The sequence below is a fragment of the Taurulus bubalis genome, assembly GCF_910589615.1.
Source record: "Taurulus bubalis genome assembly, chromosome: 1".
NCBI lineage: Eukaryota > Metazoa > Chordata > Actinopteri > Perciformes > Cottidae > Taurulus > Taurulus bubalis.
Window position 1 is genome coordinate 41813730 of NC_136589.1, and position 72089 is coordinate 41885818.

Genomic DNA, 72089 nt, shown 5'->3' on the forward strand with positions numbered 1-72089 from the left:
CGAGGCAAGTACTTGATTTAGTCGTGAAGTGCACAACTTAAGGAACAAAAAGTAAAGTGAAAGAAGACACCGTCGGGACACGGAAAGTGGTCTCCTGGGTGACAGTCCTGTGTTTGTTTTTCTTTCTCTTTACACTCGGGCCAGTTCCTCTGACCGTCTAGCATGGACGGGTTTTTTTATCGGTGGGTTTGGAGCGTCGTTATTTGACGAGTTGAGAGCGATAAAGGTTTGGGACATCTGTGCCATATTTTCAAAACATTTTAGTTTCATTCATCGAAAAAATCTTGCTGCCTTAGCCTTGTTTGATGCCAACTGCTGATGTTTAGAACAGTATTTAAAGTGCAGATGTAAACATGAATTCACATTTATTTATTTAAAAAGAAAGTTGCAGCTTATAGTGAGAAGTATCTGCTGGACTTCCTGGCATGTGGTCGCAAAGACCTCGACCAATCAGACGCTCACGTGTGTAGCCTGAGAAGCAATAAATGAAAGCAATGCAATGCAACACAAGTGTGTATCTGGATGTTGCTCAACTCGGAGCGGAGCGAGTCACTCAAACTGAGATCTTGACAGAAGGGGGACATGTTCCCATCCCCGGTTGAGATGACGCCCTTGGGACTATAACTCCTCCACTTTCAGCCCACGTACGACTCGACTGCGCGTTTGAATGTCGTGAAAAATTGAAAACACACAACATTGTGCGTCTTCATCAAGGTCACGGCAACTTTTTCGCTCCTCTTTCACCCAAAAAAACGAAAACAAAACAATCCATAAACACCTCCCCTCCCCCTACACATATACACATATACACGCGCACATGCAGGGATGAAACTCACTCACACCTCTTTCCCTGAAGGTTTGCGAAGCGCTGTTTGAATTCACCTATCACCATGACAACTACTCTCTCTTTACTGGCGGTGCCCGTGGGAGGTTTTCGCCTTTTCTAATTTCACACTGTGTGGATATCTCCATTCAGTAATTACAATCCCATCCATTCTCATTTTCCCTGTCCAGACAATGTGCCCTGAATATACACACACACACAAAATAAATATATAAATAAATACATATATATATATATCTTGCCTCTTTACACACATATACACACACACTAACCTCACACAAAACACACACGAGGATAGACCCCTCCCCCCTGTGTTCACAGACACAGTCACAGAGGGAGTGTGCAAGAAAGAGATAGAGGGAGAGAGACAGATGCGAACTGTCACGACTCCAAATTCACCAACGCACACAATCACATGCGAGCACATCGCTCTCGAAATCCAATTACGAGTCAACTTCCAGCCTGTAGAGTCGGGGCTCGTTGTTAAAAAAGTTAAAATAATTGCAAAGTAATAGGGAACCCAAATCAATATGATTGTGTCTTGCCAATAGGCTGCAAGAGCAGGAGTAGATACAGCGTAGAAATAAGTAGCAAACCCTGCAGGACCCTTCATCTTCCCTTAAGAAGATGGACAATAATGTTTAGTTGACTGTGTGCTGAAATGGTGCAAATTTGCAATCAAGTTAGTCGGAAACTACTACTACTACTTTTAACTGGTTATGAAACGGCCTCAATGCAATACTGAATACCTCCATCTGACACATGTAAGTGAATGAGACGTATCGGAGAAGATTCGCTATTCCTACGTATTTGTTCTTAGTGCTTGTAATCGGAGCCGATGGGTCGGATCCCACGCAAAATCCGACAAAACCACGTTGTTTCGCCGGAAACTCCTTCAGTTCAGACTCCGGCATCGAACAGCCCACTGCAGAAGGAACCAGATATGGTTTCGGAGCCAGGAACTACAGGAAGCTTCGCCTCGCCGCTCCGCCGCTCCCCGTTAGGAACCGACACTGACACGACTCTGCCGGAGGCGCAGGCCTTATTGCTGGTACCGCTGGAAGGAAGGGAGGCAGAAACAACTACAAATAGAAACAAAACAACTACAAAGAGATGCAAACCAATTACAAAGAGGCACAAAACAACCACAAAGAGATGGAAAACAACTACAAAGAGATACAGTTACATGCAAGTTTTCAATTAAAACTAAGACAAAACTACATAGTTTCGTCAGAAACACATTCAGTTCAGACTCCGGCATCGACACCGAGCTTTGCCTCGCTGCTCCGCCGGTCCCCTTTAGGAACCGAAACCGACACGACACTCTGCCGGAGGCCCAGGATGCATTGCTGGTACCGCTGGAAGGAAAGGAGGCAGAACCAAGCTGTCAGACCCTGCAGCAGTAACATTTGAGGTCTTCTTAAGGGACTCAGGTGCTCGCAAACCCAGTTGCCCACTTTTTGCTCGGCTGGTACTCCAGTCTGACTGACAACCAATCGGAAACGTGCATTTATTTTTCCCAAAATCATCCCATTAACTCTCTCCTGAAAGGTAGCGTGTATGACGCATGGTCCAAACACCTTGTGTTACGCAAGCCTACACAGCTTGACAGCGTCGTATTCCGACGAGTTGACAACTCTGTTCCTTTGTTATGTCTCGTTCTCGCCTTTGTGAAAAACGCCGAAAGACAAACCTAAAAATGCTGACGCGACCGTCGTCGTCGGCTCCATTCCCACCGAGCACGCCTCAAGTGACAGAAGGGTGGCAGCAGGTCGCTACAGAAAGTGATGACGATGTCGCCCCCTCAGCCTGTATTTGGATCACCTGAGTGTATGTCACCTGTTGACACCTGAGTGGTCCGACCTGAGCTCCAGAATCAGCCTCTGCCGCCCCAACTGTCACTGTTGCCGCTTTGTGCGAAAGTCACTTATGTTCTTTGTCGTCATTCTTGTTTAAAAACACACAAATTGTCAACGTCAATGCCAGAAATACATGTGCTGTGATGCGTATTGATGTATTGAAAGCCACTGAACCAGTATTTATTGCCTAATACCAGTTAGATTCACACACTGATGGCAATTTAAATGAAGACATTACGCCACACTTAAATGCGGCTCTTTAAAGGGACAGAACACTTTCTACATGAAAAGAAGATAATGAGAAAAGTTTACACCACAAAAAAAAGAAAAATCTAATTTAAAGTTTAACGTTTGTGTCATTTGCCAACATTGGAGCACATGGGACATCTATTTTGAGTTATGAAGGGATCAGAACTTTCAATCAGTGGGTCCTGCAGGCCTGAATTCTTCGCAATGATATTCCTTGATTATAGTATTTTATATATATTCTGTACACGTGGTATACTATATTATGCACTCTTCATTCCATGTTTCCACATCATATTTCCCCTCTTCTTAGCTGAGTCATTCAACACCAAGTGCACATATTTGAATAGCTCATTCTGAATCACAAAAGGTGGACGGGTGTGACCTCGGCTTTATCAGATCCCAAGTTCCTGTTTAGCGGCTCTCAGGACTACCAGGGGCCGCATGTAAACACTGGCCCGGCTTAACTGGTGTTTACCACACAACTCTTTTAGGTCATCGCTGTGGCCCCCACATCGGACACGCGAGCAGATATCAACACCGCTGACGACAGGGATGAAGGTTGAGAGGGATGAGGTCATGTTGGTGGTTAGAGATGTGAAAGTCGGTCCGAAATCAGGCTAATTTGGAAAAGTTTATTACATTTTTTTAACATCTGCAGCTATCCATCTGTGTCTGTGTCATAATGTGTCTGGATACATGGCCTATAAAACAAAAACAAGAATAGGTAAGATGTGGAGAAATGTGGAGAAATGGCCTCTACTCTATATATACCTAAAAGACAAGCGTACCAACCAACTCGGATGAGAAACAAGAAGACGAAAAGACACACAAAACAACTACAAAGAGACACAAAACAACTACAAAGAGACATAAAACAACAACAAAGAGACACAAAATAACTACAAAGAGACACAAAACAACTACAAAGAGACACAAAACAACTACAAAGAGACACAAAATAACTACAAAGAGACACAAAACAACTACAAAGAGACACAAAACAACTACAAAGAGACACAAAACAACTACAAAGAGACACAAAATAACTACAAAGAGACACAAAACAACTACAAAGAGACATAAAACAACTACAAAGAGACATAAAACAACGACAAAGAGACACAAAATAACTACAAAGAGACACAAAACAACTACAAAGAGACATAAAACAACGACAAAGAGACACAAAATAACTACAAAGAGACACAAAACATTACAAAGAGACACAAAATAACTACAAAGAGACACAAAACAATACAAAGAGACACAAAACAACTACAAAGAGACACAAGAAAACTACAAAGAGACACAAAACAACTATGTTTGTGTAGAGATTGTAAAGCCTTCCGAGGGAAATTTGTAATTGGTGATTTTGGGCTCTACAAAATGAACTGAATTGAACTACAAAGAGACACAAAACAACTACAATGAGACACAAAACAATTGAAGAGACACAAAACAACCACAAAGAGACACAAAACAACCATAAAAGAGACACAAAACAAGTAAAGAGATACAAAACAACTAGAAAGAGACACAAAACCACTACAAAGAAATGCAAAACAACCACAGACAAGAAATAACTCCAAATGAATAATAATAATTACAAAGACACACAAAACAACGACAGAGAAATACAAGATAAGGTGATGTGACACTTTGCATGTCTGATTATCCACCCGTCCCCGAAATGTTATGGTTTCCTAAAACGTTGTCTTTTCTACCTGATGGCGTATTTCTCACCTCAGCTCGTCGAACACAAGAACCTGAACTTTAGACCAAATATGATGAACGCACACACATGGTCTGCTGCTGCATTGTGGTCCATTTGTTTGCATCTTCCCTTTGTTGGTTCTCTAATATAATTCCATTGTTCACCTGATTTCTCAGCACACACCGCTTTGCAGGAAAAGTGCTTTAATGCAGTTACAACCGTATTCCTCCTCTGAGCCTCGGCCTACAACTCTTCCCAGGTCAAAGGCTTCAGGTTTACTCCACACTCACTCGCTCTGAACACGCGTGCTTGACTGACAAACACATAATGGAGGAAATATGAAATGCTCACGAAACCTTTCCACATTTTCGACGTGTTTCAACCGCCCTCGACGCTCCACATATTTGTCCACCCACCAAAAACGCCGCACCAAAGCAGCGCAAACAACGTGTCACTTTCATGCCTTTTGATCACTGATCTATTCTGAGTGAACCTCCCGAGGTTTGTGCGACTGGGGGAGCGAGGTGCACCGGCAACACTCTGGTGGAACGATACGCTGAGCTTTTTTTTTTCTCTTTTACTTTTAAGGATTGAGGTTTTTTGAAAAAGAATAATAAAACAACTGTCAGCTAATTGGCAATAGGAGTGCACTACGGAGGAATGAAAAAATAAATGAAAAAAAACTACAAAGTGACTCCACAAGGGAAATGTAGAAAGCTCCACTGTAAGCACATGCACGTGCACATGCACGGTCGGGTTTTAAGGGCACTATCCTGTTGCGTGACAATCCCTAGTCGCCTACTTTTATGCTTTTCATTGTTCAATTTTTCATTCTTCTTTTCTCGCGCGACACAGAGAGATACTTCATTGTACAGAAAGTCTCCGTCTGAAGAAGTTGACTTGGAGCGCCGGCGGTCCAAAGCCGACGGCTTCAACCCAGACCCGACTGCAGCGGCAGCTGTGCAGTTCTTTGTTTTAAGAAAAAGATGCATAAAGATATGAGCGGTGCGGTTGCACAGGTTGCTCAGATGCATAACGTATTACGTCAGCTATACAACATAAAACTCGTAAACAGGGGTGAAGGCAATCTGTAACCCAACATAATGGGAAATAGTCAAGAGTCAAGAGATGCATGCAAGTTTTCAATTGAAACTAATGATGCAGCTGTAAGGTCCAACTCTAAGCCAAATCACAGCACAATATGTGAACAATCTCTCTGCAGAGGTTGACTTTGATCAAGTGAAGCAGAACAAAGTTAGAGAGGGTTTTAGTACAGAAAATTCAGACAAGGTCTCATTGGGGCCCTCATTCTCATGTACCAAACCATATATTTCCCTTGTATATTACTTGTGGTGTTAAATACATCCAAATACAGCAGTTTGGGGCTTTCATTAGAAAAACCTATTTATATTATTGAAAATATGAACTATTTTATAGAAAAACTTCATGGTTAAAAAAACAAAAACAAAACATAAGATTTTATTAAGGCAGTTTATTGGGGCAAATGTAGGGACGCCGAATGGCCGCAGGCTTTGAGAGGTTTTCCCGAGCACGTCTAACTGGTTGGAGGTAGATCCAGAACACGCTGGAGGGATTTTTTATCTTTGCCTCGGGCTTCCTCAGTGAAAGCTGAACAACGTTGCTAGGTAGAGGGACATCTCGAATGCCCCGCTAAAGGATAAATGGAAAAGATGATGGATGGAGTACCACTGTTGGCCACTGGGGGGAATTGCCATTCATTCAGTGCCAGTACATTCACGTAATACATGGATGGTAGAAATGGGTAATGTAGTATTAAAAGCCAATTGAAATATCAAACTGATGGGGGTGTGAAAAAAGACAAGATTTCTCAAAACAAACAATAATTGCAGCTCATGACCATAATATTTAAACTATTGTATCTTCGAACTATCAAAAGCTCGGCTGCTACGTAGAGGACAAATCAAAATGACTACGGTCGAGATTTTGGCAACGAACCAAATTCGCCCGACGATTATCGGCGATTACCGTTTAGTAGCTGAATTGTGGCTTTTTCTGTCGGGGAAACCCAGACATCTGGGATGTCAATGCTGGCTCTGCATTCATGGCACGGTTAAAAAAAAGAAAATCCAGCCAAGACCACAGCGAGCCGGCAGGCTTGCAGCTTCACTACTCTGACAGTTGTTCAGCGTCACTGGAGGCTGGCGCTCCACCAAGAGCACTTTGGATGTTTTCCGTACAATTGCACATTCTGCAGACTTCTTCTGTGAGTGCCTTTGATTTGTCGTTGGAAGCTTGAAACAATAAATTGAATGACTAAAAGGTTGGATTAATCATCTTTATTCATGGGCCGATACATTATGCTGGACAATAAACATGGTAAATGAGAGCTTTTTAAAAAGATGTCATGTAAAATGTTTCCTGCAGCATAAAAGAAGGGTTGGTTTATATCTTATTCTTGTTCTTACACCTGCAGTCACAGATCTGCGGGCACACAAATAGAAAAACCTTGACACACACACACACACACAGGCCGACGCATTCATGCACACATTGTACAAACAAACAAATCACTCACACATCAACGGCGAAGGGGGAAAAAAAGAGAGGAAAAAAAGCTTTTCGACATTGTTCCTTGCTTGGATCAAACGACACGAGCCGTTACGTGGTGGAGGACACGTTTGGTCCTCTCCGCCACGCTAATAACACGCTATCATCGGGCCGGACCACAAATGCACCGCTCATGGCCATAATCTTGTTGTCAGCTGTCTCGCACTGCGGATGACGTGCAGACACTCAGAGCCATTTGGCGAGTAGGGCTGAGATCCCACAGCACCGGCTTAATTGGATTTTGAAATGTGGTGTGTTTGTGTGTGTGTGTGTGTGTGTCATATGTGAGTGTATGCACACATGCATTGGTAGTTCGGCACATCGAAGTGTTTTCATATGTGTGCATGTGCTCTAACCTCATGAATCACATCTTTTCAGGAGAGGAGGAAAGCAGCCTTCATCTTAAACGGCTCGTGTTTCCAGTTGATCTAATTGGTTTCGAAAGGGTTTCATCGGCTCGGGTCTTGTGGAATTTGTGTGGAAGGAGCACTAAATACTATACGTGAGTGAAGCAATAATGGAAATCCCTGCTTGCAAAATTTTAATGAATATCACGAGATTGTGCGAGAATTGCATTTACGCGTGTTAATCTCGTGTCCGTAGATGCTGCAAAAGCATCTGTTCTATCAGAACCGGAGATCCGTTCTATCAGAAGCAGAGATCCGCTCTATCAGAACCGGAGATCCGCTCTATCAGAACCGGAGATCCGCTCTATCAGAACCGGAGAGCGTTCCTTCTATGACAGAAGAACAAAGAACGCCACTGAAGACTTTTCTCAATGGAAAAGATAAGTTTTCGCTCTTCTCCCGACATGCTGCAGCAAGTGTTTGATTGACAGGTGGTTCGTCCAATCACCTGCCAAATCCTCTTTTTTTTTTAAGTGCCTGCCCTTTTCTATCGTGTTTCCACTGACGGCTTCATATATGGAACCGTGTAACAAATCACCTGGCGGGTCAGTTGAGGCGTGAGCCCGGGAGGAGAGTGTGTGTTTGGTCGTGTGTGTTCGGTCGTGTGTGTGTGTGTGTGTGTGTGTGTGTCTGTCTGTCTGCCCACGGCTAATCTTGCATACTACATTATGTTGTGCTCTTTTATGACTGCATGCTCGAAGACCTCTCGTGGCTGTGGTGATTCACACTTTTTTGAAAGAACATTTTATTAACTGTTTTATACCGTCATTGACTGCTGTTACCGCTCAGCCCAGTTTCAGAGAGAAAAAAAGTTGGTATTTGGCATTTCTGCAAACTACGGATGCGTTGAATGTCGACGTCTTTGCGTTTGGCGAGGGCGAGTTATTTTCCTTGGATTGGCAATTAAAGACTATGTTTATGGAACATGAGCAGAAAATCAAAAAGGTTTTTAAAAAACACAAGAAGGAGAAGACAAACTGGATAAGCATCACTCAACATCCTTTACAGTTTAGCATGGCTGCATCATGATGAGAGCTGGTTTCCAGACTGCACAACGACACCCATTGACTCCAGTTAAGAAAAGTGCTACCAACTTCTCTGAATATATACAAACAGTGAGGGAATATGACCAACTTTTCATATGCACCGTCTGAAAATTTGACTTCTAAATAAAGAAGTTTAGAAAATCTGATTTGTCTGTCTGATCTTAATTTTGGACATTGATGTTGTGATGTTGCCATGTTCCTTGATCTTAGGAATTCATCTGGTAGATCAGATTTAATATACATGATACAAAAATGATATTACATGTTTCAGTCATTAATAATTACCTAGTAAGGTTAATATATGCATTATGAAGAAAAACCCTGAGATATTTGCATTTTAAATTAAATCCTGCTTTTCTTGCGATCAAAAGGCTCCTGGAAAGATGTCACTGTGAGATTACCCGAAGGTTTTGTAAATGGTGGACATATATGGTGGGGTTACTCCTCTGGTTGTATAGAAGTCTCTGCTTCATGTGTTATATCTGCATTCGCTCGCCTGACCACCAGGGGGGACTCCTCTGGTTGTATAGAAGTCTCTGCTGTATGTGTTAAAGCTGCATTCTCTCTACTGACCACCAGAGGGTGATTCCTCTGGTTGTATAGAAGTCTCTGCTGTATGTGTTAAAGCTGCATTCTCTCTACTGACCACCAGGGGGCGACTCCTCTGGTTGAATAGAAGTCTATATAAAATTACTCTACATCTCTCTGGATCTCAACCTTAAGTTCTGTGAAGCAAAGTGAAGTGTCTTAGAATTGCTTTCTTTCTACTGACAAGAATCAAAGTAAATAGAAATATATTCACATAAAGTAAAGACGCCTCTCTATAGTGCAAAAATCAAAGAAAATAGAAATATATTCACGTAAAGTAAAGACGCCTCAACACCGTATTAAGTCAGTAAATGCATGAAATCCTCTCCATTGAAAGAAAGCCGCCACACCAACCGTTTTGTGCGTTTCTCCACTTTCCCTTGCTCTCCCGACCGCGTGCCCGTGTTCGCTCTTGCGTGAATGCAAGTTCATAAACCCTAAAATGAAAAGCTGCGAGATAGCCGGGTGGAAGTTTGCCAGCGTGCGAGATATAGAAGCGGAAACGCTCCGCTGCCTCTCGGAGAGACAAGGGAGCCGGCGTCTCGTCTGTATTCACCCGAACGCCGTCACCACACCCGGCCTCTCTCCGGAATTCATGAACCCCCGTCTGGAGGAGCCGGGCCGCTGACAGGTTGTTCAGACTGTGATCATTCACAGTGTGGAGGAAGCGACTGTTTCCCGATGCCATTGGGTAGAAGATTGAAAGGCTTGACAGGGGAAAGAAAAACGCTATACATATATATTTTTGAATGGGAAAATACTCCCATATGTAGAATTTGGACACCAGAAAATGCTGGAACAGATACGTAGAAGTTGACAATCAGCGAACCCTAATAAAAACAAAAAAAACTTGTTTCAATAGAATATTCGACAGGTTGTGGAAAGTTTTTCCTCTAATTTAAAAAACACAAAACCAGAAATTCCTGCTCACCCCATGAATCCTCGAACGGTTCTTTTTTTTCTTTCCCACAGCAGTCACAAAACTTTTCAATCCGTGAAGTAAAGTGAAGTGAAGAGAAAAGAGGCCAAGCTGGTGAAGGGAACATTCAAACAGAATTTGCAAAACTAGGCTTGATTGACGCATAAGAAATAAACTAGTGCAAACTCAGGTTGTGTTGGCACCATGAAGGGAAAAGTTCATCATGTATCTGGATAGCGAGTAGGAGGCCTGAAGGCAGTTGTTCACAGAGTAAGACAGAGCTTGAACACTACTACTTCCTGTTTCTCATCAGGAGATCGTCCTCCCCGTCCGTTTAAATCAGTCGTGGTGACGTCACTCGTTGGTATGTGGTTTGCCGTTTTGAAACCTTGAGTTCATCCGTCACCATCTTGGATTACGGCCATCTTGTTTTTTTGTGACCATATTTGGACTGCTGAGGAGCGACGTAGAAATGCCATAGACTGGTGGCAACCTGCCAATCACAGTAAGCCCCACCCTAAAGTATACCCTGCTTTATGGTCTGTTTGACTCTAAATGGACCATCATTTACTAAATGAACATCATGCTGTATTGAAGAAGACTTGAAACTAGAGATTGAGACATAAACTCATGTTTACTGAGGGAAAAAATCAAGAGTCATTGTCTATAGACTTCTATACAACCAGAGGTGTCGCCCCCTGGTGGTCAGGAGAGAGAATGCAGTTTTAACACACAAAGCAATGGCTTCTATACAACCAGAGGAGTCACTCCCAGGTTGTCAGTAAAGAGAATGCAGCCTTAACACATGAAGCATATACTTCTATACAACCAGAGGAGTTGAATAATGTAACTTCACTTGTCAGAACTGGAGGTTGCTGCATGTTTGCAAATACTAACTGTCCTTCCTACGGTGGCCTTGAGAGCCGAATAGGCATAAAAGAAACAAAGAAGAAAACATTTTCACATTGGCTGACACAGCGCTGTGGTAATTTGTTGCTGATGAAGTTATTGTCAGTGGTGATGGAACATGTTTTATGGTTGATTTTAACATTGCCATTGTATGATTACGATTGTATTGCTTCAATCTGTTGCGTCAAACGTAACTTTGGTGTCCACAGACGCATGACTTTTGTGCCATCAATCATTAACAAACTGTCTTAAAAAGAGACCTTTGAGGGAATGGAAAGCTGAAGATTAAAGATTCATATCAACGCTGACAGTGTAGCTGTGTTGGAGTATAAACAGCAAAGTGGTGAGCTTGAAAAGCCATTGTGATTGACCACTAGCATGTTAGCGGTTAGCTCGTCAGCTCATTAAGTGCCCCTAGGCCTCGCCACTACCACCACGTGGCTCTCAGGTGATTCTGTTGTGCCACTTCCTGGTTTGAGCGGTTGGGTTGAGCCGTCTCCCAGCACTCAGTGTTTATTTTAACTGAAAGTGTTTGAGTTGGCTTAAGTTATCTAAACTAAACCAGTCAGTGGCAGATAAAAACCTACTTGATCAATAGGTGTGAGGACAAAAGTTTGATCTTGAAAAATAGCACCTTCTTCCTGTTTCTGCGCTATAAAGCAATCCAGCAAGACTCCCTGCCAAAGTATACTGATTAGGATAATATGATTAAATCTGCAGGGAAAGCACTGAAGGACGGGAAGAGGCCGAGCGAGGGATATAGATAGATAGATGGAGGGATAAGGGAAGGAGAGGCAGACAGACTTCTCCTGACTTTCCCGGAAGCCATCTGTCTTTGTTTGAAGGGTCTGACTGCTGTCAGGTTGCTGTGATAGAGACGCAAACAAACAGGAGGATCACAGCTCCTTATCTCAGCTCATTTCTCCTCCCTAACAAGGCAAACACCAGCAATCCTGTCATGTTGACTGTGTGCTTGTGTTGGGGAGGGAGGGAGGGTGCACACTGTGTGCTTGAGTGTTTTTGTTCTCTTTGCCGGGTGCAGTTCAGTGATATTTGACCAGAAAAATGTGCATATTTTAAGAAGCATGATGCAAATCCAGAGAAATGCGACTAAAAGCCCAGCAGGTGCAGGCCCTACTGAAGGAATAGTTTATGTCCGATGTCCAGCTCATCAAAGATGAGTTAGATGGAGATCAACCAAGCCTTTTTTCTTTTCTTTTGTTTTTTGTCTGGAACTGGCATCTCTTCACGTCTTCATTTTTTTTTTTAAACTAGATATTGTTAAAGCAACACTGTCCAGACTTCACATGAACGGACCACAATGTTGCCTAACGCAGTCAAAATAAACATTTAAAGCTGTCAGACAATGATGCTCAAGCTAATCTATATGTATTTCTAAGGATTTTTAGTTTGACTTCCCTTGAACACGTGCTAAGACGATGATGTTGTTTACTTTGAGACGTTCATTCTTGAACTTTGGGAACAGAAACGAAGTCTCTGTAGAAGAAATAGCAAAAATTCAATAACACTTCATCAATTCATCAAAAAGAACGTTTCTTTTACGCTCACTTGAATTTTCTTTTTTCTTTGCCTTTGTCTAAAAACACGGTGGTTAATTGGACTCTAAATGGCCCGTAGGCAACCCTGAACAGGATAAGTGGTTTGGATAATGGAATGGAAAGCTTTAACTCACATGACTGATCAGCAGAGGTATCAAGTAACGAAGTACAAATACTTCGTTACTTTACTTAAGTAGAAATTTTGGGTATCTATACTTTACTGGAGTATTTATTTTTCAGACGACTTTTTACTTCTACTCCTTACATTTTCACGCAAATATCTGTACTTTCTACTCCCTACATTTTAAAAATAGCCTCGTTACTATTTCATTTTGGTTTGTTTTCACTCCGGCTCGTCATCGTTCAAAAACACACACAAAAAACCCTCTCCGCCCCGTTGCCCACAGATACGTGGGCGCGCACACAGGTGAGCACTGAGCATACAGCAGCGGACAGAGCGCTGCGAAAAATATGTCGCGTGAAAAGCAGACCGCTATATCTGCGTTTTAAACGCTCCCAGGGTGAAGATGCAACAGCAGCTCTCCTGTGAAGAGCAACCGGAGTTCTCCTCGCACCGGAGCGGCTCTCTGAACCCGGAGCAGCTCTCTGAACCCGGAGCAGCTCTCCTGCTCCGGGTGAAACGAGCCAAAGTGCTCGTGTCTTCTACCAACAATGAGCTGCTGGCTTCACATATTACAAAAGTACAAAGTACACGGATATAAACCGAAGTCATTAATAAATACATGGACAAATGCCTGTACTTTCGGGTAAATGGTTACGGTACGCCGTTAACAGGTTACGCTTGCGCATGCGCGATTTGACGCGACGCTGTGAGCTACGTGAACTCGTCTTTTCCTGCTGTTGCGTTTCTCAAAATAAAAAAACAGATCTAAGCTCAATATTGAGCATGAATTGAGAGAGGCCGTATCAAATCTACAACCCCGTTTATAACATATGTGTCGAGGAAAGCAGCTCACTGCAGCCACTAATACTGATACAACCTGATGGCTCACATATCTGCACTCATTCTGTTTTGTTTGGCAACAAAAATTAAAAGCTTATTGTTTTCCACAATGAGCTATTTAGTAGTAACTAAATATGAGTTATTTTTTGCACAGATAGAACTTACACAAAACATTGTCTGATGGGGCAATCTGATTTACTTTAAAGTGATTGCAATTTTCTTTATTCTGTTATTTATAAAAGCACAGATGAGTCACACAATTATGTTATTTACAGAAAAAGTTTGAGAACCACAGCTTTAAGTGTTTGTGTCGGAGTCGCCGCCGCCTATTTTGCATTATTACAATACTTATAGACAACTAGTTATCATGTCTTCCGCTCCATGAAACGCATGTTAATGCTCAGTAGTACACATATGGTACTTTAATGTATTTGCATTGTAATAAAATGTGATCATTTTAAATGGGCATATATGCAGCTGAAACGGGTAGCCTAGTGTATCCCACATTCAACATAACATTTTAAAACATTATAGTCATTATGGCCTTTATAAAAATGATTGTTTTGGGGGAGGCGGGGTAGTGCACTATAGGCCCCTGAGACGCGGCTAAAGAGTTTGTCCTTAATGGAAAAAAAAACATTCCCCTTACATTACTTTTACTTTTATACTTTTAAGTAGTTTTTAAACCAGTACTTTTACACTTTTACTTAAGTAAAAAGCTTGAGTTGATACTTCAACTTTTACAGAAGTATTTTTAAACCATAGTATCTATACTTCTACTTGAGTAATGAATGTGAATACTTTTGACACCTCTGCTGATCAGCTGTTTCTGCTGTCCTGGTCTTCTTGAGTATTCACATGATGTGTGAATGCTCATCTTTGTCTCCTGGCAGCATGACATATACACAAAAATAGCTCACATGAAAGAACGATTTAAACTTCTCTCCATGTTCCTATTGTACGGGTCCGATGGCCGAGCCGCCTCGTTTGGCTCCTCTTCCTCACCTGTGCTTCCTCTGCTCTGTTTACCGGAGAACAGTCGAAAGCTGCAACGTCTGACCAAACTAACTTTATCCACTCCGAACCAGCTGATGGAAACACCCCTAATTCTCATTTCATCATATGCAACATATGCAGCTCTCAGAGTCACCAAACAGGCTGGATGACAGTAAATACGTGTTCTCATCTCTCGTGTGTGTGTTTTGAGTTCATACCTTGGCACACAAGTGTGGCAAAGTGACAGCTGCGAGGCATTTCAAGGGAGGTTTTGGAGTTCATTGCCGGTCTGTGGCGTTACCATAGCAACCGCCAGCCCAGCTGAGTGTTTTTTTGTGGACACGTTGCTCGTGATGTAAAGCTGGATTTCTTTTTTGGGGGGGTTGACAGTAGGAGGATTTTCGAGTGTGTTTGTCCACAAAAAGTTCCCTCGTCATGTTTCAGAGCGACGTGTAAACTGCGACAACCAAAATGGACACGCATGGTGCATGCATCTGCAACTTTGTCGTGTACGACAGCAGGTGCGGAGCCGACACCGAAACTCATCCGTGAGTCCTCGTCACATTCTCCCCTCCTGACTGCAGACAAAAAATGGCGCCTTTCATATCCCTTTAACCCTTTGGGGGCGGGGCCCGCGTCGATGCGTAAAACCAGGTGTTTAAGTTTTTAATAAAATTATATCTTAGCAATAATACGTCACAGAGATATGGTTTCAAATCTGGCGGATATGGTTTCCACTTCCGCGTCTGAGCATCTAAACATGGACGTGTCTTACGACGTGTGCAAAGCTTCAGTGTGAGTCAGAAGATGCCAAGTAAAGAGTCCTGAGCAAAGCTATATTGGAGGGGACAGACGGCGCAGCTTCAGTGCCTGAAGGATTTGCTAACAAGGAGCTAGCCGGAGCTATTTATGAGAGACTGAACGGTGAATAATCAATTGTTGCCCCTATCACCGTTAACTTTCTTACAGTGAACTTAGTACGACTAGTCGTGTTGGACCTCCATTATGTGTTTGTAAGACCGTAACTAACGTGTGTTTGTTGACGATAGCTTCGTAGCGTTAGCACATCACTACATAGTGCTGTGTTGGATGTTTCCCTCCGTGTCTACGACTCAACGGTGCATACTCAACTGTTGTCCCTATCACCGTTTACTTTCTTACAGTGAACTTAGTACGACAAGTAGTGTTGGACCTCCATTATGTGTTTGTAAGACCGTAACTAACGTTTGTTTGTTGACGATAGCTTCGTAGCGTTAGCACGTCACTAGATAGCGGCGTTTGGGATGTCTCTTCCATGTCTATGACTGGACGGTGCATACTCAACTGTTGTCCCTATCACCGTTAACTTTCTTACAGTGAACTTAGTAAGCCTAGTAGCGTTGGATCTCCGTTAATCAATAATACAGTAGTGTTTATGTCACGTTAAGTGCTGCTAACACGGCGCGAGCTAACGAGAGCTAACGGAGATAGCTGACTACAGCTATGAACGGTGGGTAATCAACTGTTGTCTCTATCACAGTTAACTTTATTTCAGTTTGTGTGTATTTCAAGTTCCATTTTTCAGCTTTAGTCATATTTTCTCTTTACACTTGTGCCTTGGGACAATGGTGCCTCATTGTATAGATAGCTGAGATTCTTCTGTACTGTTTGATATACAACACATGTATGTATCATATGCAAGTGACTTTAAAAAGGGAAATTTAAAAATTATGTAAAATCAAGAAAATTACCCCAGAGTGTTAACCCTTGAACACTAATGTTACAAACAGGGCCGGCTCTAGCCCTTTGGTTGCCCTAGGCGAGGTTGAGTTTTGCGAGTGTGTAATAATTTATTACACATAATTTATCACACACTTAAAGTTAGGATTAAATTAACTCCATAAACTGTGCAAAACACTGTTAATGTGACTTTCCCATCTTGTATCTGACCAGGATTTCACAGTTGTTTTCACGTGGTGCTTTAAGATGGTCCACCTTTGTATGGAGGCAGAGAATAGTGTAAAAATGCTCTGTAGATAGCCAAAATAGTTAATTGCATCTGTGGAACTTTATGCTGCATCAGCAACAACAAGATGTAATGTATGTGCTCCGCATGGGACAAATAAAGCCCTGGGATTTTGTTTCAAAAGTCTGGCTCGGACGCCTTTTGACTTTCCCTTCATGTTGGCGCCGTTGTCGTAAGACTGTCCCCGGCAGTCTGCAAAGGGAACGTTAAACTCTTCTTGTCTCTTCAGAATAAGGTTGGAGAGGCTTTCTCCTGTGGATGATTCCACCTCAAGGAACCCCATGAAATGTTCTTTTACTGTAAGGGTGTTTGTGTCATCTTCTGCAACCATTTTAACTATAACAGATAACTGTTATATGTGGCTGAGGTCTGGGGTACAATCCAAAATAATTGAGTAGTATTTGGCTCGCTTTATCTCCTTTAACATATAGTGTAAAATGTTTTCACCAATGCAATCAATTAGTTCATTTTGAGTATCCTTTGCTAAGTATGTTGTATGGCTGGCTCCTCCCTCCACATTAGCAACATGCTGTTTGAGGACTGGGTCAAACTTGACCATGAGCTCAACTTCCTTAAGGAAGTTTCCATTATTTGGCTGGTATAGCCTGTCTGAGTCCTCATTTGAGGTTGAAGGAGTGTCATTTCCATTTGATCATTTGTCTGGCCCTTTTCAAGTCGAGTCTCCAATTCCTTCCATGCAGTCATGTGCCCGGAATGCTCTGGACTGTGCCCGTGGCTTTTCAGGACCTCACTACAATTCTTCCAGTCATTTAGGCCACTACTAATGAGGTGGTTTCTTTTCTGTGAAAAGAGCTTGCAACAGAAGCAATACAGAGTATTGTTTTTCCTTGAATATACAAGTCAGCTTCTCTTGATTTTCTCCCCATTTACTAATTTCCTCTAGAAGTAGTTGTGGTGGCAGCTTCTCCCATCATCTCTTTTTGGAAATGTAAAGTCTGGACTGGTCTGGTATGGTCCTCTGCAAACTAACTCTGTCCTTACCGCATCACAGAGGGCTGGCCAGTCAGCAGGATCTATAGGTTCTCCCTGGATATCAGGAATTGCGGAGGGTGAGGTGTCTGCAGGCGGCAGTGTAGTTTCACTGGTGCCCTGAGTGCTTGATGTGGTCCTGGATGTCCCTTCACCTTCACCTGTATTCAAGCAAATTGTATAGCCAGACAAGCGGTGTTTAATATAATAAGTGAAATGATCATGAATGTGGTTGAACTTCTTTAAGAGAACAAGCTATTGTATTTAATACATGCTAACATGTTTCTATTGTACTTTAAAGTATGGATGTGGCTTGAATAAATACTATTAAATAGACTCACCTGATGCAGGCTGTGTGTTCCTGGCCTGTGTGTTACTGGCCCCTTCAGTGCTACTGGATGTCCCTTCTCCTGCAGCTGTATTTAACACAGAGTTCATCCATGCTGTTCGTTACACAATTGCATTTGGTCATTTCTATCATCCTACCACATAGTTCCATTGTACAAATACATTTTATCTGACCATGTAACTTGTAGTAGATAAATTACAATTACTGCTACAAGGCTAAATAATGCTACTGATTACAATTAGTAGTATTAATGTGATGTGATTATGAAAGTAATAATAATAACAATAACAAAAACAGCAACAATAGTACTAGTTGTGTAGGCTACTTACAAAGTTCAGAGGGAGGCGAATCAGGCGTCCTTTTTCCAGCAGGTGCCGGCCTCTGAAAAAATTGCCTGAGTGCATCTGGCCAATTTAAAACAAAAATAAAAAATAAAAACAAAACAAAACAAAAAACACATATACATTTTAGTATATTCCTGGGGAGGAACTGTACAGAAGGGTGAACACCACCACTATCCCCAAAATGGTTACTGTGTGTGTATGCACCTGCTAGTTGTGAATTCACTAAACAGAACTTATGCCTCTTATAATGAATGTAGAGAGCAACTGTACTTTTCATAACTAGCATACGTTATCCAGATACTGGTCTTTTGACATGTACATCCATGTAGCTTATCAGTGAAGTTACATTTGCTAGTAATAGCAAATGTAGCAAATTAGCAAAGTAACAGTTGCTAGCTAGCTATAGCTAGCCTAAGTAACAGCAATGAAACGTCGAATATTAGGTGATGGACAATACTAAATGTATTTCGTTTGACACCTTAATGGCTGAGATGAGAAGACTTACCTATATACTTGATTTTCTTTTCCTCTTCTTCCTTTTTTCGTTTTCGGCCTTGTGCTCCAGATGGTTTAGACCGCTTCATTTTTGCAAATATCACGGGCCAGTCAAAGTGGCCGCGCAATAGATTTTTCAGATCGCGCACATTTTTAGACCGCACAAACATTTTTTTTTTTGGAGTGAGACATCTTTGCAATAGAAGATCTTTGATGTGACGTGTCTTGGCCAATCAGCGTTAAGATGTTTACAGCGCCCGTTTCTCAATATGCGTGTCTCTCTGTACTTGAGAAAAACTCACAGCTGAATCGTCCCTGCTCGTGGGAGCCAGCGCCAGTACTTTTGAAGTACTCAATGAAAATGACGTAACCACAATCGCTCGGGTGAAAATCATCTGCCGTTAGTGTTCTAGGGTTTGTGAATGTGAAGCGGTGGCCTTAACGCCTACGGTGGTGTTGTGCACCAAATGGGAGACACTGCAAGGGCTGTGTGTGTAGATGTATTTATGGAAGCGCCTGGGCTTTGTGTGTACTGCTCTGTACCAAGTCAACACATAACGAGACCTCACTCAGGCCCTCAGGTCCGCTTGCTCACTGTAGAAGCAGACAGAGAGGCGCCGTGATCTGCAATTCAAATGAGCCCATTCGCTAATTAGCTAACGGAGCCAGAAGGTCTTAATACGTATAGTCGAGTAATGACTGAAATGCAATTTCCATTCAATCAATGTTTTTATTTAGACCGAGTGATATGGAACTCTGTCGCATAAGTGGAGGAGAGACCGAACTCTCTTAAGCAAACATACAAATACACATACATTTTGCTCTGAATGTGAGATAATTGGCAAGATATGTAGTGGTGGGGGTGGGATGGCTTTCGCTGCCGAGTCTAATTATGGAGTAGAACATTTCCGTAGCTGCCAAACAACAGCAGACAAACCAAAGATGCCCTATGAAGAATCTGTGGCTTCATTATAATGTGACAACGCCGACTTCATCTGCTGCTGCGGAAGAGGAGCGACCGCAACATCCCTGACAGCCAAAGGGCAGGAATGCTAACGCTAAAGTTCGTTTTTTTTACAGATGAAAACTTGTATACATATATATATATATATATATATATATATATATATATATATATATATATATATATATATATATATATATATACACGTATATGTGTAAAAGCAGTACGGCAGGGTCGAGGCTTGCAGCACAGCAAGAGATCAATCCGCCGGCACTGGCTTCCATCTGTGGGAAGGTGGTCTTGAGGAGATATAATGAAGCACCAAGGGTCAAAGGTCACAGTTGGCATTGATCACTAACAGCCGAAGATCATCAGAGAGCCTGACCTGCTAGATCAATGATACACACCCCCCAAAAAACATAATATAAGGAGGACATTTATCTTCTAAGAGATACCTCCCACTTATGCAAAAATATGTGTGTGGAGTAAAATAGAGACACCTCCACCCATCTGATTAAATGTGTATTCTTTTCTTGAATTTGCACAATAAAAAAAAGAAACCTAATCGATATGCCCCAAAATTTGAAGAGGGCAAAATATAAGTGGAAAAAAAAAACTCATTAGAAAAAAGGAAAGGCTGCAGGAAACAGCTTTTTTTTATTGTCTACAATATAATGAGCAGAAGCAGGTATACCACAATGTCCGATCTTTCATTTCATGAGAGGCCAAAAGATAAAGAACAAAATGCCCGGGGGGTTTAATTATGACATATTGTCACAAGGATATATATTGACGTTTATATTTGACGAAATATCAGGTATTTGCCTCAAACCTTGAATTTCATAGAATAAGCATAATCATACTAGCATGGCAATCTAATTTAATTGCAAATGAAGACACAAGTATGTAATTTCCCTTCTTGGCATCTCAAAGAACAGATTCAGCTCTCATCAGTGTGACACTTAAGGAACTAAATCCATCACATTGAACTCAATAACATAATGTCTGTAGTCAAAGAGAAGGAGATAATTACCGGTGTTGTGTTTATTTGCAATGAAAACCTCATCCATGGATTTATTTTGGGTTTTTACTGTAAATATGAGCCTCTCTGGGGAAAATATGTGACATCAAACTTCTGGTAATCATAAGGAGGGAATTGGAAATTTGTTTTGTGGGTGTATTCATTACCTCAGTATATGTATTCCACTCCAGAGTCACTAACTGTGGCAACACAGATGGCAAACAAGACAACAAGCAGATGCTAAGCAGTTTAAGGTGACAAGAGATTTTTAAAAATGGGAACGATATCCACGCTGAACCAAAGGTGATTATCAAATTCAACGAGGCCAATTTGGCACGTGTGCCTGTGGAGAGGGTTCTACCAAGATTCATGTTCGACAAAAACAAAGTGAAGACAGCTTTTTAGTTTCAGATATGCTGCCAGTCTGAAGAAATGTAATCAATCAAGATATGTTCCTTCTCCCATCTGTTTCCACGGACCCGTACAGAACACTGTCATTCTGCTGGAACCAGACTGTATACAGGAAGTACATTAGACTGTATACAGGAAGTACCATATACTGTATACAGGAAGTACCATGGACTGTAACTGTACTGTCCTCACAGTAACATTAATGTTAATGCGGTCTAATCAATATTTTGTATTATTAATAGATTCAATTATTTGGTGCAATGTGAAAGGGGAATCTGGTAATGATCCTTCCCTCGGCTCTGTGGAGCGTTCTAGTGTCCTTCAGCCCACTGCGTTGGCTTAAAGGCACACTTATGGACAGTTTTGTTTTCACTTTTCTCCGTGTTGTTTCTTCTGCCCCGGCAGGCATCTGTTTTCAACAGGAAACACCGTCTCCCTCTTCAGACTTTACTCGGTGTCCTTCAGCGAGGCATTCCAATGTCAGCCAAGCAAAACAGAAGGAGGCTAAAGCTGCATAACTTTTGCATGATGGCAGCAAGACATCATCTCAAAGCTGCTCTGATCAAAATGTGTTACTGTGTCTTAACAATAGACCAAAAGACGACATGTGGCCGTTGGGAGTCACATTAATTAAAGTACCACGGGCAACGGAGGGCTACGGCGTTTTCAAGGCCTTCCGCAAAGCAAGATCGCAACCCGGCCGCATTTGATTTAATTGGTCACGTCATCTGCTATGATTTATTTCCAGTATGCTGTGTAATGCCCTTGTACTGTGCACTTTGTGACCTATACATTGTCACACTAATCAGAGACATAACATTGTGCCGGTAGTCAAAACTCCCAGCTAACGCTGTGTCTTTAGCATCCCGTTGCTAGCTTGTTGTGCTGCTCTCAAGTGGCCAGAAAAAACATTATTATACCAATGTCTAAGTCTAATCAAAGTAATTGTACCTTCTTGGTTGGTTGGTTGGTTAGCATATCAATATGTATTTATGCAGCTTGATCCCGCCTCCGAGCGTCCACTCGTCCTTGAGCGAGACACTGAACCCCGAGTTGACTCCCCGGTCGCTTCAAAGCATCCCACCGCTCCTTAAAGCTTTGAATGGGTTGAATACAGAGGTCAAATGTCATGCATGATCATGACAATTGAAGTTAAGTTTGAAACCTATAACTCAAAAACTAATTCGGTAAAAAAAAAAAGGGAAATCAGGCCATGCGGGTGACAACAAAACATGTTAAGAATCTAGAATCATGTATTTTTTATACAATTTTAAAGACTGATTTCTTAAAGAATTAATTGGAGATGCAGGCTTTTAAATTTCTTCTGCAATCTCGGCATGAATTACTCTGCACTCGCTTGAATAAATAAAATCTGGCACGAGCATCCGCTGATTGCCTTTAAACCGCGTCGGTTTTGGCACAGATCTGGATCCAGATGCAGATGGATACGTGATGGATAAATTAATGACAAGAGACCTGTCAAAACTGTAATTCTTCCACATCTAACATGTACAGTATAGTAACAGGATGAGTCCCGTTGAGACCAGGCGTGCGAGGCCGTGTCCTTGAAAAAAGTTGCAGACCCCGAGAAGCGTCAATAAAATGTCATAAATGAGGAAAGACGATTAAAAGAACAAAGCTGGAGGAGCGAGGGAGAGAGAGATTGTTGAGAAATTAGAACAGAGCAACATACATTATTCACTTTTCCACCAGCCTGCACAGAACAAACACACGCAGCGCTGGCTTCAGGTGCAGCGCCGAGCTTCTTCTGATCGAATGTTTTGTACAGCGGCGTGCTGCATAACACTGAGCAATGGTAAAAGTGCATTAGTGAGACGGATCCGTCCTCAAAATGAAGATTAATTAGACAAAGAAATGCTGCTGGAGATGAACACACTCTTGATGGAGCAGCTTCTTGGCAGTTTCCGCCCCCCCACCCTCGGCCTGCTTAAAATTCAACGCCAAACGGCCAAGCTATTGGCCTATAATTACAACATCAGTCATTATTGATCATTGTCACTTTAATAAACAGCTCTCAACATTTATGAGGAATTTGCCGAAAGATTTTTTTTTTTAAACGGCAGGCAACAAAGGCCGGCCTCTCGTGGAGACACGCGATGAATAGACGGGAGCCATAACAAGGAATTGTGGGGATTTCAGAGAGCTCCAGAATCAACATTCAAATGGTGTTTTATTTTCTATTTTTTCACAAGAGAGAGAGCGTAATGTCGGCTGAGCCTCGAGATAGTGTTTCAAGGATACACTGCTTTTGTTTGCATTGTTTTGCTGATGCGCGTGTGTGAAATAGCTGGGGGGAAATGTCAGTGTCATTCCATTATGTATCAAGGCAAAACACAGAAGGATATGAATTCCAGTCTGAAATAAAGAGTGTGTGTGTGTGTGTGTTTGAGTGCACTGCGCTCGTGTTTTGCAATACACAGAACAGTGTGTGTTTCAGGACAAAGGATTTATCTTTGCTTTTTGTTTCATGTCTGTCAGTTATTATTGTAAGACAAACAGATGCAGAAGCCAGCAGCACAATGGACGTGATGTAGTTTCTACATATCGCCGCCTGCTTCGGTTCAGTAACGTGAGTCGACGGCGGTGACGTCCTGTTGTTCTGATGCCGTGGTTACTGTGAAGCTCCGCTGTGATTGGTTGTGAAAGAGAGTCCCTTCAGCCCGAACCGGGGACATTAGACTCCATGTTTTTGCGTGGTAGTATTGCTAATGCTTCAATACATCGAGAGAGTTTGTCAAAAATGTTTTACCGTTGATGATAAATTAAAACCATAAGGCATGACGGCCGATCATTGGAAGCTATCGCTTGCTAGCTAGCTAGCGGTAAAAGCTGTTTCTCTGAGAGTTTCATATTGGCTCACAGAACAATTCTGCAAAATCCAGATTATGTGCAATGTTTGTTTTATGTATTAATTTATACAATACCTGTGGATGATGATCATCCTCAGCAACGTCTTTCCAGTTCTTCATGGGGAACCCCGAGGTGTTCCCAGGCGAGATATATAATCTCTCCAAGTGGAGGTCTGGTTCCAGGTCCATTCATAAATACATGAACCCGTGCAGAACTGAAGCCAACCTGCTCTTATTCCGTCAAGTAACACGGGAAGGTAGGAATGTTGTGTAAGACGATTAGAGCATGCTGACGCTCAGCGGGTATAATGTTTATCATGTGCGCATGCTAACATTTCGCTAATTAGCACTAAACACAAAGTACAGCCATTTTGGATTGTCGAACCCGGCGGGATACGTCATCTGGGAACAACGAATGCCTGTAACAAATGTCATAGAAACCCTTCTAGCAGTTGTTGAAATATTTCCGTCTCCTAAATCGGTTTGGAGCAGCTCCGACTTCTACGCCGGGCCTCACGTTGTTTTCTCTGCATTAGCGTTGCACGTTGGTATCCAACATAAATCATTGCAATCATCCCTGAAGTGAGTATTTTCCCTTAACAATAATGAGTTGAAACAACCTCACAGATGCAGAAAATGCTGAAATGTATAGAGCCCACAGTGAAAAGGGATTCCAGTCTTCTTTTATTGTCCTGCAAACCTCTGCTGCTTCTGAAAAAAAGCACCTGAGGACCTGATTAGAAAAACGGACTCGGAGAGAGAGAGAAGAGACATTGGCAAGAGGTTCCTCCTTGTGGACGTAATTGGCAATAAGCCATCAATTAGACCAAGACATAAATCCTGCAGCCTCTGGGCCAGTAAAGGAGGGGAGACACAGACAGAGGAGGAGGAGGAGGAGGAAGAGGAGGAGGAGGAGGAGCCAACAAAACACAGGTCTGATGATGCAGCTCTTTTCAGTTTATGGAAAATAAGTAGCTGGTGGTGAAAAAAAACTGAGGAAGATGTTTTAGAAACATTTAATTTGACAACTGACACTTGACATGATGAAAGCAGTAGAACATGTAAACCATACTTTTGGCGTTTTAACACTCATACACTCACATACTTTTCTTTTTTAAATCATACCCTCTAAACTGAAAATAAATCACATGGAGTGCTTTTTTTGACAATGCTAGTTTTAGTACCTACTTCTTCTAGAGGCTTTTTGTGTTGTTGTTGTTGTTGTTGTTGTTGGCATTATCGACTTAAATAAAGTCTTATTTCATCGTCATGGTCATCTGAAGATTCACTCAAGTGCTGCAAGCGGTTAGAATGCCACAAATCAAGATCGTTGGCTTGAACTGGGCTATTGTGTGTCGTGGTATCCTATTAAAGCTGTGATCAACCAAAGCCTGCGCATTGCTTTCCATATCTTACATTTTGTTTGTGTGATTTAGGGGAGGGGGGGTTGTGTTAAATCTGCCGTAAAAATATGCACTCATCCCACGCTGCATGACGCGCTGAAGATCCAGTCCTCTCGTATCTTTACCGCCACATCCGAGAGTTAATTTTCGGGCTATTGTTCCCTCTGTGATATTTTCCAGCATGTCTCCTGCATGTAGTGGATCCCTGGGAGGGCGACAGCTTTGTATCAGCGAGCTGAATTATTAACATGCATGGACGGGTAGCCAGACATCATCTCCGAGAGTGATAAATCCTCCAGGAGGAGTAGTATGCACATTAAAAGAAAAGCGATTTCTTTCTTCTTCTTTTCTTTTTTCTCAAGAGTTCATACATCACTGACTGACCCGGGCCGGCCCACACGCGTGTCAATACATCTTCCCTTGTGGTCACACGCTGCCTGTCGTGGAATTGAATGGAATAATTTGACACTCCAGGGAGCAGCTTCTTTCCGTTGTCTGAGCCTTTATTATAGCCAGGCAAGCATTTATTGCCTCCATTGATATTCTAAAATAAATACGGGACCTGTCTCATGCAGGTTTTACTCGGATTGCAGTAAAATAATCCCTGCAGGCTTTTTTTAAATATTTGTTATGCCATCAAATGAGTGATGTCACTCACAGTACAGCAGGTGATACTAAACTCTATTTGAAAACTACTGTAGAAGAATAATACTAATGTCTCTGGTCATAAATGTCATTAAAGATTAAAGAAGGGACAGTTATGTCTTGAGTTATTGGTAAATTAAAAGTAGAGCATCTGATGCAAGCTTTGCCATGTGATGAAAACATTTCAAACCCAATAACCACAGAGACGTGTTTGCAACATCTGAAGGAAAACATGAATGAACATGCTGCATGCTCAGCTACCTGCTAGCATTGAAAATATCAGGAAAGTTGAATAGACGAGAGAAATGCTTTGAACAACACAAGTTAACTCCAAGGATAAACGCCTCCGACTGCATGTCTAACATTTGCTTGTTTTTTTTCTGAGTCAGCTGAGGGTCACATGACCACACAAACCCTGTCTAACTTGCAGGGTTTGGGTTTTACCACAGCTTTGTACAGCTTTTGAGGAGCCGCTAAACAACAAAAAAACCAAGGTGCTTGGAAGGCTGCGCTCTAGCCGGCGACGTCCTCGGATGGAAGTGAAATAGACGGATAGTAAGGCCCTGCAAACAAACTAAAAAACAACAACCGGTTATTTACCAAAGTAAGAAACATGTCTAGGATTGGTCGTCCCTCATCACATGATATGCGGTGAACTATTATATATTTCATGTGAACATCCCCTTATGTAGATAAACTGAGGCTTTAACACATGAAGCATAGACTTCTATACAACCAGAGGAGTCGCTCCCTGGTGGTCAGTAGAGAGAATGCAGTTTTAACACATGAAGCATAGACTTCTATACAACCAGAGGAGTCGCTCCCTGGTGGACAGAATGCAGCTTTAACACATGAAGCATAGATTTTCTCAAATGGGTGATTCTACTAGAATACTGGATTGTACTGGAGAAGAAATCAAACCTTTGGGTGACCCACTGCCTCATTAAGGTGTTCGGGGGTAACCGCCCCCCTGTGCAGTGCATCCTGTCACCTCCAGTTCTCATCAGGTACAGTGCACCTGAGACTAATCAGGACTCCCACGCTGCAGTAAGTTGGACCTCAGTCGTGCCAATTCTCCGATGACAATTCGTCAAATGACCAGCTGACAGTGAACCCTTTGGCTTTTGGAGGCCGTATCCCACTTCACGTGCACAAGTATCGTAGGTCCGAATAAGTGATGGTTTGGTACAAAAATTGAGAACTGAAGCGACTGATCTTGCACATACGGACATGTAGACAAATTGGTTGTTATCTCATTTGTAATTGAACTAATCTTCCAACGACTCACATTGAGATTTACTTGGTCTTTAAAGTGCAAATCATCTGATTGTCACGTGTGTTTCAAGTGTTTTTCCTACCGGTGGAGAGCAAACAGAGGCGGCAACTGCCAAGCAAACAGTAAAAGGAAATAGATTGTTACACAGCGTGAGTGAGCCAATAACGGCATCATTATCCTCCACAACAAATATAGAAAACAAAATTTGAGCTCCGGCTTGTTTGAATTATTTCCAAGTAGCAAAGTGCTTTGAGGCCTGAGACGTGATCCCTCAGCACAATCCATCCCTGCTAGTTTTTTTTGCTATTGAGTTTGCCAGAAATGCACGCAGTCATTTTGAAATTCACACAGAGGCCGCACTGCATGCACAAACACACGGTGTTGACAAAAGGTTTCTCCTTTTTAGAATAAGATGATGCTTGAAGTAAAAAAAAAAACACAGGGAGTGTTTGTGTGCGTTTGTGTGCGTTTGTGTGTGTGTGTGTGTGTGTGTGTGTGTGTGTGTGTGTGTATGTTTGTGTCGGCAGACATCACAGAGGTGGCTGTGCACGTTTGTGTGTGCACGGAAGACTCAGGACTTAGTGCGCTTTAAATAAAATCAGTTTTTTACGTCTTGTTGAATAAAAAATTCTGAGCAAATGCTTCTCTGGTCACTGAGACTACGGGAGTGCAAAGTAGTCAAAGTGAGAAAAATGGAAACAAGCATTAATAATAAATAAATAAAAAAGGCAAGCACGCATTTGTACCAAATATGCAGCAAGTCTGCTGGGAGTGGATTTCTTTTTTCTCAGTGGCAGCACTGCTTTGGAGGCAGATATGATCTCACCAACTGCAGGCTGGCCTCATCCACCTTGATCGTAGATATTCCACGAAATTATTTTGTATGTCATTCACGTAACATAAAGTATACGGACCGCTGAAGCACTCACAGGCCCAAACAAGGGCAAACTTTTCGTATGGATGGAGATTTTTGACAAACTTACCAATTTAATTAAAAGGTAACATTAATAAAAATTCATAAATCCAGGTTTGAACAAAGCACAGATAAAGTGCCCTCTGGATTGTCTGTCCAGTGGAGAAAATGTGATGAAGTGCTTCGCATGTTGCCTTTTTAGTGGAGAAAACGTGAAGAAGTTCCCTCTAGGATGCTTTTCCAGTGGAGAAAACGTAAGGATCTTTCCTCTAGGATGCTTTTCAAATGAAGAAAACGTATGGATGTTCCCTCTAGGATGCTTTTCTAGTGGAGAAAACGTATGGATGTTCCCTCTAGGATGCTTTTCCAGTGGAGAAAACCAAATGACGTTCCCTCTCGGATGCTTTTCCAGTGGAGAAAGCCAAATGACGTTCCCTCTCGGATGCTTTTCCAGTGGAGAAAGCCAAATGACGTTCCCTCTAGGATGCTTTTCCAGTGGAGAAAACGTATTGACGTTCCCTAAGGATGCCCTTCCAGTGGAAAGAATTTAAAGGTGTTCCCTCTGCTTTTCCAGTGGAAAAAACGTAATGATGTTCCCGCGAGGATGCTTTTTCAGTGAAGAAAACATAATGGCGTTCCCTCTAGGATGCTTTCCTAGTGGAGAAAATGTAATGAAGTTCCCTTTCGGATGCTTTTCCAGTGGAGAAAACATAATGACGTTCCCTCAAGGATGCTTTTCTAGTGGAGAAAACATACTGACTTTCCCTCTAGGATGCTTTTCCAGTGAAGAAAACATGATGAAGTGCCTTCTAGAATACCGTTGCTACATTTTCAGCGAAAAAGCACTTTTCAAAAAACATGAGCCTGCTATTTCCACAGAATGTTGTGTTAACATTATATAAACACGACTGATGATATTCATCAGCCTCCAAAAACAGCATATTATTATTTGATTTTTTTTTTCTTTATCAGATAGTACAGAGCCCAATAAATAAGTACGTGGAGAAAAACCTCAGTCGGTGGACTTGTTGACACTGTTAATGTCACGCCGCTCACAGACAGACTTGCCGCTGAACAAACACCTTGCGGCAACAGGTGAGTTTCAGGCTGATGTGGGTTTTGACATGTGACAGCAGAGTAAATCTACAGAAGAAACATCTGACAGTCTCGTGACATTTGCAATTTTAAAACCAGAAGATTGGAAAACATGTTTTTCCAATATGAAGAGGAACTGAGTGCACATACTCGGCTGACTTCTTGGCTAACTATTCTTCAAAATGACACAATAGAGATTCAACAGGTTAAAGTCTCACAGGGATTTGCATATTAAAAACACTACACTCTTCTGGATAGGAAAAAGAAAATGTGTGAATACACAGCTGCTTAATGACGAGCCAGTAGCACTCGAGAATATTACGACCGTGAACGATGGAGAGGAGCTGCTCGGTCTGAGCAATGATTGTTTCTGGCCAAACGCCAGCAAGTAGAAGGGTTTTATAGAAAACTGGACAGGCAGTTAAGTGACAAAATAAAAGATTTGTGGAATTAATTGGATTGGCAGTACTTCAGTGGCGGTGTTGTGGAGAGTTTCTATTTAATCCACTTTTTGAGGAGTTTTTGTTCAGTCCTTTACATGAAACAGAGAGTTAATGCTCAGAAGTAAAGCTTTTCAGATTTGGAGTGTTCTGCACCATCACAAACTAATATAACTTTAACTTTCTGTTACTCTGCTATAACGTGGCATCGTTTGTGAGCAGTTTCAGAATAGTATTATAGTAAATATCAATCCAAAGTGTGTGAAGATTTGTGAAGATTATCTTGCTGTACAAAACATTTTTAAGTATTATTGTCTGCAATAATCCAAAATCTAGTGGATGAAATTGGCTTTTTGTCGAGGGAAACTGGCAGATGCGGAGCATCAGCATTCAATTTGAGTTGCATAAGTGTCCACCATGCCAGTGTGAGTCCAATACTTACTGGTTTGGTCACTGATGGCTCTTTAACTCCCACTGTGAATGCTCCGCCATCATTCACCACCTACTTGCTTATCTGTCGTTTGGCACTGGAGAGGTAGAGTACAGTTGGGGTTATCAGAGCTTTTTATGCCAAAAAAAAACAGCTGCTTGCTGCTGGTTGTTGAGAATTAACCAAAAAAGGAAAGTTGTCGGCGATAAAACCAAAACAATGAGCTGAAAGACACTCAAGGGCACTGAAGTGTCTTTGTTTCTACGAGAGAACCATATTACACGTAATATAAATATTGATAAATGTTGTTTAAGGCATGAACTCTCCACATTTCCTCCCACAATATCTCTCGAATTCGGGATGCTGCCATTTTGTGATTTTACTGTCATTTAGAGTCAGAGTCTGCGCATTATTGATCGGAGCTGCTGTTTTAAAAGGTGAAGAATCTCCAGGCCACGGACCAAAGACTGAACATTTCCATCATAACTCAATCGCTGAAAGAAATTAATTTTCAGCTTATAATAGTCTGGACACAGAAGGAATAAGAAAAAAAAACCTTTTGCTTCTACTAGTAGGAGTACAATTACAAACATCACATGAAAGCATTAAGAAAATGTCAACCGCAGTGCAAACTCATGTCAACTTCCTTCATTTCTCTTGCTTATGCACTCCACCCGCTGGGTAAACTCAGATATCACCTCTGGAGTCTCGCATAACGCCCCAAATCTGGCTCCCTTCCAGCTGCACTACTCCCTCACATTGCCCCGTGATTCATCGCCAAATAGGCCCTTATCAGTCAAGAGCCCCTCGCCTCCTCCTCTCCTCCTCCTCTTGAGAAATCCATCCTTTTTTCTTTTCATACGCACCACTCGCTGGTAACAGAATTCCAATAAGTCGGCGTAAATCAAGGCTCGCGCTTCCCTCTTCTTCTCAAGGCTCCGGCAGCAGGCGGCGTCAACATGAAGCCTGGTGGCGGGCCCTGAGAGCCAGGGCCCTGTTGTGGAGCAGCGCTTGTAAAGAAAGGAGTTATTTGATTTGGCTGGCTGGGCACAACCGGCATAGTTATGTTCAACATTCTTTAGCTAATGGTCCATGTTACAGCTACTCTGCACCCGGTTGGGAGGGAGGAGGGGGACTAAATGGGAGCGGATGAAAAAAAAAGAAAAATGACATAACTTAGAAACACATTCTTCTGCTGTATCCACCTGTGTGTTGACCTGTGGAATAATATGCTACGATACGCACACAATAACAATAAGCGAGTGCACAAACTGTGGTGGGTGTCCACAGGGTTTGTGATTGGACGAGAGCAGCGTGACTGAGTGCATCATTAAGTTCCCCACTGGTTGATGCGCTCTAATGGAATAACAAAAAACTAAAAGATAAGTATTGAGTCGGAGATCAAGACTGTGGCAGCTTCCAGGCGAGTATAAGGGGGCGGTTCTGGAAAAAGTTGAAATGGCTTTTGTAGAAACTGAGCTGAGTAAATAAAGGTTAAAGAAAAACTGCTCGACTGAGAGAGATTTATTTGCCGATAGTAAAGGTGGTTCTTGTTAGAATGAGGAAAACAAGATAGCAGACCTCCAGGTCTGACACAATGGTTTACCCTGGCCCTCATGTATGTACAGGTTGAATGTAACATGGATTCAGTATCTCTTCATTGAAGCTCTATGATGTTTACACTGAGAGAAATATTAATGAAACACCTTTTCTCGTGACTATGTCGTTTCATTAAATGTAAATAGACTAGATGTCATTTTATACACTTTTTTTTTTACAGCCGAGAGACGGTTTTGTACCACACAGACGGGCATATTTGGTATCTTTGAATCCTTATACCTTCATTTTAAAGTCTGGTGGACGTCCCTTTCTTTTCAAACATTGTTTGGCAGGACAGCAGCAGGGCTGTGTAATGACAATCCAGGAGGTAGGACCAGTTTAGGAGATTAAAAAAACATCTACACAATTCAGTTTGCCGTTTCTTCTTCTGTTGGACCACAGCTTCCTGTTAATGCATCATAATGGCCATCTCTAAAAAACATCAAAACAATAACTAAACCAAGCCTCTGCCATTTCTTTTCTTTTTTCTACATCAATCTTGTGAGTGCAGCAGACTTCTCTGATCCACACAGCTCAATTGTGGCTAAAACAAACTGTAATGGTCTTGAATACAACCATCGCTCCCGGCTCATTTTATTTATATTGTTGTATCGCGCGTCCACCAACAGCAATCTGACTTGTGTCACTTTCAACACACCGACTCTTACCGCTGCAGCACTTTGGCAGAGGGAGCGGCATCAGACGGATCCTCATGCGTTGCACCACTGACAGCCCCAAATGTAAGCGTTGGCGGCTGGCCAGCGCCGCTCATCGAGAGTGGAGGTTTGTTTCCTCGCGTGGAGTTCGCTCGCAGACATCGTTCATTATTCGGACGACCCTCAACAGAGCAGGTAGAAGTCAGGAGACACGGGGCCGCTCAGTTGATGTGACGACGGTATTTGCTCAACAAAAAAACAAAAAAATGTCAAGTTGGGGTTCCACAGAGATTCATATCGATATGAAGAACAAAACCTCCTGTCGGAAAAATTCACTTTTTTGAGAATACAAAAAAAAGTGTTGTTTTGGATGTATGCTATGCATTAAGGATACAAAATACGAGAATACGAAAATGCAAAAAATACAAAATTACAAACCTCTGCTGTCCTGACACACAATGTTTGAAGAGGTAGGGAAGTCCACCAGACATAAAAAAAAATGAAAGTTTGTCATCATCAGTCCACGATTGATGCATTGCTGGTCCCAACTCCAAACCTTTTGCTGGCCCGTTGATGCTCCCAGAAGCCTTGGAATAAAGACAGTGAGAGATTGTTTCACGGCAGATTAAAAGTCCTATCGTCTCACAGCCAGACAGGAATTAAATGTGACATCCTAAGTTTATTACATGTTTCTGTGGCACTCAATGGACAAGGAGAGATATGTGACTCTCAGGTGTATCAGTATTCTTTCTTAGAGAAAGTCATATGAAAAATAAATGTTTTCCCCGGCATCTGTGAGACAGAAAAGAGGTTTGAACTCCTCTCTCGAGCCTGAGGGTCATCAGACTCTCTCGGCACATTAACCGCGTATCTTTTCATTCAACACACACGCTTCACTCAAACCTCGATAACACATCGCTGAATCTCTACCGACTGCACAGGTGACCTCTGCCCAAATTTCTCCCTCCCCGGAGGCGTCAACGGCACGTTAGAAAGGCGAGAAAAACACGGATAACACGCGGATAGCGTTTACAAGCCGAGAGACATGCTCTGCAGGTCCGCTTGGCATTTGGTTAACCCACATGCATCAGATCAGGAGAAGCTCAGGAATCCTCCTGTGGGGTGTTGTTTGTTTGTCTCTCGCAATATAAAGCAAGGAAAGAGAACCGAACATGTATTACCGTGGAGGTGCATTAAAAAAAACCATCGTAGTTCTCCTTCGTCCCATTATATTCTCAACTCCTTCCCCACAGCAGAGAATCACACAGGGGGAAAATAAAACTGGGATTTTTCTGCTTCCACGTGGAAGCTAATGATTCAGCTCACTAGGCACTGATGGCACGACATAGAGCGTCACAGTTTGACGCGTTGGGCCACTGACCGAGCCGCCGGATTGGACGAGAACGAGCTGCTGAGCAGGTACTGAAAAGTGGGATTTGATCTTCTTTTTCTTTTTTTTAAACAGCAGATTCAGGGGCTGATTCTGTGGAGCCGGCACACCTTTGTGACATCGTCATTTCTGTTGCGTGAAATGAGCAATTACAGCCGCTTAAAGAGCGACTCAACACTAAATCCACTAAGTCCCTCCGCCTTCGCCTGCGCCATCAGCTGATTGAGTTCCTGATGTAGCTTTCCAGCTACGCTTCTCAGTCGTGCCTCAAGCGCGTCCGACAGAAGAACATATGTTCTCCGGTTCTAATCAATCACACGTTACATGTGTAACTACAGCCCTGTGTGTCTTTTTTACCACCATCAAATGAGAGACCATAGTGACCGTTGGATAATGTGTCAGTGTGCTCATGAAACGAGGTTGTGTCCTTTGGACACGTCCCAGAGTAAAAGGTGTTGAGATGAGGGCGCACTTCAACCATCTGACCTCGAGGGAGTTCATGGTTGTGCTGTGTGCAGTTGTACACTGAAAAAGTTGTGTGAAGAACAAACAAAAAAAGCTTTAAGAGAGCGAGTTTCAAACCCCGTCCTTCCTTTCCTTTCCTATATTTTCCTTTCCCTTCCTTTCTTTTCCATTCTTTTCCTTTCATTTCCTTTTCCTTCCTTTCCTTTCTTTCCTTTAACTTCCTTCCCATTCCTTTCTTTTCCTTTCCTTTCCTTCCCTTTCCTCCAACAGGTTTTGCTGGCATCTTAACACGGTACGTCGCCCCTAAACATTGGAAACCCGGATCCCAACGTTGCGTGACGCCGCTGAGTCGGAGTGCCGCCTTCGACGGGGTCGAGTTCGGTTCCAAGGAATTTCCTCCCGAGGCGCTTTGGATGTCGCGGTTTGATTGACGCCATTTTTCAACTCTTTCAACGACCCAGAAATTGCATCACAGAGTTGTAACGACGGGCGTCTTATCTGTGGCTTGAGTGTGTCGTATTTATGTGTGTGTGGGGGGCGGGGTAGAAATGGGTCATGCCTAATCAAGGGGAAAGACATCTCTATCAATGTCTGCTCTCGACAGATGATCACCAAAGCAATGATCTCTTCTGACATCGTCTCATTCATTCATAATGCTGTTTGCTCACTGACTGGAGGGGGAGGGAGGGGCTTATATCTGATCTAGAGATAAATCCCACAGCAGATACAATTGATTTTACAAAGTTTTCTCTAGGGTGAAGATCCCACGTGCTCCATAAACCCGTCTGCATATCAGGGATTCAGCCGGCGCTCTTATCAGCCTGCCAGCGAGCAAGCGCTGTGTTGGAACGAGCGTAAATTAGTGGAAATTCAAAAAGAAGCCAACGGTCAGGTGAAAAGGTCGGAGAGCAACAGCACATTGATAATAGAGGTAACTGGTGATTAGAGAATAATGGGGTGGGCTAGAGGGGTGCCAGATAAGAGAAGTCAGAGGCAGGAGCAGAATGAGCTGCAAGACGAGGAAGACAGCAGAGGAAAGGGGGAGAAATCAAATTTCAAATGAAGACGACTCCCAGACAGGACCTGTCAATCACCTTGTAGCCCCACCCCTAAAGCATCCCCTGCTTTATGGTCTGTTTGAATGACCATAGTTTACTAAATGAACATCACGCTGTGAAAAAGACTAGAGATTGAGACATAAACTCATGTTTACAATGTTTACTGAGGGAATAAATCAAGAGAGTAGAAGAAGTAGAGTCATTTATATAGACTTCTATACAACCAGAGGAGTCGCCCCCTGGTGGTCAGGAGAGAGAATGCAGCTTTAACACAGAAAGCATAGACTTCTATACAACCAGATGAGTCGCCCCTTGGTGGTCAGGAGAGAGAATACAGCTTTAACACATAAAGCATAGACTTCTATACAACCAGAGGAGTCACCCCCTGATGGTCAGGAGAGAGAATGCAGCTTTAACACGAAAGCATATACTTCTATACAACCAGATGAGTTGCCCCTTGGTGGTCAGGAGAGAGAATACAGCTTTAACACATAAAGCATAGACTTCTATACAACCAGAGAAGTCGCCCCCTGGTGGTCAGGAGAGAGAATGCAGCTTTAACACAGAAAGCATAGACTTCTATACAACCAGAGGAGTCACCCCTTGGTGGTCAGGAGAGAGAATACAGCTTTAACACATAAAGCATATACTTCTATACAACCAGAGGAGTCACCCCCTGATGGTCAGTAGAGAGAATGCCTCTTTAACACATGAAGCATATACTTCTATACAACCAGAAGAGTTACCCCTTGGTGGTCAGTAGAGAGAATGCAGCTTTAACACATAAAGCATAGACTTCTATACAACCAGAGGCGCCACCTCTTGGTGGTCAAGAGAGAGAATGCATCTTTAACACATGAAGCATAGGCTTCTATTGAACCAGAGGAGTCGCCCCCTGCTGGTCAGTAGAGAGAATGCCTCTTTAACAGATGAAGGATGTACTTCTATACAACCAGAGGAGTCGCCCCCTGATGGCTTTTAGAAAGAATGCCGGTTCAAGGCACTTCTACATTAGCTTCATGATTCCTGGATGGTTAATCCATGTTGAAGCATGACCTTGCTCCACAAAGAAGCCACGGTTGTTTGATTTTGATTGACAGACTCCAAATTATGTGGTGTTTAATGCTTAGTGCTCCTGAAGGTTTATTAATCTCAGTTGGGAAACAATTTCTCTTGAAGTCTGTTGAATAAAATGTTCACATTTAAATAAATTAAGGGTTTACCTTTTGAGGGAATGCTTATTAGGTTCCATCATGTGTAATATTTACCCTCCTAAACTCCTGCAGAATATTTTGAATGAGCACGGCCTGTCTTAATGCAATAGCAATGTATGATTTTGGAGGATACACTAATATACTATGATATAATGTATCAATGTACTGAAGAGTAATCTTTATTAATATGTGTGGATCCAGGTGATGACAATACAATGTTTTAATCCCTTATGTGTCATCCGGGGCTTCAAATAAAAAACTAAGAAAATGGCCAGAACCTTTTGGATATGTCGGCAGAAATAATATATAATATTCAGTTTTCTTAAGCATATAATCACCTGATGATAATTATTGTATTTTCTTTACCTTAGAATAGAAAAATCCTTTACACGGAGCCGGCCACCATGTTCTACGGCAACCCAGAGTGGACAAACCAAACAAATCGTACATATTTAAAGGAAGAAAAAAAAAACATAACATTTGTATTTCTTATCTTTCCAATCAAGCCCTGGGATTCATCTTGCCACTTTTGGGGCATCCAAAGGGGGGATTGTTTGTGAAATATGACAACACAGTAATATAATTCAGTGGTTTTCCCATGAATCTTTTCAGAATCCCAAAACTTTTCCCCATCCATGATATGTACCCGAGACCCTTTTTATCACAGAGACCCGGATCCTTTTATGAGACAACGTGTATAGTGAGATTCAAATGAATGTCCCATCACAATGCCTTTTAAGTTAATCCATCAAGTGGAAGCTGAACGGCCCCGTCCGGGATTGAACAGATCAGCACTTTTCCTCCCCAGTCCTGACTTTCTGGATGTCATGTCAGCAAAGCAGCGCCAACTGTGTCAGAAATTACACGCTGCGTGTGGCCGCCACGAATTCTTGACTCGCGCGATTAGACCGCCGTTATATCGGGCCTTGAACCCCTCCCCCCCGCAGATCTCATCTAACACCACCCTTCCTCGCCCCCTCTTCGACTCCCCGGGCGAGGCAGCGGGCACTATTTTCGGCCACTGGGCCCAATGCTTGACATACTAATTATGTAACTGCGATGCAAGCTCGCTTTATTTGCTGCTCCATTTCTTTTCTGTGCCATAGTTTAGTGTTACACTCGCTCTTTCTTCATCAGCACACGACCCCTGCGGAGATCCTGTGCACAGATTCATACACACGGTCTGTTGCATTCTGGGTGTAGTGTAGTGTCTGCGATATATATATATATATATATATATATATATATATATATATATATATATATATATATATATATATATATTCCACACAGTGGAGTGGTATGTACATTCATTTTGATCTAAACTACACGCTCCCTGTCGTGGCCGGATAATATATATTCAAATTTGTCACCATTAAGTATTATTTTGAAAAGAATATGCATGCAGCAGTACCTTTGTAGATGTACCAGATACACACATGAATTGATGTATGGTGGATGGTTTTCAAGGTAACAGCCCTGATGTGAAAAGTAAAAAATTGGACCATTTCACTCTTACAAAATAATGCTAGATTTGGCAGCAAATTGCAGCTCTTTTCTCCCTTGAGGTAAATGTGCGTATGTGTTACTGTGTGTAGCAACTCGCTGAAGTTCATACATATGTGCATAATTTCACTGCAGGTTATATATGCTTATATGTGTGTGGGTGTTTGGCAAAGGGTGTTTGTGTGTCAGTGCTTTTCATGGGTGCAAGTCCGGGATATTTGATTGTGTGCATGAGAGCGTGTTTGTCCTTGCCTATCCGTTTACCAAATATTTACTGATCACAAAGCAGTTAATGGTACATTTGGCCACACCATACTGCTGATGGGAAAGAACCAGAACCAGGGCTGAGCAGAGGGCAGACTGTCAAACCGTGCTGAGGGGCCCCGGCGTACGGATGTACTACTGCTTTTGTCCACAGGCACCGCCAAAAGTGACTCAAAATGTAAGTTCTCCACTGTGAACCTCAGTGTAATTGTCGTGTTCCTCAGGGCTCCATTCAGGGTCCTCTGAAGTTCTCAAAAAGCATACTTACTTCTTCTTGGTTTGGCAGAACAAAGAATATTTATGTATATATATATATATATATATGTTAGGGCTGGGCACGTCAACTCGTTTTTAACGTTAACGCGTTATTAACAGCGTTAATTGTTTGATCATGCGTTAACTCGTTGTTTTTTCTTGCATTGGAAGGGGCTTAATGCTGCAGCACACAGGTGCTGCACTTTAAATCTCTCTCAGACCTGGGCATCTTACGGCTCTCCCAGTCCGGCCCGCGTGAGGTCAATCAAAAAAGGAAAAATAAATAAATAAGATGCACGCCATAAATGCAATACAACGGCTCTGCTTTTACTTTGAAGGCGATTTACGTATGCGCACGCGCTTCCGCAGCCTCACAGACCGGCCAACAGACGGGAAAGCACGTCTTGTTCTGCAGTTTCTGTCCTCAGTGGGCAGCGGGTGCTGCCGCGAGCCGCTCCGCCACAGAGCATTAATCGTGCATGCGCAAAGCCGCTGCTGAGATACCTGTCAGCTGTCCTTCACATCTCCACCTCATTCAACCAGACTTCAGCGCTCTTGTTCAAACCAACACAGACTGAACTTTTCTCACTGAGTAAGAAAAACTGAACTGAACAAGATCAAAAGCACTTATTGCTTTTGTACAAAGGGAATCAATTAATGGTCTTTAACATACATATTTAAGGTAAGCAACAAACTGAACATGACAAAAGAAGGAGTGGCTTGTCCCTCACAGGGACCCTTACTACTGAACAGACTGTTTATGTTGTTCCCTGATAAAAGACAAATGTTTCTTCTTCAGCATTATATTAAGCTTTACATTAGAATAAAATAGTCTATAACATCTGAAAATAAATACAATATTTAATTGAATGACCAGTCATATAGAAGCATAAAAAAATTCATCTTTTTTTTCTGAATTTTTTTTTGAATTTGGCGCATAATGTGATTAATCTCTCTCTCTCTCTCTCTCTCTCTCTCTCTCTCTCTCTCTCTCTCTCTCTCTATATATATATATATATATATATATATATATATATATATTGTTCATTGTTTTACTTATGACATTACATTGAAGATAAGGAATCCTATTCATTCATTATATGGATAATTTCTGTCATATTCATTGAATGTGCTGTAACTCTGTTCCGTTATTCATTCTGGCCACATGACATCTATTGCTTCTGTCCATCCGGGGAGAGGGATCCTCCTCTGTTGCTCTCCCTCAGGTTTCTTCCCTTTTTTTCCCTGTGAAAGGGTTTTTGCTATCTTTATTGGGGAAGTTTTTCCTGATCCGATGTGAGGTCCCGGGACAGGGATGTCATGTGTACAGATTGTAAAGCCCTCCGAGGCAAACTTGTATTTGTGATGTTGGGCTATATAAAATAAACTGAATTGAATTGAATTGAATAGTGCCATAGCAGTATTTTCCTGATTTTAAGGGAAATGTTCTTGCACCAATATGCAGTGGCATGCTGACCTGTTGAAACCCTGTTTGCTTGAGTGTCCTCTGAAATTGCAATACGGCGCCCGGCGGGTTGATTCTGGGTCTCAGTCGGTGAATAATGGTGATCAAGCTTTTTGTGGTCAGAATCCCTGTAATTTAAAAGACTTTGACTACTGAGCTCTGACACAGGAAGTCTTCTGCTTCTTTTAACTCCCCTTCTGAAAAACATTAATAAAAGAGCTTTTTGAATCTTACACTCTATACTCTCTGCTTTCATCCTTTCAGAGAACCTTGTGAACTGCTTAAGGATAATGCAATACAAAACAAAAAAAGATTACCATTTTTATTATAGCATCTATTTGAGCATATATGTGCGCAGCTATATATTTCCATACCTGCCTGCCACATTGTATTTCCATTTGAATGTCTTCCAGTCCAGGTTTGCATTCAGGCTTGTCACTATGCGTTTGAGTGCCACATATAGCTATATACATGAATGCACCTACTCAAGTGTGTGTGTGTCTGTGTGTGTGCGTGCATGCGTGCATGTGTGTGTGCATGTGTGTGTGTGTGTGTGTGTGTGTGTGTGTGTATGCATGTGTGTGTGTGCAGCAGTAGCTGACAGAAAATGTTCTTCAAATCATGCTTATCCCCATCTGACTGCTAAAACCAGACATTTATCAGCAACATGCATGAAAGTAGTAACACACACACACACACACACACACACCAACAAACATGCTCGAACAGGAGGATTTGAACCGCTGTATCCACTCTCATTCCCTGAAGCCCGTGTGGGATTTGATTCTGGAGACTTGCAAGGTGTTGTTATTGTTTCTCTCTTGTTAGTTAAGTATTTGATTTGGGCCGAGGCCAGATTATTCAGAGTGACAATGAAAAGAGGCTGATTTAAAAAAAAAAGTGGAGCTTCCTGTCGAGGAGTGTCCTCTGTCCTTCCTCTGTGTGCTCCTGTTACTTCTGGGACTGCGCTGAAGGATTTTGGAGTGTTTGCACTCACCAGCCCCATCCACCCCACGTCACTCTGGCTTTCACACCACCGAGCTACAAGGACAAATGGATTCTAAGTTTTTTCCCAAAAAAAAAAGACAAAGCAGGACCTCAGTCTGCAGGAATTATTCAGTGTGTCATAGTGTTATTAACGAGCATTGTGTTATAAAATGCAAATAGAATATCTGTATATGAAAACTAAGGGACCTACATTCACACTGAATAAGTGTTTTCTTTTATATTTTACCACAACCAATGACTAAGTCCAACGTTCACTCTTTTTTTAGCTCTGGTTTGGTCTCCTCCGACTCCTCCAACATCTAGCCGCTAAGTGTTAGCTCCTGAGAACAGTTCTCACCTCGTCCTGAACCGTCTCTGCTCCAGCGGGCTGCCAGTGTGGCTTCAGTGGAAAAGACTCAACCGAGTAGTTCATGCTGAGGGGATCAACACATTGAGCTGCACTGATTTTTTGTGTGAATTTGTATAAAAAGTACGGTAGCACTTTATAATAAATACACACTAAATGAATAAAACACTGAATGCATCATTCATGAAGCATTATTCCAACATGAACACTGATTAGTAACTCATTAGTATGCAATTCATAAACACAGTTATAAATGTTTGATTCTTGATTAATAGGCTTGGTTTTCATACTTTATTAATGATGGATTCCCCATTTGTAAATGAAGAATTAAGGACTTATAGATGATTAATAAGATCTTTTGTAAAGTGTTAAAAAAAATGCTGCAATTCATGATTAGTTCAGGTAGTTACTACCTGTTAGTTAAGTAATAGTTAAGTATGTTCTGTGACCTCATCTAAAGTGAAGCGGGCTTACGAGCTAGCGAGCTAACGAGCTAGCCATAACTAGCATAATCAATAATATGTAGCTATGTGCCAACAAACTATGGAAGACTCGTGCCACTGACGGGCATGGCCCCCCAGCACCATCATAATAATGTTCTTTATCACTTTGTGTTGTGTTTATTTCCCTTTTCTGTTGAGAAGATAACTGAGATTTATGCTAGCTTTGAGCCACTGCTTATAAATGCTTTGTAAAGCATAGATAGTCGTCATGAGATAATGAGTTACTAAGAGAATTCATGTTGGAGTATTGCTTTATAAATGCTTTACTAATGCTAAATAGTGCGTACTTATTATAAAGTGCTACCCAAATTACAATTGCAACCTTTTGCAGCTCCATAGGCATCTGCAGAAAGTCTCGGCAATGTCGATTTTTTAATTTATTTATTTAACCTTTATTTAACCAGGAAGTCCCATTGAGATTAAAAATCTCTTTTTCGAGGGAGACCTGGCCAAGACAGGCAGCAGCATAAAAAACACAGTTATAGACAGAAAACATAGAACAGGACAAGTTAAAAGAAACTAAAAGCTAAGAGCTAAGAAACAGTGACGTAGAGTTAATTTAAGAAACATTTACATTTTTGGGAACATGCCTCTATTTCTTTCATTCGAGATTTAAAAGCAGTCAGTGATATTAGTTCCCTGAGCTTTAAAACATTCTGCAACATATTCCATGATGAGGGATTAAAGACTGAAGATAAACATCTGGAAATAAAAAGGATTGAGGATGAGGAGTTACAAAGAAGTGGGCTTCCCAGACCTCTTCATCTCGCTCCTCATCTCTCCTTATAAGGCCAGCGGCTCGAGGCTGTATCTTCTGCACACTCAAATCTCCTGTCGAACTGTTGGTGGTCAAGTTGCATTGTGGGTAATGAAGGCACTGGATCTTGATAAGGAAGACTGCATGGAATAATACATAAAAAAGGCAATATCTCCGTTCTTTTGTGTTTAACAATGTATAAAAGGGCGATGCTAAATTGGTGCAGTGCTCCTTTAATATAAAAAATGTTGCTTAATTAATGCTAGTTTGATCTTTTGAAACCCAATAATTCTGTTAAATTTCCCTGGAGGCTCATTTGCTTCAAAGTTATACATAAAACATTATGTATCTTCTTGTTCCAGAGCTTTACTGAGGCTATATCAGGCTCACACGGAGCAACATGTTCAAACCCAAGACGCATATCAAATGGATTATCATTATTTTACACACATTCCTCTGTAATTCAGCTTTATTGTTGCAAAACAAACACGGGACATTCACCCAGGAGACTGCTGTTCGTGTCCTGTGTGAAAACGAAAAAGTCGACATTGACTCTGCACTCATTGGGTAACGTTGTGTTTGTTACGGCATGTTACGTAAGATAGTGCACTAAGGGCGCTTGTTATTTATTTATGTCGGTTATGTTGCTACAGTTGTTGTGTTACGTTGTTAAACTATTACGACATGATCTTTTCCCTTCTGTGGAACATATTTGTGGAGCATATCTTTTGTTCAGAAATGTGCGTCGTTCAATGTATCTATTTTTTCCGGAAATGACCAAATCTAACGAGTAGCCCAGTCCTTTCAGAATAAGAGCTCATCCTGTGATCTTTATTTTGTTAACTGCTGTTTTTATTCACACCGGCTGTATTTTCATTCTTGCGACTGGGTTTTTAATTTAAGTTCACAACATTTCATTCATTCAGATTGTGTTCTTTGTTTCTATGATTTTATGAGAAAACACACCTGTTCATGATTTTATAAAAAGACGTTTCTCTTATTGAACAGCCTTTTTTTTACACTTCTCTATAATACATTTACACTCATATCTATAGCAATAATAGCTTTCATCATAATAACAATGATTAAGTGTCTTGTGTGTTTTATTTTGTGATTTTCCTTTCATGCCTGATGAACGAATGTGATGGATGAAGATAAAGGATGATGATGAAGGATGAAGATGAAGGATGATGACAGAGTTTAACCAGGGCAGGTGAGCACTGAGGAATCTACCTGACGACTGCGAGCATTATAAAGTATTTATGCTCTCACCATTTGTCCTCACCTACTTGGTTGGATGTGTTTGATGCCGTAATGTTGCAAAGCGTCGCCAGTTATCAGATCTCCAATTCGTACTCGCACACACACACACACACACACACACGGTCTGCCGATGCTGTGCTCACCCAACGTTCAATACCCGTGAAGAATGTTATCTATTCTTATCTATTCATAACTGAGAAGGCGCCTGGTCAAGGTTGAGTAACCCCCTCCCTTCACTCAGTGGAACCGGCCAAAACAAAAGATTCTGGTTGTAAACAGACTGGAAGCAGCTGACTGTGAGGAATGGCTTTCTGTGTGTGTGTCTGGTGTGTGTGTGTGTGTGTGTGTGTGTGTGTGTGCCGTTTGAATGGATGAAGGATCGGACCTGGAAATAGCCCGTGTGTTCTCCTGTGTGCTCATGCGAGAGGGTACATAATTGATTCTTATTACAGAAATGGAGACAGCTTGACACTGTTTATGTGCAAATACAGTGTGCTGTGTGTTCACCTTTAGCTTTTATATTGAAATGGACAGAGGAACCGCCGGAAAATGCTAAAAACACATAATAAAAACAAAATAAACGCCATATTTTTGGTTTTAAGCAATAGAACTTTAGATATTATTTTACACTATGAAATAAATAAAATATTTAACAATTGCAGCCTTTAATATGTTCACACCAAACTAGTCTGCTCTCAATAGTTGGCGTATGAACGACACAACATGTTGTAAGTTGCTTTGTGTGCGCTAAGAATGCCTCGCTTGCTCTTAGCGTGTCCTTTGTGCGTCATGGAGTCGGTACCGACTGCAATGCATTGTGTGTATTCTACGCTTTAAATATTCAGCGTATTATAAAATATGATAGAGACCGCGAGACATTGGACAGAGAAAACCACTCTTCCATACCGACGTGTTACATGTATTCCTATTAATTTGTTTCTTTACATATTTTAACGATAGTTTCCGAACTTTATTTAACCCTCTGAGGTCTGACGTCATTTTCTCGATTTTACATAATTTCTTAAATTCACCTTTTAAAGGCACTTGCATATCAAATACACACCCATGGGTGTTACATAAAAAATTGCGGAACAATCTCAGCTCTCTATATAATGAGACACCTTTGTCCTAAGGCACAAGTGTAAAGAGATAATATGACCCTAGAGCTGAAACATTGAAGCTTGATTTTTGAAATTCTTCAAAGAAAACATAACTTTACTCATGTGGACGAACTGTTTTGGTGATGGAAATTGTTTACCAAAGGTCTTAGGTTCACAAAAGCAGTGGAATATATGAATAAAATTGTAGATACATGTAAATAAATGTTGAATACCAAATGTTGTATTATCGTTACCGAACCATGAATAAGTGTTTATTGTTTCACGACCATTTGCTAAACGTACAGTGCTGTTTGTTCACCCTCCCGTGAGACTCGGTCGATCAAACAGATTTCATACAATGCCAACATCACATTGGGAAAAGGGTAAACAAAACAAAAACAATATATCCCGTTTGTCCAACAGCATTATGCACACATGAGCATGCGTTTGTGTCTTTTGTGGCACATCGACACAAAGGACAGAGAAAGGAAAAATTGAGCATGAGCAATGGACAAATAATGAGAGGATGCCTATGTTTATACATGCATGTGTGTGTGTGTGTGTGTGTGTGTGACCTGGCTTTAAGCAGATCAGGTCCTCCATGGCTTTGTTCTACTGCCATACAGTGTTCCAGTCAAAATTCTCTGTCTTTACAGCATCCACAGTTAATATTGACATCTCTAATGGAACCACAGCTGCACACAGTATCCTCCCATCTCTCTCTCTCTCTCTCTCTCTCTCTCTCGCTCTCTCTCTCTCGCTCCGTAGGAACAGATCAGACTATGAATCAGACTCTGAAAGCACCATTACTCTCTACGTGATTTCTTTTTTTCACCGTTAGATTCAGACTCCTTCATCGTCCAGAGCGACACGTCGGCTGACAATAAACCTGCAAATATGTTGAAGAGTCTGCAGCGTAGAAATGCCAGAAAATGTATTAAAATAAGCAAAGTCAAGGGACGCAAATTAAAAGAAGTTTACTCCCAGCAACACGTCACCTCATGAGATTTCAGAACGAGACTTCTCCTTGATTGAGACTCTTTCCATAATGTTCACTTAAAACAGTAATTTGAGCAAAAAAAACAATGATTTGGGTTAAAGTTAAACCATCCAGCTGCATCATTTCAAAGAAATACATTTTTTTTATAGGCAGACCTGAAACCTTTTCATTTTTTTCTGTGTGTCATCTTCATTTAGTCTTAACCAGTAACATATAGACTGATATTTACACATCTGAATAAAATCTCACATGTGCACCTTTTATTATAACACCAACATTATTCAAATAGCGGTTGCAGAGATACACCCTTTTTAGTTTGGGCATGACATTTTCGAGGAAAAGGCCATAAAAATAGGGTGGTTTTCTATTGGTTAGTTCGTTAGTCGAGCATTACAGTGTTTCTACAGGATGATTCTCCTTTATTTCGTTCCGTTTCGTCCTACTGGACATAACAATACTGTCCGTCATTCTTGAGAATAGTTGTGACAGCGCTGGAGACGGTCGGTGAGGTCGTAGAGGTCGGAGATGCGCCGCCCTAACATTGTTAACTTAAAATTACAGTATTTTGGAGGAAACAAACAAACAGTCAACTGCAATCATCCGTTCTGCTTCCGCAGACCAAACAACTGCTCTTCCTCGCTCAGTTTTGCCTCGCGGCCGTCAAGCGCGAGCAGATCTTCCGCGCAATTATGGCTCGTGACCAACGTTTTTCCAGCGCGGTTCCACTTTCTGCCTCACCTCCGAAATAAGTGCTTTCGACAAGGTTCCAGCTTCAGCACAGTGACGCTGCACACATGGCAAGACAGAGAAATGACAACGATGTCGAATTGGTGTTCATCGCAATCGTAATAAAGGTACAAAAAAATCTTGCATAGTTGCAAATTTTCTGATGCAAATCGCATCTTGAAAGTTCTATGTCACCTGAAGGTTTGACGGCGCTGAACCCCGATGTCACTTTTAAATAAAAAGGTCAATGTTGACTGAAAAAGACAGATTCCATGCTGCCTCCTTCTGCCAGGTGGCTGAAGATCCTTAAGAGCGGACGCATGACTTCCTGGATGAGATGTCCTCCCTCGCTCCTGTGGACGCCATCAGCGAGTCTGTCCATCCTCATCTTCCTCTCCTTCTCCCACTTGTGTCACTGTCCATATTCCTCCATCTCCTCTCTCTCTCTCTCTCTCTCTCAACCCACTCCTTTTATATTCACCTAAGAATGTCCATTCGTCCTGGATCACTGCCTAAGTGCAGCAGAAAGGACAACAAAATAAATAAAAAGATGTAAATCCAGAGCGCGTGAAAGTCACTGGCATCACGCTGCTGCCTCCCCAGATGATATCAGCTGTTATCTGTGAAAGGAAGCATGAAAGAAAGAAAACAGTAAATCCACTAACTCCCTCACCTCGTTCTCTGTTTCTATTATAAGACTTTCATCCTCACAATGAGCACCTATCATATTTCCCCCCAGTGTATTTTAAGCAGCTCTGCCTGCCGCTGACTCCCTTCTCATTTCCACTTTTTCATTACCTTGTTGACGGGACCGTTAAACTGAATCTGTCAAACCGCTTTTGGAAGATGTACAATTTAAAACTCAAGCAAAAAAAAACAAAACAAGCAACAGCGTTGAGGGAAATTATTGTTTAATAAGTCATTATTTATTTCTCCCAAACTGCAGAGAAGAGAGACGCCTCGACAGGATACTTTGTGCTGTCAAACATTCTCTTATTTTCTGCGAAAAAGCAACGTTCGTTTATGCCGACTGTGCAGTTTTGCGATCAGATTTATTTAACGATTAAAAACGAACACGCGGGACTCTTTCAACCAAGAGCCCGGTGATGGAGGCCGGAGTGTAGCCGAGTTACGTTCGATGTTGCATTAGTGATGTTTAATTGCATTATGAAGTGTGTGACGAAGTATTTTGATTTCATTTCCAAGGTGGCTGAACGTTTTTTGGCAGAAAGTTCCTGCCGCCCGGCGCTCCAGTCGCCATATAAAACATCATGAAGCGAGGCCCTGGCTTATCTTTCTTCTTTTTCTTTCCGTTTCCATACTAGCTGGCTATACACTATTAAGAGGCCAATCCGCCGCGCAGGCTGTTGCCATAGAAACCAGCAATAAAGGAGTCTGGGAGAATGAGTACTCTTGTGGGCGGGGGGAGTGCAAACGAGGTTGCGCTCAAGGTCATGTTTGCGTTGACCCCCGCGGCCTTGTTGCAATATATATGACCCACTTACGTCTCCATCCACTGTTGCGGCTGACCTCGGTGTTTACGAGGCCGCGGCGGCAGAAAGGGACGCCGCACAATCGGCCTGATTCATGTGACATGTCGGCTAAACAACGGGGCCGTTACACACACACGCACACACACACACACACGCCGCCTCACTAGCTCGCAGCGGCCTGCTGTGTATCTGCTCGCCACGATATATTAGCTCCGAGCTCAAGGCGTTATTTTGACAGGTAGATTTAGTTACCTGTTAGGATCGATACGAGCTCCCGTTCCAGTTAACGGAGGTCGGCCACCTGCTTGTATGTTGGTGACATTTTCCAAAATGACATTATAGATTTTGTGGAGCTCAAGCACCCGTCGTGGAAGATTTTCATATCAAAAGGCTATCAAATGAACGGGGAAACCGTATAAATCAGCGCCCGGTGTTTATCTGTGACCCTTTCCGCTTGATGCCTAAATCCGATCTTTTTTTGCATCGGCGCCTCAGTGATAGCGGGGATGTTTTTGTTTTTGTTGTTGTTGTATAAACCACTTCCTGTGACCTGCAGTGAGCTTGGCTGTGCACCAAGGAAGCAGCAGATGAAAGGGCCAGTGATGGCAGATGTTCAAAAAGCAGTAAACATCAGCGTTGCCTTTTGTTACGGCAGATTGTCGGGTGGGGGTTTCAGCTCCATGCTTCCTCCAACGCCTGTGGAGGTTTTCTGTGGATGCCGGTTACCTCAGCCCCGGGCAGGATGACAGCTCATCAAGATGACTGACAAGTGTGTGGAAAGTGTGGGACGAGCGATACGCTCTCCACGTGAAGCCGGGAAAAGTCTTTTTTCAAGTATGAGACGTTTCCGACTGAGGAGGAGGAGTGACTCTGCTGCATTGGCTGTTCTTGTCTTAATTAAAAGAGTCTCTTCTCCCGTCGTATGATCAACCTTTGCGCCTGTGAGGAGTGGGCGTCAGTAAGCAAATATAAATTCTCTTACTCATTAAAAATGTTCTTCAGGAGGAGCTTTTTTCTTTTTTTTTTCACAACTGAAGTCGCATCTCACTGTTGATGTAGAAAGTTGCACACAGTCCCTTTGATGAAATACATTTCAGAAAACTAAGTGATGTCTGCAGAGTGGTTTAGGATTTGAGCTGGTGTTTTCCATAAGGCTCCCACTGTACCCACAGCAGTTACATTTTGATTTGGATCTATTTCTGTGACTTTAATTCGTTGCTTTAGAACGTCTTTGCTTCCAGTTCTGGTTGCTGGTCTGACAATACATTTTATGTTTGTCTTTAAGGTGCTTTTTAAGCCTCGTGATTCTTCATCAAATAAACAATTTCCGTTAAAGCAGCCTGCTTTATATACATATATATATATATATATTTATTTTAGATGAAGACCCAAACACAGCTAGCAATCTTCCCCGTTGCCGAGCTCTCTCTCTCTCTTTGCTGTGATGTTCCTGCGTCGCATTCTTCAGACATCGCCTGTCAATCAAGCGGTGTGGGCGGTGCCGTGACATCTACACACTCTGTCAGATGAGATGCAACGTGATCAGCATCAGTGTCGTCGGAGACTGAGGGTTTACGAGACGCTTCTCGTCATCTTCCAACAAAAGAAGAAGAACCCAGACCCATCGGAGAACAACGTAATCTGTCACTGCCATCCAAACATGTGACTTTTGCAAAAATTATTCATATGACAGTTTACCACCATTATTCTGCCACCAGCAGTTGAACTGACGTTCTTACAGCCCCTTTTTGGGCGAAGATAGAAGGTTGCTGCGTCTATAGATGACACACAGCTCTGTATTATTGTCTTGAAGGTCATTGGGAGTATTTGTATGCTTGTTGAAGGCCAGAGTTGTGTACTTGTATGCCATAGATTGCCCTTATCTCGCCTGCTCCCAAAGGTTGGCGTGATGTCAAACCACCATTGACGTCATTGATTTGAAGTCCAGCAAGCAGGTAAAGCTCTCCTTTAGGGTTTATTTTTATCAGTTTGGTCGACCGCCACTTAGAGCAGCTATACAAGTAGCACAAAGGCTAACTCAGCAGCACAAAGGCTAACCCAGCAGCACAAAGGCTAACCCAATAGCACAAAGGCTAACCCAGCAGCACAAAGGCTAACCCAATAGCACAAAGGCTAACCCAGCAGCACAAAGGCTAACCCAGTAGCACAAAGGCTAACCCAGCAGCACAAAGGCTAACCCAGTAGCACAAAAGCTAACCCAACAGCACAAAGGCTAACCCAGTAGCACAAAGGCTAACCCAGCAGCACAAAGGCTAACCCGGTAGCACAAAAGCTAACCCAGCAGCACAAAGGCTAACCCAGCAGCACAAAAGCTAACCCAGTAGCACAAAGGCTAACCCAGCAGCACAAAGGCTAACCCAGCAGCACAAAGGCTAACCCGGTAGCACAAAAGCTAACCCAGCAGCACAAAAGCTAACCCAGTAGCACAAAGGCTAACCCAGCAGCACAAAGGCTAACCCAGTAGCACAAAGGCTAACCCAGTAGCACAAAGCAGACGAACAAAAGCAGATTCAAAACAAAGGTACTTTCCTGACAGCGCTGTTGCTTGAGTACATATGATTGTCGCATGTCACAGCTTGTGGAACTTATGTTGGAGATGTGTGCAAATACGTCACTTCAGGGTTCCTGTTGGTGGTGGAAACAGAAAGAAAAAAGCCCTTCAAGTTATGTAGATATCAAGGGAGCTCCTCAGTGGGTGAGCAGCTCCTCTCGGGGATTCCCCAGAACAGTATTTGAGGAGTTGGGAGTGAGAATGTTTTTGGACTTAGTGGAAATCACGTGCAAGCAGTTCCATTTCAGTAATTTGAAGACGCGTTTTGATTCATATAAACAATTTGAATATGCTCATAAAAACGATTTTCAGGAGCAATAGTATTCCCTCCAATATAAGACTCTTCATATTGGAGGAATATTTCTGCCAATGATGTGGAAAGTGTAGTTAACTGCGCTGTGCTTGGTGATAAAACTGCTGGAGGAAAAAGAAGACGAAAAAAAAAAGGAACGCTCCCTGAATGTTGCGGCGAAGTAGTCTTCATTCAATGTTTTCTTGACAGGTTTTAGAAGCTCTTTCCTCAGTAGCTCGACGCATAAATTCTCTCTTCTTCATCCGTATAAGTCTCTGTCTTTGAACGCAAACACACACATCCTCCCACTCGCTACCACACACTTTCCTCGCTTCATTTTCTCCACTGACAGTCTTTATTTTGCTTTATTTCTAAAAGATTTTTAGATCCAGTGCTTTATTTTGGTTTATTGTTTGCTTTTATTAGACACATGTTCCTTTATCTACAGTTTTCATCCTTAAAAATATATATATTTAAACAACTAAATAAAGTAATGTCAAAGATGCATCCTCAAGCATGAGTCTTGACAGTTGATTCAACGCAATTAATCCACAACCCTTGACCACGCCGCTTCACTTTCCCATCTTTCCGATTTTTTTGCCGTCGCTGCCTCATAAGCCACAGGCGTCTCCGGGTGCCGAGCGTGAGGATACGTTGTGTTTACACAGAGAGGGAGCATTGTGGTGATAATAAAAAATAAAAGCCCCAAAACACAAACACAAACACACACTCCTCGACACACGGGAAAATGACAACGCTTCGTTTGGAAACTCAAAAAAAAAAGCATGCATTCGGAGCAGCGAGATGTCGAGCCCGGGTGTCATTTTGTATGAATAATTCCTTTTATTTGATTATGCACTTTCAAAAGTTGGCTCTTTTGATCAAAAAACGGTGTCAGGCTGCTACACAGGTGCGGATGCGTCCTTGTAGGCGTTGTATTTCATGGGACGCCGCATTTGAAGAGTTGTGTTCCAAAACGCTTTCAATTCCCTCCGGGGGGAAACAAACATAAAAGTTATCATTCTGGAGTTCCAAAACACAGAGAATATGGTTTGTAGTAGAAGTAAAAAAAACTACCAGGGTCATGAGCCTCTAGTTTGTTTGAATGTTTTCCTTTCATGTGCTTCTAGTCATTAAATTTCAATGGACCTCATGCATTTTCATATATATTCTCTACTTTTTCTTAATTTATGTTGCCAGATGGGCTTGTATGAGTGAGCCACAACTTCAGCTTAAACAAATGTAATGTGTAATTAGTGTGTAAATGAGCGCGTCTTCATGAGAATTGTGACTAAGCCTAATTAATGCCCTAATAATACCTCATCTTGCTCCATATGTTGTACATTTAATTCCTGTTTTTTTTATGTATAAACTAAAGTATATTTTTAAGTCTAAATAACGAGTGATGCCGATGGCTGCTCACCTGAGGGTCGTAATGTCACTGAAATCTAGAACCAGAAGTGGTTCAGTGTAAAAAGGCGATGGATGACTGCCGTTTGAGACGTCCATATCGATACTGTAGTGTGAGCATCAACAGCTGATTTAAATTAATGGTGATATTGTGAAGTGAAGAGCATCTTTGTGCGCCTCGAACAATTTTTTCCCGATCAAAACTTCAATTCCAGTCACTTGTCAGCTATTATTCTTGGCATTTATGAAAAGCGCATACCCCCCTGTCAGAGTCACTGCATTGCTATCAACACGAATTGAAGACGCCGGTAATTATCAGCCGATGAACATGTTGACGATAAGCTACTTAGCAATCAGGGCCTGTTAATAAGTATTTATTGGAAGCTAATAGGCTTCGGGCTCGTGGCCATGCAACCATTAGCAGGTAATTGCTAATTAATTAGCTTTGCACACGCACACAATTAGAGAAATATGAGGCCATTAAGGAATAACCGATCGGTCATTAGTGTCAAGTATGCAAATAAATGTTTACTCATTAGGGTGAGATCCATCAAAGGAAAATGATGGGGCAGTGTCAGGAGTTTTTGTCCAACTTGGCAGGATGAAGAAAAGATTTGATTGCTTTTGAGCCCCTCCCCCCGAAAAATAAACAAATAAACACATAAATAAGAACTAAGCATCCATTTTTCAGATATTTTCTTTATTTTCTCCATCAGTTGGTATTTCAAAAGACGATTCAGTCCTAATTGTGCTAATTGTTAACTTGACTATGACTGGTTGTCGTCATTAATCTGCTTGATTGTCACGCCAGTGTTTTTGTTGTGTTTTGTTCGTTGCTCCTGCAGCTTTTGGAAATCTTATTTTTACAGTGCAGCTCTTCTTCTGCTCTCACAGGCAGCTCTGTGGAGGGTTTCTGCAACATTGAACATTTAACACTGAACATTTAACAAAACCTGAATAGGAAAGAACTCTTTCATTCAGCACAAACGGAGACAAAAATACTATTGAGCGCTGGCTACTGGAGGAGAGACAGAAGACGCAGTGAGAGAAAGTAGAAAAGAGCAAGTGCTCGGTTCAGTGGAAGTGTGACGAGGAGACGACAGAGTGAGAAGTTCTTGTTTCGGTGAACTACTTCGATGCTGTTTCCAGGCTCTGCGGTTGCAGATATACTGTATGTCATGTTGTCTGCATTAAAAATAAATGAAGAAATCACACTTTTATACTCAGACAGTCCATGGTAATAATAAATACTGCACGATAACATCTAATCACAGAACTGGAGAATTTGATCAAATAATCCATTATAATAACATTTTACAGAAGGTATTTTGTTAGATACATATTCATTTATTGTCCTAAACTAAACTAACTAAACTAAGCTAAGGAATATTAATCCAATGTAAGAAACCCTATTTCTATCACCATTCCAGAATTATATTCCAGATTTCTATTCCAGAGTACTATCACTATTCCAGAGTTCTATCACCATTCCAGAGATCCATTCCAGTGTTCAATTCAATTCAATTCAGTTTATTTTATATAGCCCAACATCACAAACACAAGTTTGCCTCGGAGGGCTTTACAATCTGTACACATGACATCCCTGTCCCGGGACCTTACATTGGATCAGGAAAAACTCCCCCAATAAAGATAGTAAAAACCCTTTCACAGGGAAAAAAAGGGGAAGAAACCTGAGGGAGAGCAACAGAGGAGGATCCCTCTCCCTGGATGGACAGAAGCAATATATGTCATGTGACCAGAATGAATAACGTAACGGAGTTACAGCACATTCAATGAATATGACAGAAATGATTAATATAATGAGTAGTAGGCATGGTCCATGATCCAGATAGCCACGATCCATTAAGCAGAAGGAGTTAGAGAGGAGGGGGGGGGCATCAGCAAGGCCATGGCAGCTGGCATGACCGGTTCCAGGCCGGTTCCATCAGCAGGGCCATGGCAGCAGGCAGGACTGGTTCCAGGCAGCCACGATCCATGGCAGGGGGCTTCCAGGCAGCCACAAATCCATGGAAAAAGAAAGTAGAGTTGGTAATGTGCATTGAAGAGACAATAATTTATCCAGAAGGAGAGAAAGAAGAGGAGAGGAGGAGCGAAAGAGGAAGTGAAGAAGAGAAGAGGAGCTCAGTGTATCCTAAGATGTCCCCCAGCAGTCTAGGCCCATAGCAGCATATCTAGGGGCTGGACCAGGGCAAACCTGAGCCAGCCTTATCTATAAGCCTGAAACAGCCCTAACTATAAGCGCTATCAAAGAGGAAAGTCTTAAGTCAACTCTTAAATGAGGTGACCGTGCCTGCCCCCCCAACTGAAAGTGGAAGCTGATTCCACAGAAGAGGAGCCCGATAACTGAACGCTCTAGCCCCCAACCTACTTTTTAACACTCTGGAAACCACAAGTAACCCTGCATTCAGTGAGCACAACACTCTAGTGGGGTAATATGGCACTGTAAGCTCCTTAAGATATGATGGTGCATCACCAGTTAAGGCTTTGTCGGCAAGGAGAAGGATTTTAAACTTACCGGAGCAGCCTGATAATACAGAGTTACAGTAATCCAGTCTTGAGGTAACAAATGCGTGGATCAACCTTTCTGCATCGCTTTGAGACAGGATGTGCCGGATCTTTGAGATGTTCCGTAGGTGAAAAAAGGCAGTCCTTGAGATCTGTTTCACGTGGGAGCCAAAGGACAGGTCCTGGTCAAAAATAACTCTGAGATTCCTTACGGTGGTGGTGGATACCAGAGCGATGCCATCCAGAGAAACCATATCATCAGATAATTGATTTCTGAGGTGTTCTGGGCCGAGTAGAATAACTTCAGTCTTGTCCGAGTTCAGCAGCAGGATGTTGCAGGTCATCCAGGTTTTGATGTCTTTAAGACACGCTTGAAGTTTAGCGACCAGTGTTCCATTCCAGTGTTCTATCACCATTCCAGAGTTCTAATACCATTCCAGAGTTCCATTCCAGTGTTCTATCACCATTCCAGAGTTCTAGCACCATTACAGGGTTATATTCCAGAGTTCTATTACCTTTCCAGAATTCTATTCCAGAATTCTATTCCAGAATTCTATTCTAGAGTTATATTCCAGAGTTATATTCCAGAGTTTTATTCCAGAGTTCTATAACATTCCAAAGTTCTATTCCAGAGTTATATAAATGTTCCAGAGTTCTATTCCAGAGTTATTTTTATTATTTTTTTGTGACATTTTAATGGCCTAAAAATTATGTATTCAGCGTTTGGTTGTACTTAGCTTCGCCCTCTTGCAGATACCAACGATCAAAATGCCAAAAGGTCCACAAACCAAGTGGTGATGTCACCGTGACTAAGCCGACTTCTTATCTAGAGTATTTAGTTGATACATGTAGGGTAATGAACTTCGGTTGTGAAGAAATTAATGCAAATGTTAAAACCAAACTCAATTGTAACAACGAACCAAAATCCTCATTCAGTTTCAAAAGCGTCGGCTCCCCTGCACAGCCGGTCACGTAATACAAACATTGTTTATCGAGTCAACTATAGTTCAAGTTGTAACAATGTTGCCTCCCAGTGAAGGTCAGTGAAACGGTGTGTAAAATAAATGACAATGCGAGTTTCGGTCTCAAGGCGAAGCTGCTCGTACAAACGGTTTTACAGCTGGATTCATGTTTACACAGTTGAAAGACAAAAGGACATTGACAGACTCTTCTGAAGAAGGCTGAGCGGGTGATAAAGGCAGATATGGTTTAATGCCCTCGTAAACAGGATTAATGAAAATCACATGTTGAGCTAGAACACAATGAAGGAAAATGTAATTTTCAACAGATAATGGCAATTAGGCTTTAATCTAATGTATTATCAATATTCTTCATGCCCAGCAAAAGGCTGGGCATGAAAACAGTGCTTGTGCACTTTGCAGATGTTGCCCAGCAGGAAGCAGAATTTGCTCTCCGGTGACGTTAAATGAGGAAACTGATATGTATCGATCGATTCACTGTGAGAAGAGGCATTGAGCCTCCCCCTGTCATTTAACTTGGACTTCAACAGTAAAATATGTTTTTAAATGTCTTTAGCAGTCTAACTAAAGAGAACGGAATCCAGTTTCCTCCTTCATTAGTATAACATTCATCTTTTGTTCCCTAATAGATGATGAAGCCCGCAATGTGACATCATCCATATATGAAAAGGGGCTTACTTGGACGACCAAAGTCACTCCTTTTCTTGACAAGATAGCGAGTCATCTACCTCCGAGGTGCATGGAGAAAAGACCGTCATGGATGCTCATCTGACTATAAAGCTGTTTTGTAGCTGGAGTTTTACCTCTTTAGACTTGGAAGTACAGGTGAAGTGTTTCTGGAAATCCTAGTCCCTTTTGGGTCAGGCCAATCGTGGCGGACTATTGGATACTCAAAGACCTCCTGCGATCCAGATCTGGTCCAGTTATTTTGCGAGGTTTGCCGTCGTAACATTCGGGCCACTCTGAAGTGGGACGAGCAGCCATCCAATACGACTTTTTACGAGTCAACGTTTAAAGCTAGGTTACGTGGTTGCATTACATAACATAGCCTACTTTAAGTTACTTGGAAATTAAATTGAGATGGAGTCATGCGCATTCAATTCAATTCAATTGATTTAGTTGAGCCAGTATAGCCATTAACAGTAATTTACTTTCTTTTGGTCATCTATTATTCAACTTGTACAAAAACACATTAGAGGCCGTTTTTATGAAGCACTATGCTCAAGATTAATGCCGTTAAACCAATCCAATTTATTTAGTACAGCCTAAAATTACAAATTAGCCTCAGAGGGCTTTGCAATCTGTACACATATGACATCCTCTGACCTTTGACCCTCACATTAGTTCAGGAAAAACTCCCCCCCAAAGAAACCTTTAACATGGAGAAAAAAGGGAAGAAACCTTCTGGAGAGCCACAGAGGAGGATCCCGCTATCAGGATGGACAGAAGAACAATAGAGGTCATGTGACCAGAATTAACAACATAACAGAGTTACAACACTCAATGCATATGACATACATTAGTAGGCATGATGGAAAGGTTTCAACTCCCAAAAATGTGCGTGCATGCACCACAGTTCACGTCAAAAACTTTGCAATCGTTGATTCCTTCAGGTCCAATCCCCATTGAGCAGCGACCCAACACACCTTCAGCAGCGCGGAGCCTCCGTCACATTAACCCCGGCATTTCAACGAGACCTGAAAATAAAGCAAACATTTTCCCCCTGCTGTTTTCGGGTAGGGGAGTAGAAAAATGAAAAAGGAGGAATAAAAGATTCTCTTGTCCCACTGATGCAAATAAAAGCCAAATAAATGTATTCTCTCATCAAAGCAATATGTAAATGACGGCACTCTCAGGATCGGGTTCCTTGAGGACTGCAGCGCATCTGAGTCGCTGAGGGTTCGCTGTTTATTTATTTCTTTTGTTTCATCACCGTTCTCCTCGTAGAGGCAAACGAAACAAACGCCCCTTAGTTCTGTTGTCGGGAAGAAGAAGAAAAAAAAGCGGGTGAAGAAATTTATGCCTTTAATTAAGAAAGTTGGCTGGGCTCGGAGGGATGTTACTCCATTCGAGTCACCCCGGGAGCAAGTTGTGCTCCGTGTTTGTGTGTGCCGGTGTGTGTTTGTGTGTGCTGGTGTGTGTTTGTGTGTTCATTTGTGGTCCTGGGTGGGTGGGGGGTTTTGAGGAAGAAGGAAATGGCAGATGAAGAACGAAATTTTTTGTAAACTGCCTTGGAAACGTTGTTTCTCACAAAATAAAGTGAGAGAGCAAGACCCTGCAGACAGAGAAAGAGAGATGGAGACAAGGAAGGGCAATAAAAGAGAGAGAGAGAGAGAGAGAGAGAGAGAGAGAGAGAGAGAGAGAGAGGGGGGTCATGGTTTTTGCTTTAGATAAGTACTTTTTGTCGTGCTATTTGCTGTAAGTTAAGTCAACAATGATTTGTGGTTTCACAGGAAACTCGAACAGCAGCTTCCTGGGTGAAAGTCCGACGAACATAATCCAGGAGACCAGGATGTTAGCTGCTAGATGCTAAATAAATTGTAAAAAAAAATTAAAAAATGCTAAAAGCTCCAGAAGACTCGTGATAATTTGTAGTGCTTTTGTCAGTTGAACAACCTTTTTCTGACAAAAGCTTTCTTTCTTTCTTTATTTCTTTCTTTCTTTCTTTATTTCTTTCTTTGAATAAAAATTAAATAAATGTAATGCTATAAAGATAAATAAATTGTACCTGTTCCTACAACCTCATACGCTCGTAAACACACGGCTGAATAATCAACCTAAAAAGCCACTCTGCCCTCTCTGTAACCATTTTAATTATTAAATAACTGCACAGAAATACAAGACCGTGCCTTTCATCATTGATGGTACATTGTGTGTCATCTGACATCAATGCACAGGATGAGAGGCTCTTGTAAAGCAAGAAAAAAACAATCCTAAAATTTAGAAAGAGCTGTTTGAACTGAGCACGAATATGCCATTTCACTATCTTTTATGTATGTGTTTCATTAAGTTATTTAAATCATGAATGTTTCATCTGCCGTTGTAACTTTGTCGCTTCTTCAAATTCTGTCTGTTGTGCCAAAGAAAAAGTGAAAGAGACAGAAGAACTGTTCTAGCGGGAAAATTATCGGGTTTTTTTCTTGTTTGTATTTATTAAATATATGTACCCTATTTTTATTTTTTTTTATGTGACATCTCAACCGCTGTGCCACCTTTTGTTCTTAAAATGATGTGAAGAGAATGTGGAGAGACAGTGAGCGAGAGATGATGATCTCATCCAGAGTGATCTCATCGGTGTAGATCCGTGGAGACTTTGTGAGAGAGTGTGTGTGTGTGTGTCAGACTGACTGGGTGACTCCTGGGGGAGGGTTGGTGTTAAAGGGGGAGTGGGGGGGGGTTCCCCCTCTCCCCCCCCCCTGAGCTTTTGTGTTTGACTTTGATCCAGCGCTGTTGCCAACATCAGAAAGTCCTCTGTCACTGGGAGCAACGTGGCGTACTGTCAAAGAAAGTGCGTGTGTGTGTGTGTGTTGTACAGTAGCGCTCGCAGCAGTAAAGGTGGGAGGGTTGCTGTGGTTATTTCAAGCTTCAGGAATTAATAATACAATCTCTGTGAGAGTGAATGATTAGTGAGGAATAAAATACAAAAAAATCACGGTGAATTTTGCAACGGACCCAAAATAAATTGGGGGGGGGGGATTAATATTTTTTGCTTTTTGCTCATGATATGAAAATTGGAGGCGTGTCCCGATAAATCGACTGTAAAAATGGGGAAAGAGAGGAAGGAAAAAGCACAGTTACACTTTATGACAACTTTGCCACGTCTCGGCCATTGTTTCATCAGGTTTGCTGAGATCTGGTTACATTGCAGGGCAACATTGCAGGGCAACATACATCATTGCTACAAAGATCCGTCCGATACAGCAGACAACATGAGCAACGGACAAATGCCTCAAAGCAACACGTTTGCGTTCAAGAGCTCTGGCGTCCGTAGATGCTGTTCGTCCATCTGGAGCCGAGGAGGAAATGCGTGTGATGTCGTCATCGTCTGCTGAGAACAGACATCAGTGCGGTTGGGTCAACATAAATTTCAGACCGTGACACATTACTGAACATTGATTTCTTTAAAACCGTGACCAGGGTCGTTCCCTCATGAATCCAGGCAAATTTACAGATGCTAAAGTTTGAATTGCTTGTGAAACAGTTTCAATGTAATAGCGACGCCTCTGTCTGACCTCCATGAGTAAAACAAGGGGCTCAGCACTGTCACCTCACAGCAAGAGGGGCCCGGGTTCGGATCTCGGTCTGGGCAGTCTCTATGTGTGGGTTCCCTCCGGGTGCTCCGGCTTCCTCTCCCAGTCCAAAGACATGCATTTTAGGTGAATTGGACTCTAAATTCACCTTTACCCTGTGACCCTAAATCGGATTAGCGGTTAAGATAATGGAATGGAGTAAAACAATAGATAATCTTAATGCCACCTAAATAAAAATGTCGACAAAATTAAAGTTCCTCATAGTCAGACTTTCTTTGGGTACAAAAGACATCAGACTTCATAGACTGCTGTACAAATGGCTTACAGCAGACACGGCAGATTTAGCAACACAGTCAATGGATTAGCGGATTAACAATGTGCAGAATCCTCCAATATGGAGGTAAATTACTGGGCTGTTTTATTATCTGCTTCCAGAGGTTCAGGAGGCCGTTCCCTTTATATTGTCCACCCCCTCTGAAGCTTCCCCAGTGTCTTCCATGACTGCCCGGTCTCTCCGTGTGTGTCGTCGTAACAGATGAGTTAAGACGTTCCCTCGCCTCTTACGTTATGGTGATGGAACATACAGAGAAGAAACGCTGTGGCGAGACAGTAAATTTGTTTTTTTAAGAGCGAATGATTTGATCGTTTTTATTATCGTCCCATAATTTTACGATGGAAATCCACACAGCACCTAAGGGAGAGGTGTGTGTGTGTGTGTGTGTGTTCCGGTGCTGCTGGTGGCGAAGAGGAGGAGCGCGTTCTCCTCCGAAACGAAAGGGTGGTTTCGTAGGAAGAAAAAGACGTAATTGCAGGATTTGTATTGATTCTACACAACATAATGAGCTACGATGAAACTTAAGACTTAACAACGCGATACGTCTGTAGACACAGCAACCGAGGAATCAAACTTCATAGAGATTGCCGTTTCAAGCTTTGAAACAATTATGATTTTTATTGCTTTTACACGACGAAGCAGCAGAAATACACAAAAACAATCTCTCCGCTGTGTCGAGCTGCGGCTGCAAGTCTTTGTTTATGAGCTCACTTCTCTTCTTCTTTCCGTCAATGCAGAAGGATGCAGTGGAAAAAAAGAAATTATAATTCAAGGACATTTCTCAAAACTCCTTTTTTTCTGCCATTTGTGTGAGCAGTTTAAAGCCAAATCGAATCAACACAGAAATGCAAGACACCTCAAACATTACAAAAATGAGGCGCAGCATCGAGCTTTCATCATCGCTCTCAAACATGTGTGGGAAGAGGATCAATAAGACATGATTAGAAGTGTGATTATCATTTGTACTAGTGGATCAAGGCTTCAGCCAGGTCTTGATTAGCTGACTTCAAATACAACGATTTTTCTTTCAGTCTTTTCAAAGACCCGCGTTGAACAAATGAGTGGCTACAAAGAACCGAACCCAAATCCTGCAAGAACACAAAACGTCTGAGTGCCTGGACATCCATTAGCAACCAAACTAGTGTGATAAATTAACGTTAAAAATAAAATAAAGATGTATAGCCTTGTGTGACATGCACTCTCATGACTGCTGCTTTCGGAAGTTTTTTTAAAATGTTTCTGTTCTAGTCCAACCTTGGAGTCAAGGGTTATTTGTCTTTTATTTGTTTTTCGGTCAGATGCCTGTAATAAGGACGGACGTCGGTTAACAAGCTTTAAGAGATTTGGTTTTGTTCGATGACATAAAATGCGTCATCAAATACCCCATTGTGAATGTTTTATTTCATTTTAAAGACACGGTTGCTAACAAGCGGCTTAATGAGACTACAAAGGTTGTCTGGGAAAATGTACAAATACTTTAATTTAAGAATATTTAACCGTCATTCTTCTACACACTGTTTGGTGACAGTGAGGCTAAAGCTGATTAGCGGAGCCGTTGGAACCCAATTGTGTTAGCTACCGATTTATCCAAATTACTTTAGCTGAGCACTTGAACCCCGGCTAGTGACGGTAGCAGCTTTGGTTGTTTTAAACAGTACACGTCCACAAATAATAAATTATACTTACGGGTTGTCTTTCAAAAGTAAGCGTTTAGAAAACACACCAAAGGAAAAAGGAAAAGGCACAATAGGGCCTCTATTCAAGAGGCAAAAATTAACTAGCGAAGCATACACTAGCGAAGCTAACTGGACGCTAGTGTACGTGAGTAGTTAGCTAGTCCGCCTTTACAGCCTCGTCGTGTACACTAGCACTCATACGATGGTGGGTATGGTGGTTTAATATATCAGCTTTTTTCTTTTTCTTTAATGTTTTCTTGTTCATATAATAATGAATGAAATAATTACTAAGAAACTGTATATTGTACATAACCAAGAAATCGTAATCCTATCCAAGAGAATTGCACAATTACAATTGCGCTACAATTATATTTTAGAGTTGGATACGACCATGCTGTCAAAGTTAAAGAGAAATATCTCCTTCGCTTCATCCCCGGCTTCCTCAGTTCATGTTGGTGTCATTGACAGATTACCTTTTAAAGTGTTTGGTCATTGACTTCTTGTCAACATTTTTGATTCTTTGAGTCCTTGCACGGGGTTTTCTAGGTGAGAAAAACTGCAGAGTAAAAGCAAACCCTGAGGCTGAAAGGAAGAAGAAAAACAGAAGTCAAGGCAGGTCAGGCATATTGTAAAGCATCTCTCGACAAGTCCTTTCAAAGCCATTTAGACAAGATTAAAAAAGAAATGAAGGACAAGGTTGTAAAACATACAAATAAGATTTAAAGAGTAAAATAACATTGTAGTACAGTGTTTGTTGACTCCAACTACTACAAGTGCTGTCAAGTATATCATTGAAACAATGAAGCAAAAGATTCTTCATGTGGAGGAGAAAGATGGACGCGTTGAGGACCTGTACAAGCTTTTTGCCTCTTGAAGATATTTGTTTATCTTCTAATTTTAGGAGCACGCCAATTATTCAGTGAAATACTTTATGGCCAATACACTTGGACCAGAATCTGAACCCATCGAAATATGTGAAATGGCCACGAGAAAAATGTCCTCAGGAATTAAACATTTGCATCATGCTTTACGTGTGATTTTTTTTCTCCAGTTAATGCATTTGATGTATTATTCAGGTCGTGGTGTGCACAAGGTGGTGGCAGATGTACTGTATGAGAAGGGAAAGGGGGTCATTGGTGGTCCAGCAGTGCATCATGGGATGTGTACACAAATCTAGTATTATTATTAACTTGTGACTGCAAAGCCTCGGAGACAGACAAGCGGACTGTTCCTCCCGGTGTGCAACCTCGTGTCACTTTTCATCCTAGCACTTGTCTCTTTACACCCACATGGCCTCGGGCTGGAGACTTCAGACTGAGCAGACACAGTGTGTGTGTGTGTGTGTGTGTGTGTGTGTGTGTGTGTGTGTGTGTGTGTGTGTGTGTGTGTGTGTGTGTGTGTGTGTGTGTGTGTGTGTGTGTGTGTGTGTGTGATTAGAATAGTTATTGTGGTCAATACACACCTGACCTCCCAACAGCTGAGCCTTGTATAATATCATGGTTCCCTGTTCTGTTATATAATGCAAAATGACTGACAGTAGTTATTACACCAATCCGCAAGGGACATGCAGGACTGATGCTTTTTCTCTCGGCTTGATGCATATTTTTCCCCTTGATGCATGTTCGTGACCAGGCGGTCATCAGAAACAACGTTGTGGATGACGAAATATTAAAGTACATAAAAAAAAAACTATATCCAAGAGAAGACGAATACCCAGCACAACCTGTAAAACCAGTTTGAACCAATGGTTGTACAACCTGTCGAGTTGCAGTTTACGTCCATGTTCGTCCAAAATGTCCTCACTTGGTATCATGGTATCAGACGTTTGTTCGAAATGGTCTAAATTTGTATATGAATCCATGAGTTGTGAACGGTCGCTGTGACTTTTTGACCTTTCACCCCAAAAACTCGAATCAGTTCATCCTCGGGTTCAAGTTGACGTTTTGGAACCAGATGTAATGGAATTCCTGAGATACAGAGCTCACGAGAACGAGAGAGATGTGAGGTCACGGTGACTCTTGACCCTCCAAAATCTAATCAGGGGCGTCCTTGAGTCCAAGTTTACGTTTGTGCCCAATTTGAAGGAATTCCCTCCAAGGCGTCCCTAAGATATCGCGTTCACGAGAAAAGGACAGACAACCAAAGAACATAATGTGCCTGCATACCGTAAAATCTCTAAATATATTTTGGGTTCAATACAAAACTATAGGCAACCAGTCATAGTTTCTAATACATTTAGCTGCCTTTCAATTTTAGTCAACTCGGATGTAAAGCTGAGCTTTTAGTGTAATTTCGTAAAACGCTGTGTTTTTGATGAGATACATTAAAGATCCTGAGGCACAAATTCAGCTTAAAAGCTTCGGTCAAACCTGAAGTGATGGTTCACGAATGTATTTTTCATGAGCTAAATTACTTTTCACTTATAAAGGAACTTAATAATCTCTTCTCATCCGCTGTAAGTTGTGTGCTGCAGCATCACTTAGTTGGCTTTGTACTTTTTTAGTAAGTCATCCTCAACAGCAACAACGGCAACACACAATGTTGTTCATTTGTTTTTGTTTTTATTGTTCGCAGCATGCTGACTGAATTTAAATCTCCGTAAAGAGGTGCTCTCCTTCCTTTGCGTTTGCCAACCAAAAGCCACATTCATGTCGGGCAAAGAAAAATCTAAAAAAATCTAAAAAATGAAGTGTAAAGAAACCCTAATTTGAAGAAGGGAGTGTGGGAGGACGGGTGGACTTCAAGGCTGTCTCGGCTTCCCCATTCACTCCCGTTGGCAGCTAACAGGCTGGCGTAATTGGGACGTGGATAAGACAGTGATCAAACGAAACCTTCACACCTCCATCACACTTAATGAAAGCTTCAACAAGCAAACACAGAACTGCCTGGCAGCTTTGTAGTCCCTCGCCTGCAAGAGTATATATATGTGTTTGAATGCGTCTGCGTCGACGTGTTCGTATGTGTGTGTGTTTGTGTGTGTGCGCATATCTGCCGTGTTTGCTTATGTTATTTTTAAGGCAATTATTTTTTGTTTTTTGGGGCCGCGTCAGTCAATCCGGCGTTATCCGCTCTGACACCAAGCGCATTACGATAAGTCGTCTAATGGCACAGATATAACAAGTCAACACTGGGACAATTTTTGTAGATTTCTCACTGTGTGTGTGTGCGTTTGCTCAGTTCTTCTTCTTTTTTTTAAAGGCAATACAATGCCTCTGGGGTACAGAATTCAATTATCTACAAAATTACACAAGAAAACAAAATTCACAATGTGTGAATTTCATGGGAATGTAATTATGTGTGTCTCTCGGGAGTTTAGACAAAGAGCAGATTCCTCGGCATCAGTCTGAAGCCGTTGCTGCCGCCTGCCTGGAGAGATTGCAAGTAGATGTGGGAAATGGGGATCGCAGAGATTGTTGACAGTGGATTACCCGAGCCCCAGTTTGTGCCTGTCATGTAATCATTGTTTCGCTGCATTTAAGACGTTTGTCTTGATCATTACATGAGACTTCTTCGCCTGCAAGAGTCAAAATATGAACCACTGTTACTCTTTGGCAACCGTTGCAACAGGTTTTTTGTTAAGACCGTTTTAAGCCCATTGATCTTTTTTTTCCGGATCAGACTACAAAGCCCATGTTCCACCCAACTCTACTGACCTTTACGGCCTCTTTTGGCTCATTGTTTTGGTTTTAGGGCACATTTACTGTATCGATCTGTCACATCAACATGTCCACATCGTCTGTCGCTCAAATCAAATCGTTACAGCAGCTTTTTCTCGAAAAGAAAGTTTAGACAAGTCACCTGTATGCTGCTTGCTTAGCAGACACAGATAGCATAGGCTGGCTAACATCGTGAAGGTAAAGACACATTAGGTCACTTAGGGTTTGTTGAAGATCAAACCTGAGCAAAAAAGAGAGTAAATATTGGACTCAGGTGCACAGATAATGTGAGGTAAAAACCCTTCTGCTTCACTTTATCAAAGTCAACCTTTGCAGAGAGAATGTTCACATATTGTGCTATGATGTGGGTTAGAGAATGTTCACATATTGTGCTATGATTTGGGTTAGAGAATGTTCACATATTGTGCTATGATTTGGGTTAGAGTTGGACCTTACAGCTGCATCATTTCAAAGAAATAATCATCCTGATAGTGCTTTTTTTCTAGGCGGACCTGAAACCTTGTTATTTTTTCCTGTGTGTCATCTTCATGTACTCTTAACCAGTAACATATAGACTGATATTTACACATCTGAACAAAATCTCACATATGTACCTTTTATTATAGCGCCAAAAGTATTCAAATAGCCCTAGTGGTTGCAGAGATACACCCTTTTTAGTTTGGGGATGCAATTTTTGAGAAAAGGGCCTAAAATTAGGTGGATTTTTAAAAGGATAACAACTTTGCAATAGTATATATCACTGGTTTGTTTATCAGTTTCTTGTAAAAGTCCTCTAACTTCCACAGGCCCCAAACCGATCTGCTAAAGGTTTGGTTTGGTCAATAGTTTAGCGGATTTTGAAGCAAGATAAAGAAAAAAGTATCCAAATGTTGAAAGCTCTAATTTTACCGCAGTTGGATCCGACAGTCTGTTGCTGTAATGTCTTTGTAAAACGTCTAACTTAAAGCTACTGCAAGGAGCTTTAATAATTCAGTGTTGATTCTGGCGCCCCCTCTGGACAAAAGTGGTGGTGTGTCCAAGCACCAAGCCTCTCATTTGACTGCAGCAGGGCTCTGACAGTCTGGTCCCGAGGTCTCCAGGAACCCGGTGGCGGTGTCGGGGGAGGGGGAGTGTCTGGTGGAGCTGCATGCCATGAATAGTTTTTCTTGATTTTGTAATCAGACCTGATGACGGGCATCAGGAACACTATATTATCTATGCAATGTTCTCGCTGACGGGCCTCGCATATGTGGGTCATATAGAGGCCTCAGCTTTCATAGCCAGCTTTGAGTAACTTTAAGTATATAAATGAACCAGATGAGAAACCCAGATGAGTGTGTTGTTTCACGAGTGTTGAGTAGAGCTGCATCTTACTGATGGGGTTACAAAAATGTATATAACCACCACTTCCCAAGCGTAACAGGACCAGAGTGGAGCCGGATTACCTCTCAGTTTGTGCGTTTCGACGGAGCGCCGCCCCGGAGGGACCGGAGGGCGGCGACAACCCGGTGCCATGTTGCAGATGTCACACTCTCTCTGCTCGTGTTTGTTTGTGTGTGGTTTTTTTTCTCTCTCGACATATTCATTCGTGGGTTTGTCTCCGCATGCCCGACCTCACACTTTGTGTCACGCGCACAGTTCGGGCATGAAGTCGTTCCTGCCGCGCCGCCATCTGTTTCCAAAGTGTCGACATGTGTGCGAGTGTCTCGAGCCGTCGCTCCTGCAGTCACGATGTCTCCCAGCTCGGTGTCTGCGGAGGAAGCCGTGTGGAAGGTGCACGGCAGTAATTGGATGAGATGCTCTGAGATATAAAAATATATTAAAAAAAGAAGTGTGACACCTGTCCGAATGATTGGCGGTATAGAAAAACAGAGCTCAGTTATTTGTTTTCTTCAAGTAGATACTCTATTTGTAGGATTTAAGCTAGAAGTCACTAACATTTGTTGTAATGATGTCAACCAATTTGCTGCTTTTACGTTTTTTTTATTAAAATTGGTGCAGCTGCCATGAATCAACGCTGACGTGTTGGAGAAGCGCTGCTACTTTCATGTATTTTTTACAACCAAAGAAAGATTACATTTCCCAAGAGCTCAGTTACTCGCGGTGAGCCGGAACCGTAAGAGCTCACGAGCACTAAAAGGCCCCGTTTGAAGTTTTATTGTGAAACTATTTGGCAAAGCAAGTAGCCAAGTGACTAGTTGTGTTTACCCAACGGTAGAAAGTGTGCATCACTTTTAACAGCGATGCTTTGTGGGCGCATGTGAAAGCTCATGTGCAGTTTGATAAATGCTTTCAAATAGATTTAAAACTCAAAAACCTAAGTGCTTTCAACAACAACAACAAAGTGTGGGCGTGTTTCATTTTGATTTTCATGCATATCGAGCAAGTTCCACATCTCTGTGAGTCGATATCCACGGCTTACTGAAAACACCATTGTAAAGGAGAATGTTTGGCTTCGTGTGGAGGCTGTCTCCATGTCTCCATGTGTCCATGTCTCTACATGCGGTGTGACGCTGTACTGAGAGTAAAGGTGGAGAACCGTGGTTCTGTGTGGAGGCGTTCCCCGGAGTGAAACCCCGCAGAGGGCAGCTGTTTCCCAACGATCTGAAGCCAGTCTCAAGATCCCGTTAAATTAAACACGCCTGGCTTTTCTTATTCAGAGCATAATAGATCCAATTACTTGTATTCCATGGCTATTGAAATTGTTAACAGGTGTAATTGGTGCCTTTTGTTGAAGTCAAACTTTCGTGAATCACGAGACAGACAGATTGAGGGAGGGAAAAAGAGAGAGAGATAAAAAAAAACCTGGTATCAGACGGAGTTTCCCCTTCAAACGCCATCACTTCCGTCATTTAAATACACCGACAGAAGATAAAGTGTAACAACAACAATCCTTCTGTTTAATGAAGAATAGGACGTTTATATATTTTACATAGTTGAGTGTTTTCTGTATATTTTACCTTTTGAAATGTTTCAAATAGCCCTTGTGGTTGAGGAGAAAATCAGTATTTAGTATTGGAATGCAAAATATTCGCAATTTTTGAGAAAACACGGCCGGGCATAAAAAGATTTCGCTCATTTTGAAACGTACAGTTTGATAATCCTACTTCTTGATAATTAGGCTACACCTTAAAAACAAATAACTATTTTTATTGTATCTTCTACTGGGGACTTTTACATTTCATTTAATTTAGCTGACGCTTTTATCCAAAGCAACTTACATTTTTGCTGTATACACCGTAGACACAGCAACGGGGAGCAATTAGGGGTTAAGTGTCTTGCTCAAGGGCACAACGACCTGGACTGGCAGAGCCGGGGCACGAACCACCAACCTTCTGATAGAAAGACAGGCATGCTAACCACTTAGCAACAGTTGCAATTCCTCACAACCTCACAGTGCGGTAACAGATGTTAATTATTAACTATGGAGTCATACATTTTTGGTCCAGATGTTCTGCAGCACTCCTCCAGCTGGAGCAAACCTGGCAACCCAAAAGTTGTCCCAATAACTGCTTATAAGTTATGCATTAAGCAACGTTAAATGATTTAATTACCTTTAACGAGGACATTAGTAAACATCTATGAACCAAAGGGTTCCTTGTTAGAGGCTTGGCTCCAAAATATAAAATCCTCTATTGCGCAATGTGTATGAAAGGCCTGCACACAGGACTGATGCATGTAAAAAATGTATGTGTGTGTGTGTGTGTGTGTGTGTGTGTGTGTGTGTGTGTGTGTGCACTGCCTTCTGGGAGTTTCCCTCCCCACTCAACAATAATGAGCTGTGCAGGCAACATTTTGCTTATAGGCCCATAAACAACGTACTTATTGAGATGGAAGTCGCCGCGGGCAACCCCAGGCTAATTCGGATACATATGCGCGGAGTGAGTGCTTTCGGAGGAGCGTGTGCGTGTGTGCGTGTGTGTGTGTGTGTGTGTGTGTGTGTGTGGAGGCTAAGTCAATCAGGCTGTACACAGAGGGAGCAGGATGATGGACAGAAAAGGCTGGAGAGGATTTGAGCCCATATTCGGTGTGACTGCTGAGTAAAGAGAGACGGAGAGGGAGAGGGGGAGGTTTAGAGTTGAGAGAGACAGGAAGCGAGAGAGGGAATCACAAAGGGACAGGTAGAGACGGACACCCGGGTGGACGGAGAGGACGAGACAGAAGAAACGAAGCATCCAGACAGAAACGGGAGCAGACGGAGAGAGAGATTAAAATAGAGAGGGAGTGAGTCAGACGGAGGGAAAGACTGAGTCACAACGATAAAGAAAAGAACGTGAGGCATACGGAGAAGGAGACAGACAGAGGGAAAGAGAGAGAGAGAGAACAGTCCCAAGGACAGAGGAGGAGAGAACAAACCGAGGAGAGAGAGAGAGACGCCATAATAGTGAAAGAGGAAGTGAAAGTGAGGAGGAGAGTGAATGGAAAGGACTGTCTTGGGACAAATAGTGGGAGCATTTAAAAATAGAAAAGGAGGGAGGGAGGTTCAAATGTGAGAGAGAAAGAGAGAGAAAGAGAAACCAGACGAAAGGCTAGAACGGGCATGAGTGAGTGACGTCTCAGGGCCAAAAGGTAAGAAGGTTTAAAGAGGAAGACGGAAGGAGGAAGACGAGCAAAGGGGAGGATGGGGGATTGAAAGGAAGTAAAAAAGATGAAGAGAGAGACTCGTGGAGCTGCAGAACAGACGGACGACCTCTAAATGCATCTTCAACAGTTTGTTTTTTTAATTGGAACTTTGGCCTTTACTTTTTTTATTCATATATTTTAGATCTTCACTTATTGTATGGAGAGAGAGAAAGAGAGAGAAAGAGAGAGAGAGAACGTGGACATTGGCAATATATCATGGGACAGAGAGTGAGAGGGTCGTAGAGAGAGAGAGACAATGACAGAGAGAGAAAGAAAGACGAGACGGAGACGAGGTGAAAATGAAGGAGAGTCAAAAGAGAGAGAGAGGGAGCAGAATGCCAATGAGAGACAAACCCCGAAATGAAGAGACGCACTTTTTTTTTTTTTTCTCAAACTTTTATTCTCATTTCATTCATAGTTCACTGTGTGATTGAGTTGTTGCCATTTTGGGGTTGTTTATAGTTGTTTTGGAGACATAACACCGTGTTTCTTGTCAGGGACACCCGGAACTGGGGGCCACACCGGCGGAGGAGCGCACTAACGCCGGGGCTCCGCTGGGTAGCGAGACTGCGGAGGTAGCTGCTCCGCAAGGAGGTGAAGCCCCGCCCCCTGAATTACGTTCTGAGCGGACCAATCACAGCGCTTGTTGTGTGAAGCCCCCCCCCCCTCCCTCTCTCCCTCCAACACATTCACACGTGTGTGCAAGTTGCCGAGCTTGTTTCCATGGGAACCTGAGTGGCAAGGTGCTTCACGATCATAAGCGCCGCGACGCCTTCACCTGTACACACACGTCCCCGTTCCCCCCCACGAAAAGGGGACATGGGGGTCAGTGTGTGAGGAGTGTGTCACAACATAATGAATAAAACTTTATTCACAATGTTTGTCTTTCACTCAAAGCAGAACTGGAGTTATTTTGGGGGATTTGGGGTAAAACGTTGAACTTCACTTCAAGACGACATTTTGTTTTCTTTTTTCTTGTGTTGCAAGTTTTCTGAAATGTTAATAATAATAATAATTAAAGTTTATGTTTGAAAAGGCAAATGTGGGATGACCTCATCAAGGCGCTTCACCTTTCTCTGTCTGCTGGAACTCAATCTAAATATTCAGCCACAACATTAAATATCTCTGAATCAACACTAAGCTGCACTTGCTTTGCTCCGACGCCACAAACTGACGAAAACGTCGCTCAATCAGACTCCAATACACTGTATTTTAAGCTTTTTGTTGTTGTTTCTTTACAGTTTATTTATTTACAATACATGTACTGTCTGATTATTTATTGTATTTGTTCCGTTTTGTTTCCTGCTGACGTCTCTTGTCGCTGTAATCCTTTAAATGTCCCCGCGGTGGGACGAATAACGGATGATCTCGTCTCTTATCTCAGCTCTCACGCGTTTCCAACAGAGTA